The sequence below is a fragment of the Zea mays genome, chromosome 3, assembly GCF_902167145.1.
Source record: "Zea mays cultivar B73 chromosome 3, Zm-B73-REFERENCE-NAM-5.0, whole genome shotgun sequence".
NCBI lineage: Eukaryota > Viridiplantae > Streptophyta > Magnoliopsida > Poales > Poaceae > Zea > Zea mays.
This window is the reverse complement of record NC_050098.1, coordinates 197,781,698-197,848,319: the sequence shown is the minus strand read 5'-3', so window position 1 is coordinate 197,848,319 and position 66,622 is coordinate 197,781,698. Positions and strand designations below refer to the sequence as shown.

Below are 66,622 nucleotides of genomic sequence, written 5' to 3'. Positions count from 1 at the left end.
TCATCCTTTGAAATTCTATCGGATATTATCGATCTGTGCTTAGTCTCTATCTCTCATTTGCAGTCATCAGGTCAGGATGCCGCGCACGAAGAATGTGTCGGCGCCAGGGGGAGGCGATGATGAGGATCCTCGTCGCCCCTTCAGGCAGGTCAAGGGCAAGACAATACACTTGGAGCAGCAGGAAGGCCGCAAGAAGCGGCGTATGGACAGAGCAGCCCGTGCAGCGGCAGCAGCAGCAGCAGCCGCTGCGCAGGCCGAGCTTGGAGATCAGCCACAGACTCCGTCAGATCAGATTGCATACCGTGTTCGTCGTCTCGCCTCCCGGCCTCGCTCCTCCACTCACACCACTGCTTCCACTCCACCACCCACTCTACCTGCTCCCATCACCCCTGTTGCGCCATCCTCCACCACAGCCATACCCGCTACCTTCACTACACCAGCTTCCTCTGCTCCTCCTCCCGCTCCCGCTTCAGCTCCTCCTATTCCTCCACCTCGATTCCGGGAGCGCGATGAGACTGAGGTACGACCCCTTGCTGCGGATCCCAGACTTTTTGACCTTCAGCGTGCTACAGCGGCACGGGTACGTAGGTTCAGATATGTACCCGTGGAGTCTTGGTTTCCGGCCTAGAGGGACCCTGCAGCAGTTGACCTCTTCAGCACCAGGATTCAGGAATCCTTCTTCAGGGCACAGTTGTCTGCACAGATTGCTCTGCGAGTGCACCGACTTTTGGATCTTCTAGCTTTTCTGCTTGTCGCCGGTGCTGACTCTGAGGCGCACCTCACATATCTGCCTGGCCTTCTGACCCTTTTGACTACCAGCAGCAGGTATGTTGAGGAGTGGGTCCGAGTCTTCTACGCGTCTGTATGGATAGACCCGGATCATCACTGGATGAAGTTTCGTTTTGAGCGAGAGGATGTCACTATTACTGCCAGTCAGATTCGCTAGCTCTTTGGATTTCCCGAGTCGACGACTCGACTTCACAGCCTATGCTACGACACCTCTGACCCTCCTCGTCGCCCTCACAGCGGTGTGGCTCCGGGTACAGCTCACGTCGCGGCTCTGTTCCGCCCGCCCTTCTCAGATGGGTCGCGACGTTCACCGGCAGATTTTACTACAGCAGCCAATTACTTATTTGAGCTTATCAGACGGACTCTTCTGTCGAGGATGGGATACCGGGAGGCTACCACACATATCCAGCTCTAGCTCCTTGGTGCCCTGGTCTCTCACTCTGAGTTTGACGTCGTGGATTTCCTTATTTGTGAGATCGAGGACACCGTTTTGGATGGCATACGTGCTCGTCGTCAGTTGCCATATGCTCACTACCTGTGCCACATTTTTGCGCATCTGATTCGGCCTCCACAGTTTCAGGGCACACTTGAGGCCTCACGCCTTGTTTTTGGATCCTACCGTCCTGTGCCTGAGGCTCCTGTGCCAGCTTCTACTCCAGTTTTTGACTCTCAGGCCGAGGATGCTGCTCTTCGTCAGTTCGACGCTCAGGATACAACAGTTGATGATGACGATGATGATGATGATTTTGGGGTTCCTCCTCCGCCTCCACCTCCTATGCCTCCACGCTCACATGATCATGAGGCTAGGAGTTCTAGTGCTACCCCTGCTGCCCCTCCGGCTATTGACCCTGCTATTGCTTCGATTCTCCAGTCTCTCACTCAGCAGCAGGCTCACCTGGCAGCCGAGCAGACCCGGTTATCCGAGAGGATGCTCTCGATGTTTCAGACCATACAGGACAGACAGGATTCGCTTCAGCAGCAGCTACTCCAGGATCGGGCTGAGAGCAGGGAATTCATGGCTCTTATGCTACAACATTCTGGTGTCTCAGTTCCTCCGATTCAGTCTGCTCCACCTTCTCCGCTTCAGGCTCCTGTTGTGCCAGCGATTCAGTCAGGACCCCCTGTTCCTACTGTTGGTCCTTCTTCTTCGCTCCGGCCGGTCACTCTGGCTTTCACGTCACCGGTTCTCAGCTCTGTCTGCCCTCAGCCACCAGTGCCACCAGCATCTGCTGTTACCACTACTGCTGTGGCAGTATCTGTGACCACTTCTATTCCGGCAGCTCCTGCAGCGCGGCCTCAGTCCAAGTTAGTACCAGCTCCAGCTTCTACAGCAGATCCTGGATCTGAGACTGACTCTGACCCCCCGCCGGCGTTCGCTCTACTGCCTCGACCGCGACCGGATGCGCCCCCGCCGCCTCCTCCCGCTTCAGATGTTTAGGTTCGGGTACCCTTTTGGTGTTTGACGCCAAAGGGGGAGAGATATGAGTTGTGAGAGCTAGGGGAGTCAGAGAGTTAGTAGAGAGTCATTTTGATGTAATATATGTGCTTGCTACTCTCTGTACTAGCTTGATGTTTTTGGCTCACAAACTCGATATATACTCTCGTTACTTATGATTGACTATGTGTATTATGTTTTCACCTTATATTTTATCACCAGTCTTCTAGTTCTTGATTCATTGATTTAACTTCACTTTTATATGAACAAGAATCTTATGATGTGTATGCGCTCACTCTTATTATTATGGTACACGTTCTTTCTGTCAAAGATTACTGAGTATAACTAACCATCCTTTCTATTGACAGAAACTTCAAAACAAACTACTCTCACAAATCTTGTAGGGTTGTCATCAATCACCAAAAAGGGGGAGATTGAAAGCATCTAGGCCCCTGGTTGGTTTTAGTGATTAATGACAACGTAATATTATATGTGACTAACGTGTGTTTTGCAGAGACAAATGGTAAGTTAGGTCGCATTACAGGTAGAAGTACTACAACGGTGAAAACAATCCCAGAGATAAGAACTCGAAGCGACGGCTAAAACGACGAAACAAAAGGTGAAGGACTACGGAGTCCGAGTGTCAAGGAGATGTGGACACTCGTGATTTAGTTAGGTCTTTTATTCTCTTTTAGCTGTACTATAAAGAGGGGTTGTCGATGAGTAGTTTGACCAAGAGAGTTCTAGTGTAGTGTTGGTGCATAATCACACTCACATACAGTGCTAGGTGTCACTCTAGAACTCACTCACAAGTTAGAACGAAAACCGATTTGAAAAACAGCTGAAAAACAAGAAGTAGGGTTTCTGGCCCTGGGGCACCGGACTGTCCGGTGTGCACCGGACTATCCGGTGCACCCTCTGCCAGGTGGGGCCAGGCTGGCCCGGGGAAGAGGCTTTCCCACGCAGAAACTCGAGAGCGCAGGTTTCAGAGTTGAATTTTAGTGGCGCACCGGACAGCGCACCGGACATCGCACCGGACTGTCCGGTGTGCACCGGACAGTGACTGTTCACTGTCCGGTGTGCCATGAGTCCAACAGCTAACTGTCAGAACTAGCCGTTGGAAACGACCGTTGGCGCACCGGTGGCGCACCGGACTGTCCGGTGCACCAGTGCGCAGGAAAATGCCTGTAACGGCTAGTTGGTGGGTGAGGGCTATTTATACCCCCTCCACCCACCATATTCAAAGTCTTGCACCCCACATTTATTCCAGCACATTGCTAGAGCATTGCAAGCACCAAAAGCCTAGTGAGGAGATTAGGGAATCTTAATCCACGTTTGTTTCTCATTAGCGCTAGCGAGAGCCACCTAGAGCACACACCACTTGCATTAGGCTTCTCTTGGTCAAGCGAAAGTCTACGACTTGTTACTCTTGGTGATCGGCATCACCTAGACGGCTTGGTGGCGTTGGGAGCTCGGTGATCACCGTGAAGATCTTGTTGGTGACCCGACTCAAGTTTGTAAGCGATCTCTGAGAGCACCTAGAGGGGGGGGGGGTGAATAGGTGATCCTGTGAAACTTAAACTTATAGCCACAAAAACTTGTTAAGTGTTAGCACAGTTAATGCCAAGTGGCTAGAGAGAAGATCTTGCACAATACAATAACCACAAGGAGTTCAATACAGAGAAGACACAATGGTTTATCCCGTGGTTCGGCCAAGTACAAAACTTGCCTACTCCACGTTGTGGCGTCCCAACGGACGAGAGTTGCACTCAACTCCTCTCAAGTGATCCAATGATCAACTTGAATACCACAGTGTTATGCTTTTCTTTTCTTATCGCGTTCGCGAGGAATCTCCACAACTTGGAGTCTCTCGCCCTTACACTTGAAGTTCACAAAGAAGCACGGAGTAAGGGAGGGAAGCAACACACACAAATCCACAGCAAAATGCGCACACACACGGCCAAGAATCGAGCTCAAAAGACTATCTCAAAGTTCTCACTAAAACGGAGCTCGAATCACTGAGAATGACAAACGAATGCGCAAAGACTGAGTGTGGATGATCAAGAATGCTCTAAGGTTGCTTGGTGTTCTCCTCCATGCGCCTAGGGGTCCCTTTTATAGCCCCAAGGTAGCTAGGAGCCGTTGAGAGCAAATCTGGAAGGCCATTCTTGCCTTCTGTCATCGGGCGCACCGGACAGTCCGGTGCACACCGGACAGTGTCCGGTGCCCGATTTCCTTCCTTAAATGGCGAAGCCGACCGTTGGCGGCCAGAGAGCCGTTGGCGCACCGGACATGTCCGGTGCACACCGGACAGTCCGGTGCCCCCTTCTAGCCGTTGGCTCGGCCACGTGTCCCGCGCAGATCGCGCGGCCGACCATTGGCCCGGCCGACCGTTGGCTCACCGGACAGTCCGGTGCACACCGGACAGTCCGGTGAATTTTAGCCGTATGCCGTCGGCGAATTCCCGAGAGCGGCCACTTCGCGCCGAGTCAGCCTGGCGCACCGGACACTGTCCGGTGCACCACCGGACACTGTCCGGTGCACCCAGACTCAGCAGATTCTTAGCTGCTCGAGCCAAGACATTTCCAATTGGGTTTTTCCTGTTTCCAGCACTTAGACACAATACATTAGTCCATAAAACAATGTACTAAGTCTGAGAAACATACCTTTATCCTTGATTTATACTTTGTCCACCTTTTTACACTTAGGCACTTGTGTTGGACACTAAATCACCAAAACAGTTAGAAATGGCCCAAGGGCACATTTCCCTTTCAATCTCCCCCTTTTTGGTGATTTATGCCAACACAACATAAAGCAAGTAGAACAAGTACAAAATCACTTCAAATAAGAACTCAATTTATTTTGATTCAAATTTGACATATATGGATCACTCTATGCCACCACTTGGTTTGTTTTTGCAAATCAATCTCAAATTTCTATCTCTAAGTTAAACACACATGTTAAGACATAAAGAGAGTCATTCCAAGAGAAATTGATTCAAGATTTCACAAACTCCCCCTTTTCCCATAATCAATACTTCTCCCCACAAGAAGCCAACTTTTGACAAGAGAGACAACAAAAGAGTTTTGACAAACCAAAAGCTTTATTCTACTATTTTCAAAATCTCTACTATTTTCAAAATCTCTCAAGTGGTAGCTGATTCATTTATCGCTTTGGCCTTTATTTTCTCCCCCTTTGGCATCAAGCACCAAAACGGGATCAATCTTGGCCCTTTAACCCCATTGCCTCACCAAAATCTTCAACCAAGAGTAAATAGGCAATAAGAGTATAAAGATGAACTTGGAAAAGTTACTCTTTTCATCGGAGTGCAGTGGAAGTCTTGCATGGTCCAAGTCCACCTTTTCCCTTTCAATTCTCCTTGGAGACTAAAACAACCAAACTCAAGTACATGGTTAGTCTCAAAGGGTCAAGTTGTAGCACAGCTCCCCCTAAATATGTGCATCACTTGCAAACAGGACTTGTGAGGTCCAGGGAGTGTTTGTACAACTTGAGCACCACAATAAGCAACAAAATGCAGTTTGAACATGATCAAAGACATAAACACATGTATGCTACATTTCAATCCAAGTTCCGCGAATCTAAGATATTGAGCTCACTACGCAGCCTGCAAAAGGTCTTCTCATCTAGAGGCTTGGTAAAGATATCGGCTAGCTGGTTCTCGGTGCTAACATGAAACACTTCGATATCCCCCTTTTGCTGGTGGTCTCTCAAAAAGTGATGTCGGATGTCTATGTGCTTTGTGCGGCTGTGTTCAACAGGATTTTCCGCCATGCGGATAGCACTCTCATTATCACATAGGAGTGGGACTTTGCTCAGATTGTAGCCAAAGTCCCGGAGGGTTTGCCTCATCCACAGTAGTTGCACGCAACACTGTCCTGCGGCAACGTACTCGGCCTCAGCGGTGGATAGGGCAACAGAGGTTTGTTTCTTAGAGTTCCATGACACCAGGGACCTTCCTAAGAATTGGCACGTCCCTGATGTACTCTTCCTATCGACCTTACATCCAGCATAATCGGAATCTGAGTATCCAACCAAGTCAAAGGTAGACCCCTTTGGATACCAGAGCCCGAAGCAAGGCGTAGCAACCAAATATCTAAGAATTCGCTTCACCGCCACTAAGTGACACTCCTTAGGATTGGATTGAAATCTAGCACACATGCATACGCTAAGCATAATATCCGGTCTACTAGCACATAAATAAAGTAAAGACCCTATCATTGACCGGTATGCTTTTTGATCAACAGACTTACCTCCTTTGTTGAGGTCGGTGTGTCCGTCGGTCCCCATTGGAGTCTTTGCGGGCTTGGCGTCCTTCATCCCAAACCGCTTCAGCAAGTCTTGCGTGTACTTTGTTTGGGAGATGAAGGTGCCGTCCTTGAGTTGCTTCACTTGGAACCCAAGGAAGTAGTTCAACTCGCCCATCATCGACATCTCAAATTTCTGCGTCATCACCCTGCTAAACTCTTCACAAGACTTTTGATTAGTAGAACCAAATATTATGTCATCGACATAAATTTGGCACACAAAAAGATCACCATTGCAAGTCTTAGTGAAAAGAGTTGGATCGGCTTTCCCAACCTTGAAAGCATTAGCAATTAAAAAGTCTCTAAGGCATTCATACCATGCTCTTGGGGCTTGCTTAAGTCCATAGAGCGCCTTAGCGAGCTTACACACATGGTCGGGGTACCATTCATCCTCGAAGCCAGGGGGTTGCTCTACGTACACCTCCTCCTTGATCGGCCCATTGAGGAACGCGCTCTTCACATCCATTTGGTACAACCTGAAAGAATGGTGAGCGGCATATGCTAGCAAGATACGAATTGATTCTAGCCTAGCCATAGGAGCAAAAGTCTCCTCAAAGTCCAAACCTGCGACTTGGGCATAACCTTTTGCCACAAGTCGAGCCTTGTTCCTCGTCACCACCCCGTGCTCATCCTGTTTGTTGCGGAACACCCACTTGGTTCCCACAACATTTTGCTTGGGACGAGGCACCAGTGTCCAAACTTCATTGCGCTTGAAGTTGTTGAGTTCCTCCTGCATGGCTAATACCCAATCCGGATCTAGCAAGGCCTCCTCTACCCTGAAAGGCTCAATAGAAGAGACAAAGGAGTAATGCTCACAAAAATTAACTAATCGAGATCGAGTAGTTACTCCCTTACTAATGTCACCCAATATTTGGTCGACGGGATGATCCCTTTGAATCACCACTCGAACTTGGGTTGGAGGTGCCGGTCGCGCTTCTTCCTCCATCCCATGATCATCTTGTGCTCCCCCTTGATCACACGCCTCCTTTTGATGAACCTGTTCATCGTCTTGAGTTGGGGGATGCACCGTTGTTGAGGAAGAAGGTTGATCTCATTCATCTTGTTCCTGTGGCCGCACTTCTCCAAGCGCCATGGTTCGTATAGCTGCCGTCGGAACATCTTCTTCATCTACATCATCACAATCAACAACTTGCTCTCTTGGAGAGCCATTAGTCTCATCAAATACAATGTCGCTAGAGACTTCAACCAAACCCGATGATTTGTTGAAGACTCTATACGCCTTTGTATTTGAGTCATAACCTAACAAAAACCCTTCTACAGCTTTGGGAGCAAATTTTGAATTTCTACCCTTCTTCACTAGAATGTAGCACCTGCTCCCAAATACACGAAAGTAAGATACATTGGGTTTGTTACCAGTTAGTAGCTCATATGAAGTCTTCTTGAGGAGGCGATGAAGGTAGACCCTGTTGATGGCGTGGCAAGCCGTGTTCACGGCTTCCGACCAAAAACGCTCGGGGGTCTTGAATTCTCCAAGCATCGTCCTTGCCATATCGATTAGCGTCCTGTTCTTCCTCTCTACCACACCATTTTGCTGTGGTGTGTAGGGAGCGGAGAACTCGTGCTTGATCCCTTCCTCCTCAAGGAACTCCTCCACTTGAAGGTTCTTGAACTCGGACCCGTTGTCGCTCCTTATCTTCTTCACCTTGAGCTCAAACTCATTTTGAGCTCTCCTGAGGAAGCGCTTGAGGGTCCCTTGGGTTTCAGACTTATCCTGCAAAAAGAACACCCAAGTGAAGCGGGAAAAGTCATCAACAATAACTAAACCATACTTACTTCCTCCTATGCTTAGATAGGCGACGAGTCCGAAGAGGTCCATATGTAGCAGCTCCAGGGGTCTTGATGTGGTCATCACATTCTTGATGTGATGCGCTCCTCCCACTTGTTTACCTGCCTGACAAGCTGCACAGGGTCTATCTTTTTCGAATTGTACGTTAGTCAAACCTATCACGTGTTCTCCCTTTAGAAGCTTGTGAAGGTTCTTCATCCCCACATGTGCTAAGCGGCGATGCCACAGCCAGCCCATGCTAGTCTTAGCAATTAAGCATGCATCTAGACTGGCCTCTTCTTTTGCAAAATCAACTAAGTAAAGCTTGTCGTCTAATACACCCTTAAAGGCTAGTGAACCATCACTTCTTCTAAAGACAGACACATCTACATTTGTAAAAAGACAATTATATCCCATATTGCATAGTTGACTAACAGATAGCAAATTGTAACCAAGAGACTCAACTAAAAACACATTGGAGATAGAGTGCTCATTAGAAATTGCAATTTTACCTAACCCTTTTACCTTGCCTTGATTCCCATCACCGAATATAATTGAATCTTGGGAATCCTTATTCTTGACGTAGGAGGTGAACATCTTCTTCTCCCCCGTCATATGGTTTGTGCATCCGCTGTCGATAATCCAGCTTGAACCCCCGGATGCATAAACCTGCAAGGCAAATTTAGGCTTGGGTCTTAGGTACTGTAATACTCAAAATTGTGTACAAGAAATACATGGTGATTTCCTTATTTTATGTGCCTTATTTGCATCATGAAAAGAGCATATATAGACGGAAGAGTGATTAAATCAAACCAAAGACACTAAGATAAAAGAAAGTGCATCGTGTTGGAGTTTTATATGTTTGTGCATTAAAATAAAAATAAGAATAATAATAATAATAATAATAATAATAAGATAATAATTCTAAGGTTGGAGTAAACCCTAGCTTGAAAATGGGGGATTTTAAAAAATGAAAAGAGAAGAGAAGAAATGATATATAAAAAAATATATGATATAATTATATCTCCAAAGTTGGTATTCTAAATTCCACAACATGAATTTAGAATTAAATAGGCACAAGTTTGAATTCAAATTCGAAATTCAAAGATGAATTTGGGGAATAGAGGAAAGGAAATAGAGAATAAAAAAAGAAAAGAAAAAAAGGCTATTTGGGCCTCAGCCTCCAATTCGGCCCAGCTCCACTTGCCTTCACTGCGCGCGGGCGTAAAACCTGCTGCCCGCGTGACACCGACTGGCGGGACCGCTTGGCTGGCTGACTGGTGGGCCCCTGGGTCAGTCACGTTCTTCTCACTCCCGTGCGGGTCCCAGTTGGCAGATTCATCCCTTTCCCCTAAAACAGACTCGCGGTCGCATCCCCGGAATCATGGCGTGAGCTCAACCGATCCTCGCCCGTGGCCACTCCGAGCTCCGCGGGGCCACCAACCAGCCTCTGTAGCGTCGCGCTTCTCTGATCTAAGGCTGGCGGGTGGGGACCTGGAATCAGCTCCGCTTCGAGCTCGGTCGTAACCGCCCCACCATTATCGCGCGCGTGGATCTCGCCGGGGATCTGGCACGCGGACTTCTTTTTCCCCTCGCGCATCTAGGTATAAGAACTTCCTTGCCATGCCTCTGCCACCGCATGCTTGTATCGTTAGCCGCACCTTGCATCGTGCCGAAACGCTAGAACCAGAGAGAGAGAGAGGGCCGAGGAAGTCGCTCCGCGCCATCATCAACCGTGGGTCGCCGGTCGAATTCGTGGCTCAGCTGGGTGGATTTGCGGGTGCTCACCGGATGCGACCGTGGCTTCGTCGGGCGGAATCGTGGCCGAGGGAACCGACAATGGCTCGTCGGAGTCATCTGCTTCTGCGGCAGACCGCTCGCCACCGCGGGCATGGTCGTCTGCACTGACATCGGAGGTAAGAAACCACCTATGAAGTTTGTGTTGCCCTCCTTCTCGTGGTGCACCAGTTAGTTTCGAGTTTTGTGCACCGGACGCCGCTCGAGCTTGTTACCAGCAATGGCGCCGCCACTGGTTTCCTGCGCGCGGCTGTGTTGTTCGTCGGGGTGAGAGAAGATAGGGGAGATAGTGCCAACGCCGTTGATCTGGTAATGGGCGCGCGTGATCTGGCCATTGGATACCCTTTGGTGGATCAAATCTTGACCGTCAATATAGATGCGTGCGGCCAGGGTCGTTGGATACCCCTTCGGCCGGGTCTTTTTGCTAAAGAGTCCTCGAGGAAGCTTGAAAATAACCCGCCATCCCTCGCTTGTTGAAAACTATTACAGTTTGGCCCGGAAATCTTGTGCAGAGCACCCTAGGCTTAGTTAAAATAGTGTCCACGGTCCAGAATCGTTTGGAAATTCAGAATTTATTTAGAAAAAGGATTTTTAGTGCAAAAATAAATCTAGGAATTTGCTTAATTCCTATTAAATTCATTTTTGCTCCAAATTAATTCATTCCAGAGACAATAATTTTGTATTAATATTGTTTATCGCCTAGTACCTTTGTTTAGCCATGAAACTTAAATTAAAATTGCTCAATTGAATTAATCTATTCTAGGTTCTAAATGATTTCAGAAATTCATAACTCAATATCCGTAGCTCCGAATTTAGTGGTTCTTGTTTCTACGATCTTGTAGCAACGCGTAGATCATAATTATAAAGTTTATCCTTATGTTTGGTGTAATGTTAATTTTGTCTATACACTGTTTGTTTATAATGCTATGACTAGCGTGAGGTCACGAGTCACCTGAAGATCATCCTGGTACCTGGAATCTCAAGTCCCAGGCAAGTTGTGCCCTTGATCACTTCTTTTTACCCAGTCATGTTCTGATTAATCATAATGATCTGCATAGGTTAATTTTGATGGGACCCAATAGGTTACCCTAGTTTGATTATCTTTATACCTTGTTACCACTGAACTTTTTAGGTAGTACTTGCTAGTGCTTTATGTGGTTTTGGGTATGAAGATACATTACTCATGATTATACTTTTGTTATCCGTTGTTATTTATCGTTCATGATAAGATCATTATGTTAATTGGAACATGGAGCGACCACCCGGGAAAACAGTGCTACCACAAGGGTATAATGGGACGCCCTTGGCTGATTAATTAGGAAAGCTAGTGGAGGACTACCTTACCCGAAAGGGGCAAGGGCAGTAAGGGAGTGGTCAGTGTAGGGAGGCCCTCGGGATGATTTTGCTGCGATGGCGGTCATGCAAGGGATTCCTGCATTGGAGCTTCCTATAAACTGTAGCGGGTTTTCTGAAGCTAGTGGAACTTTGTAAAGGCCTCGTAGTGTTACCCTGCCTCGCCTCCTCGGTAGAGGTGTATGGGAAGTCGCGATCCCTTGGCAGATGGGTAACATGACTTGTGGGTAAAGATGCGCAACCTCTGCAGAGTGTAAAACTGGTATATCAGCCGTGCTCACGGTCATGAGCAGCTCGGACCCTCACATGATTAATTTATGGAACTAAATTCAATTTGTCATATGCATTGCATCACAGGTGATGTTGTTACTTTTGTTCTATTACTTAATTGGGTTGGTATTTACTTATACTTAGTAACTGCTAATAAAATTTTGACCAACTTTAAAAGCAATGCTCAGCTTCAACCATCCTCTTTGGTAAGCCTTACACTTCACGTGAGCTCCCACCTTTGGCGAGTTCATGCACATTATTCCCCACAACTTGTTGAGCGATGAACGTATGTGAGCTCACTCTTGCTGTCTCACACCCCCCACAGGTCAAGAACAGGTACCGCAGGATGAGGCGCATGGAGGGTGATGCGATGAGTTCGTGAGAGGTCTAGGCCGTCGTCTCCAGTCAACTTTGGGTTGCTGGACCGTTGTCTCCTTATAATGTAATTATTTATTTTGTATAGAACTCCTGTTATGTAGTAAAGATGTGACATTCGATCCTGTGCCATGATTCATCATATGTGTGAGACTTGGTCCCAGCACACCTGGTGAATATGTTCGCGCCCGGGTCTTGGTGCCCCAAAATCCGGGTGTGACAGAAGTGGTATCAGAGGAATGTTGACTGTAGGACGAAACCTAGATAGAACTGGACAACCATTAAATACTTGCCTTACTCTGATTCTTTTCTAAACTTATCTTAATCTTTCCTCATCTATTTCCGCTTTACTCTGATTACTCTTACCTTTTTCTTCTAAAGACAAACTTGGATTTCACACTTTGAAATCCTGTTCTTAAAGTGATCTTTAGAAATAGAAGACCTACTCCTAGGAACAAAAATCAAAACTATTTTTGTAAATATTCTTATGCTTGGATGTTTGTTCTTATGATACTTGTCTGATTTGGATCTTTAATTGAGTATGATGAGTTGTGGAGTAACGTCCACAATTACATCTGCATATACATATAGGGGAAAATATACTCATAAAAATAACTAGACAAACTAGATTATCCTTCATTAAAGTATCTAGCCTAACAATATCCATCTAATCTTAAAAGATTCTATCTTACACTCATAGATTCCTCTTATCTTAAAAGATTCTCTCTTATTTTACTAGATCCATCTTATCTTACAATATTCTTTCTTATCTCAATAGATCCATCTTATCTTAAAAGATACCCCCTCACCTTAATAGATTCATCTTATCTTGAAAAGATGTACTCTTATCCTAATAGATCTAATTGACCTCATATCTTAACCGATCTAATCTAGATCCCATCTAATCTAATATGATCCAATCAAAAGTAAGTTATTAACAGGTTAGTTAATCTGGTGATATGGGTTAGACTTTGCTTCAACAAACATAACCTAACCTAAATTAATGTCTTATACCAACTCATTCGTAAACAACAAGATAACCTACATCACAGGCTGCCTAGTCCATTCGTCCCAAAAGCAAAATACAACTCTGTTCAAACCTACCTACCTCGTGTACCCCGGTTATCCTAACTATATGTTCTTAACTCGGATGGCAACTCCAAGAAGAAAGGCCAAATAAGACCAACCACATCAAAGAGGATAAACATCAACTCAAGTCTTCAAAGATCAAGTTGAATCGCCAGCGGAATCAAGATCCACAGTTCTAGATGAAGTCTTTCCTTATTATACCCTTGCCACAGCCTCTACTTGACATAACCGTACCTCATCTGACCTAATAAATGTCTAGACATACAATATTCATATGTAAAAAAAAACTTGAACAAAACTTTGATTCCCAAAACCAAATGAGAAACTAAAATTCTAGACCAAACCTATTGTATCCCTTTTCTTACAAATCTCGGGGACGAGATTATTTTTAAGGGGGGTAGGATTTGTAATACTCAAAATTGTGTACAAGAAATACATGGTGATTTCCTTATTTTATGTGCCTTATTTGCATCATGAAAAGAGCATATATAGACGGAAGAGTGATTAAATCAAACCAAAGACACTAAGATAAAAGAAAGTGCATCGTGTTGGAGTTTTATATGTTTGTGCATTAAAATAAAAATAAGAATAATAATAATAATAATAATAAGATAATAATTCTAAGGTTGGAGTAAACCCTAGCTTGAAAATGGGGATTTTAAAAAATGAAAAGAGAAGAGAAGAAATGATATATAAAAAAATATATGATATAATTATATCTCCAAAGTTGGTATTCTAAATTCCACAACATGAATTTAGAATTAAATAGGCACAAGTTTGAATTCAAATTCGAAATTCAAAGATGAATTTGGGGAATAGAGGAAAGGAAATAGAGAATAAAAAAAGAAAAGAAAAAAAAGGCTATTTGGGCCTCAGCCTCCAATTCGGCCCAGCTCCACTTGCCTTCACTGCGCGCGGGCGTAAAACCTGCTGCCCGCGTGACACCGACTGGCGGGACCGCTTGGCTGGCTGACTGGTGGGCCCCTGGGTCAGTCACGTTCTTCTCACTCCCGTGCGGGTCCCAGTTGGCAGATTCATCCCTTTCCCCTAAAACAGACTCGCGGTCGCATCCCCGGAATCATGGCGTGAGCTCAACCGATCCTCGCCCGTGGCCACTCCGAGCTCCGCGAGGCCACCAACCAGCCTCTGTAGCGTCGCGCTTCTCTGATCTGAGGCTGGCGGGTGGGGACCTGGAATCAGCTCCGCTTCGAGCTCGGTCGTAACCGCCCCGCCATTATCGCGCGCGTGGATCTCGCCGGGGATCTGGCACGCGGACTTCTTTTTCCCCTCGCGCATCTAGGTATAAGAACTTCCTTGCCATGCCTCTGCCACCGCATGCTTGTATCGTTAGCCGCACCTTGCATCGTGCCGAAACGCTAGAACCAGAGAGAGAGAGAGAGGGCCGAGGAAGTCGCTCTGCGCCATCATCAATCGTGGGTCGCCGGTCGAATTCGTGGCTCAGCTGGGTGGATTTGCGGGTGCTCACCGGATGCGACCGTGGCTTCGTCGGGCGGAATCGTGGCCGAGGGAACCGACAATGGCTCGTCGGAGTCATCTGCTTCTGCGGCAGACCGCTCGCCACCGCGGGCATGGTCGTCTGCACTGACATCGGAGGTAAGAAACCACCTATGAAGTTTGTGTTGCCCTCCTTCTCGTGGTGCACCAGTTAGTTTCGAGTTTTGTGCACCGGACGCTGCTCGAGCTTGTTACCAGCAATGGCGCCGCCACTGGTTTCCTGCGCGCGGCTGTGTTGTTCGTCGGGGTGAGAGAAGATAGGGGAGATAGTGCCAACGCCGTTGATCTGGTAATGGGCGCGCGTGATCTGGCCATTGGATACCCTTTGGTGGATCAAATCTTGACCGTCAATATAGATGCGTGCGGCCAGGGTCGTTGGATACCCCTTCGGCCGGGTCTTTTTGCTAAAGAGTCCTCGAGGAAGCTTGAAAATAACCCGCCATCCCTCGCTTGTTGAAAACTATTACAGTTTGGCCCGGAAATCTTGTGCAGAGCACCCTAGGCTTAGTTAAAATAGTGTCCACGGTCCAGAATCATTTGGAAATTCAGAATTTATTTAGAAAAAGGATTTTTAGTGCAAAAATAAATCTAGGAATTTGCTTAATTCCTATTAAATTCATTTTTGCTCCAAATTAATTCATTCCAGAGACAATAATTTTGTATTAATATTGTTTATCGCCTAGTACCTTTGTTTAGCCATGAAACTTAAATTAAAATTGCTCAATTGAATTAATCTATTCTAGGTTCTAAATGATTTCAGAAATTCATAACTCAATATCCGTAGCTCCGAATTTAGTGGTTCTTGTTTCTACGATCTTGTAGCAACGCGTAGATCATAATTATAAAGTTTATCCTTATGTTTGGTGTAATGTTAATTTTGTCTATACACTGTTTGTTTATAATGCTACGACTAGCGTGAGGTCACGAGTCACCTGAAGATCATCCTGGTACCTGGAATCTCAAGTCCCAGGCAAGTTGTGCCCTTGATCACTTCTTTTTACCCAGTCATGTTCTGATTAATCATAATGATCTGCATAGGTTAATTTTGATGGGACCCAATAGGTTACCCTAGTTTGATTATCTTTATACCTTGTTACCACTGAACTTTTTAGGTAGTACTTGCTAGTGCTTTATGTGGTTTTGGGTATGAAGATACATTACTCATGATTATACTTTTGTTATCCGTTGTTATTTATCGTTCATGATAAGATCATTATGTTAATTGGAACATGGAGCGACCACCCGGGAAAACAGTGCTACCACAAGGGTATAATGGGACGCCCTTGGCTGATTAATTAGGAAAGCTAGTGGAGGACTACCTTACCCGAAAGGGGCAAGGGCAGTAAGGGAGTGGTCAGTGTAGGGAGGCCCTCAGGATGATTTTGCTGCGATGGCGGTCATGCAAGGGATTCCTGCATTGGAGCTTCCTATAAACTGTAGCGGGTTTTCTGAAGCTAGTGGAACTTTGTAAAGGCCTCGTAGTGTTACCCTGCCTCGCCTCCTCGGTAGAGGTGTATGGGAAGTCGTGATCCCTTGGCAGATGGGTAACATGACTTGTGGGTAAAGATGCGCAACCTCTGCAGAGTGTAAAACTGGTATATCAGCCGTGCTCACGGTCATGAGCAGCTCGGACCCTCACATGATTAATTTATGGAACTAAATTCAATTTGTCATATGCATTGCATCACAGGTGATGTTGTTACTTTTGTTCTATTACTTAATTGGGTTGGTATTTACTTATACTTAGTAACTGCTAATAAAATTTTGACCAACTTTAAAAGCAATGCTCAGCTTCAACCATCCTCTTTGGTAAGCCTTACACTTCACGTGAGCTCCCACCTTTGGCGAGTTCATGCACATTATTCCCCACAACTTATTGAGCGATGAACGTATGTGAGCTCACTCTTGCTGTCTCACACCCACCCCCCACAGGTCAAGAACAGGTACCGCAGGATGAGGCGCATGGAGGGTGCTGCGATGAGTTCGTGAGAGGTCTAGGCCGTCGTCTCCAGTCAACTTTGGGTTGCTGGACCGTTGTCTCCTTATAATGTAATTATTTATTTTGTATAGAACTCCTGTTATGTAGTAAAGATGTGACATTCGATCCTGTGCCATGATTCATCATATGTGTGAGACTTGGTCCCAGCACACCTGGTGAATATGTTCGCGCCCGGGTCTTGGTGCCCCAAAATCCGGGTGTGACAGGTACCCAACTCATGTTGGGTCCTACAAGGTTAGTGCAAATATCCTTAGGGACCCAAATGCAAGTTTTGTCTTCCTTGCATTTTGCCCCTAACTTCCTAGCAACTATTTTCCTATCCTTTCTACAAATAGCAAAGGAAGCATTTAAAGCATGATAAATTGTAGAGGGTTCATTTATTACTTTCCTAGGAACATTAACAACATTTCTCCTAGGCATATTATGAACAACATTTCTCCTACCAACATTTCTATCATGCACATAAGAAGAACTAGAAGCAAACATGTCATGAGAATCAAAAGCATCATATGCGTTACATCTCCTATAAGCATTTCTAGATTGTCTCCTATCATGGTACATAAAGGCATGGTTCTTTTGCACACTACTAGCCATAGGGGCCTTCCCTTTCTCCTTGGCGGAGATGGGAGCTTTATGGCTTGTCAAGTTCTTGGCTTCCTTCTTGTAGCCAAGTCCATCCTTAATTGAGGGGTGTCTACCAATTGTGTAGGCATCCCTTGCAAATTTTAGCTTATCAAAATTACTCTTGCTAGTCTTAAGTTGAGCATTAAGACTATCCAATTCATCATTAAGTTTGGAAATTGAAACTAGGTGTTCACTACAAGCATCAATGTCAAAATCTTTACACCTATTGCAAGTTTCAACAATTTCTACACAAGATGTTGATTTACTAGCTATTTCTAACTTAGCATTCAAATCATCATTAACACTTTTTAATTTAGAGATGGATTCATGACAAGTAGATAATTCACTAGAGAGCATTTCATTCCTTTTAATTTCTAGAGCAAGAGAATTTTGTGCACTAACAAATTTATCATGCTCCTCATATAAAAGATCCTCTTGTTTTTCTAGTAATCTATTCTTGTCATTCAAAGCATCAATCAACTCATTAATCTTATTAATTTTAGATCTATCTAATCCCTTGAATAAGCATGAGTAATCTATCTCATCATCATCACTAGACTCATCCTCACTTGAAGAAGCATAAGTACTAGTATCATGAGTGCTTACTTTCTTCTCCCTTGCCATGAGGCAAGTGTGACGCTCGTTGGGGAAGAGGGATGACTTGTTGAAGGCGGTGGCGGCGAGTCCTTCATTGTCAGAGTCGGAGGAGGAGCAGTCCGAATCCCACTCCTTGCCAAGATGAGCCTCGCCCTTTGCCTTCTTATAATTCTTCTTCTTCTCCCTCTTATTCCCTTGGTCCTGATCACTATCATTATCGGGACAGTTAGCAATAAAATGACCAAGCTTACCGCATTTGAAGCATGAGCGTTTTCCCTTGGCTTTGGTCTTGCTTGGCTGTCCCTTGCGACCTTTAAGCGCCGTCTTGAATCTTTTGATGATGAGGGCCATCTCTTCATCATTAAGTCCGGCCGCCTCAATTTGTGCCACCTTACTAGGTAGCGCCTCCTTGCTTCTTGTTGCCTTGAGAGCAAGGGGTTGCGGCTCATTGATCGGACCATTCAAGGCGTCGTCCACGTACCTTGCCTCCTTGATCATCATTCGCCCGCTGACGAATTTTCCTAGGACTTCTTCGGGCGACATTTTGGTGTACCTGGGATTCTCACGAATATTATTCACCAAATGAGGATCAAGAACGGTAAAGGACCTTAGCATTAGTCGGACGACGTCGTGGTCCGTCCATCGCGTGCTTCCGTAGCTCCTTATTTTGTTGATAAGGGTCTTGAGCCGGTTGTATGTTTGAGTTGGCTCCTCGCCCCTTATCATCGCGAACCGTCCAAGTTCGCCCTCCACCAACTCCATTTTGGTGAGCAAGGTAACGTCATTTCCCTCATGAGAAATCTTGAGGGTGTCCCAGATCTGCTTGGCGTTATCCAAGCCGCTCACTTTGTTATATTCATCCCTGCACAATGAAGCTAGAAGAACAGTAGTAGCTTGTGCATTCTTATGGATTTGCTCATTAATGAATATAGGACTATCCGAACTATCAAAGTGCATTCCACTATCTACAATCTCCCATATACTAGGATGGAGAGAGAATAGGTGACTACGCATTTTGTGGCTCCAAAAACGCATTTTGTGGCTCCAAAATCCGTAGTCCTCCCCATCAAAGTGTGGGGGCTTGCCGAGTGGAATGGAGAGCAAATGTGAATTTGAACTTTGCGGAATACGAGAGTAGTCAAAAGAAAAGTTCGAATTAACCGGTTTCCTTCTCTCGTAGTCGTTGTGGTCGTCGTCCTTTTGGGAAGAAGTAGACTCATCGCTGTCGTCGTAGTAGACGATCTCCTTGATGCGCCTTGTCTTCTTCTTCTTCCCTTCCTTTCGTCTATGACCAGAGCCGGAGTTGGTAGGCTTGTCATCTTTGGGCTCGTTGACGAAGGACTCCTTCTCCTTATCGTTGATCACTATCCCCTTGCCCTTAGGATCCATCTCTTCGGGCGGTTAGTCCCTCTTCTTGAAGAGAACGACTCCGATACCAATTGAGAGCACCTAGAGGGGGGGGTGAATAGGTGATCCTGTGAAACTTAAACTTATAGCCACAAAAACTTGTTAAGTGTTAGCACAGTTAATGCCAAGTGGCTAGAGAGAAGATCTTGCACAATACAATAACCACAAGGAGTTCAATACAGAGAAGACACAGTGGTTTATCCCGTGGTTCGGCCAAGTACAAAACTTGCCTACTCCACGTTGTGGCGTCCCAACGGACGAGAGTTGCACTCAACTCCTCTCAAGTGATCCAATGATCAACTTGAATACCACAGTGTTATGCTTTTCTTTTCTTATCGCGTTCACGAGGAATCTCCACAACTTGGAGTCTCTCGCCCTTACACTTGAAGTTCACAAAGAAGCACGTAGTAAGGGAGGGAAGCAACACACACAAATCCACAGCAAAATGCGCACACACACGGCCAAGAATCGAGCTCAAAAGACTATCTCAAAGTTCTCACTAAAACGGAGCTCGAATCACTGAGAATGACAAACGAATGCGCAAAGACTGAGTGTGGATGATCAAGAATGCTCTAAGGTTGCTTGGTGTTCTCCTCCATGCGCCTAGGGGTCCCTTTTATAGCCCCAAGGCAGCTAGGAGCCGTTGAGAGCAAATCTGGAAGGCCATTCTTGCCTTCTGTCATCGGGCGCACCGGACAGTCCGGTGCACACCGGACAGTGTCCGGTGCCCGATTTCCTTCCTTAAATGGCGAAGCCGACCATTGGCGACCAGAGAGCCGTTGGCGCACCGGACATGTCCGGTGCACACCGGACAGTCCGGTGCCCCCTTCTAGCCATTGGCTCGGCCACGTGTCCCGCGCAGATCGCGCGGCCGACCGTTGGCCCGGCCGACCGTTGGCTCACCGGACAGTCCGGTGCACACCGGACAGTCCGGTGAATTTTAGCCGTACGCCGTCGGCGAATTCCCGAGAGCGGCCACTTCGCGCCGAGTCAGCCTGGCGCACCGGACACTGTCCGGTGCACCACCGGACACTGTCCGGTGCTCCCAGACTCAGCAGATTCTTAGCTGCTCGAGCCAAGACATTTCCAATTGGGTTTTTCCTGTTTCCAGCACTTAGACACAATACATTAGTCCATAAAACAATGTACTAAGTCTGAGAAACATACCTTTATCCTTGATTTATACTTTGTCCACCTTTTTACACTTAGGCACTTGTGTTGGACACTAAATCACCAAAACACTTAGAAATGGCCCAAGGGCACATTTCCCTTTCAGTCTCGAGGGATCCACTGCGCCGGAGTGGCAAAGGATCATCTCGTAGTGAGCACTTGGTTCTTGCGAGGACCAAGGGGAGTGATACCCTTGTGCGGGTGATCCAACGAGGACTAGTGGAGAGTGCCGACTCTTCGATACCTCGGGAAAAATTGGAGGAGTCTTCTAAACCTTGCTTTACATTCCGCACTTAATTCAAGCACTTTACATTGTGTATTTGTTTAGCAAGTATTTGAAGTATTGTCTTAGCATTGTTGCATTTCTAGTATTATATTCTTGGTGCTAGTTGTTGGGGTGAAGTTGGGCTCTTGCTTAGCTCTTGCGTAGGTTTTAATTAGTGTTGATTTTTAGAAAAGCCCAATTCACCCTCCCTCTTGGGCATCGTGATCCTTTCATTGACATAATTTAGACCTAGATTAGTTTCCCCCAACCTCAAATCTCCATCCCTCTTCGACTCTATGTCATCTAGGGACGTCCTGAGTGACCTGTCGATCTCGGGGCACCCCCTGGAACTCTTCTCCTTGACGGGGTCCTGACCATAGGGCGAGTTCTAGAGTTCTTTGCGAGTAAGAAGACCCTCACCTCAATGCACGCGTGGACCATCCGACCTAGAGCACAAACTGTCCGACACACGAGCAGAGGAGACCTACTCCCGCAGCAGGGCCACGGACCAATCCAACTTCGTGTCGTGAACCGTCAGCGCCACGAACCATCCATGCCGCCACAGAGGGCATCACTAGCCGGTACGCTCCTAGTGTTTGGCCCTAAATCAGAGCCAACACAAGGCCAAAAGTCTATTCTGTGCTTCTGCACAACCATATCTGCTTCTCTGTTTGTTATCTTCCTCTAATTTTGTCCTTTCTGTTGTATCCTCTCCAATGACGCTTTGTGATCGATCAATTGTTAAGGGGGTGTTTGGTTTGAGAAATCACTCCATCCAAGATGAGGTGGTGCATCATAAGTTCATTCCTCAAATTTTGTGGGATGATCTTATTCCTCGTGTTAATACTAACTAACTAATTATAGGGAATGAGGTGTCATGGATCAACTCATTCCATTGCACGAACCAAACAAAATAAGTGAAAAGTGAGAAGATGATGAACTATCTTATTTTTTAAACAAACACCCTATAAAGGTAGCTTGTGCAGTCGTGCGAACATCTGCAGGTAGGCAGGTCATGAGGTAGCTTAGAGCTGTACATTTGGACCGGGCTTGATGGGCTGGCACGAAGCACGGGAAAAAAGCATGAACCAAGCACGACACGACACGAAATTATTTCGGGCCGGGCCGGGTTTGGGCCAAAGCCGAGGCACACGGGTGGGCACGAGCCTGGCCCATATATGCAGGCACAAAAAGGCCCGTTAGCAGGCACGAAATGGCCCAAATTAGAGCGTGCAGCCACTCACTTAGCCAGGCCAGCCAAGCGAGCCCACATCGCCAATGTCCCATTTTCCAACCTGCCTCTAGCGTCCTCCTGAGTCCTGCCTCTGCCACCCCCAGCCCGACGCCCGATGCTCCAGCCGCCCAGCCCCTAGCCAAAAACCCTAACCTGTCGTCCTGCCTAAAGCCCCAAACCCTAACGTCGACAGTAGGGTTGGGAAAAAGCTCGAGCTCGGCAAGTTGGCTTGAGCTCTTTGTGGCTTGGGTCGGCTCGAGCCAGCTTGCGAGCTACTGGCAAGCCGAGCCGAGGTAGTTTTGCAAGCTCGAAAAACTCCTAAGTCGAGCCGAGCCAGCTCGCACAAGCTCGCGAGCCAAGCACAACGCGTGGCTTCGGCCCAATATGAACAGGCCCACAACCGAAAACCCCAAGGCGTCATTAGCAACGGTAAGGCCCAAAGCTCAAGCCCCAATTCATAACCTAACCCTAATCCCTAACCGTGCTCCTGGCTGCCTCTGTCTGGCTGTGACCCATGCAGCTGTGCCGTGACCGTGAGGGTGAGGCTGTGAGGCTCAGAGAGACAGAGACAGAGGCTATGAGCTGTGACGCCGCCGCCATATCCCCTGGAGGTCTATAGGCCTAGAGTCCTGGACGACGCCACACCGGCACGCCGCCACCCGCCTTTGCCTGGCCGGTGGCCGCCACCTCCGCCTGCCACTGCCTGAGCCTGACTGCTTCTGCTTGGTCGGTGGCCGCCATCGACGGATCGATCCTGCTCCAGTGTCCTGCCCTCCTCGGCTCCTCCTCCGTCGGCTAGCTTCCCACCTCTAGCTAGCACGTACAAGTTCGAGACTCCGGGCTCCGGCAGTTTGCCAATTGCCACGCCACGGCACGGCGGCACCACCGCACCACCACCTTCCCGTTCCGCCACCACCCACCAGTAAGTATTGTCAATGCTCACTAGGAATGTGGATGAATGCTATTAATCTGGTGTGCCATGTGTAGTTTGTTTGGTTTGTTCAAACACACATATGAATCTGGTTAGTTTGTTCAAACACACATTATCATATGGAATTTGGATTCGAGGGTCGCATGATGGAAGCATGACATATGTGGTTAGTTGCTCTTTTATTATTTATTAGAGTGCATTTCTTATGTTCCTTTCAGATTTTGAGTGAGATTTGTATTTTTCAACAGGTACATGATGAGGACGACATGGAGACTATCTCATTTCCAAAAAAGTTTGTGCAAAGCAACTAGTAATATTACTTGTGTATATCTGTTTCCTTGTTCAAGTGCAATGATGCTTATGTATATTTGTAACATTATGGCTTGTAAGATGCTTATGTATATTTGTTTCCTTGTTCAGGTGTGTAATGAAAGTGTTGGATGCTTTCGGTGGATACAACTATACAAGCAGTCAAGTTGAAGCTACCAGATGCTTTTGGCCTTTTGAAAGATGCAAGTTGATGAGTGCTTTTGGTTGATATATGCTGCTGGAGTGCTGGTTGATAGCATATGCTTGTTGAATGTCATGCCATTTGCTGTTAAACACTTAAACTTATGCTATAAAACTTATATTATCAACCCTCAAACTTGTCTCTGATAAGCTCTAAAAAATGAATGTCACTTGCTTTGATAATGCAGTCAAGCAGAGTTGGACTTGGACTGTATGTATACTTGTATTTCCATTACACATTCATTCTTTTTGCTGTTGTGATCCTCGGACGGAACTGCTTGCCTGGCAGCTGGTGTGATCTCAAGCGGAATAGGCTCGCAATCCGTAGTCGAGCTAAGTCGAGCCTATTTTGTTAGCTCGGTGGACCCACGAACCGAGCCAGGCTCGAGCCATTTCACGCCGAGCCTAGCTCGGCTCGTTTCCCGCCCTAGCCAGCGAATGGCCTAACCTGCCTCCTACGACTGCGCCACTGCGTCCTGTCTGCCACCCGCCTGGCCGCCCAGTGCGCAGTGCCCCAGCCACATTCGGGCCGCCTGGCCCAAGCCCGAAAAGGCCCAGTACGTTTAATTTCAGGCCGACCCGACCTAATATTAAATTCGAATCGTGCTGGGATGGCCCACAGGCTGACCCATCGGCCCACGGCCCAACACGTTTTTAGCTAAACGTGTCGGGCTTTAATTGGGCGGCCCGAAAATAGAAAAGACCCGAAAATAGAAAAGGCCCGAAATACATATTTGGGCCCGAAATACACAATTGAGCCCAGAATACATAAATGAGCCTAGAATACATAATCGAGCCCGAAAATACACAAAAGCCCAAAATTGGAAACATATAATCAGATATAACTAGAAAACGATGTGCGTCGTTGCCGCGCCGCCGAGCAACCGATTAAATATTTCAGTGTACAAAAAAGATGAATGTTGCACATAGGAATGCTCTTCGAGTGATAAAGGAGTCTACTATAATATGTCTTCTTGGTTATATCATGCATCATTTTTTGCTTTTCCCTTGAGTGGATCCTCCCGATTTTCTACTGTTGTGGAATATCATTATTGTCATCAATTATTTCCTGTTAAAAAGAGTTTTGTGAGACATAATAACCTAATAGATCATGAACGGAGCCAATTTTAAGCTATCAAAGCGGCAGATGAAAAGTAAAAAAGTTAATAGGAGTTGTATTGGTATAATCTTCTATTTCAAAGGAATTCCGTGGGCCCGTTTGTTTGGTTGGAATTGAATTCCATTTTAATAATTATAATTTAGACAAAACTAATTAAGTTTATATATTTATATATGTAATATATTTGTATATTATCCTAAATCATATGGGAGAGATAGTTATATACTACATTTATGTTATAGAGGTGCAAGTAGAAGAATGTGCTATAAGTTGTACATCGGAAAAATAACATGTAAATCTATAGAATCAATTTCTATCGCTCACCCCATGAATTTGAGGTAGGCTTATATGATAACTTTGGAAAGTGGTGGAATGTCATATTCTAAAAAAATAGCTTATTCCATTAGTAAGATTCCAATTCCTTGAAATGAAAGGAAACAAACGGGGTCTAAAGGATATCGACTATTGTTTACTGAAGAGCAACTACCATCAGATATTTTCTTTTTGAATATGACGATGATATTGGGTCATTAAAAATGTTTTTCACAGACTTAATAATGTATTATATGTTCATTGTGCTCGCACATTGATATCAGGCAAGGGAAAATGTACTAGTTCCTCTGATCATTACGATTACAAATTTGCAATTTCCATACATTTTGCATATGCCATCTTTAATAAGCTAAAAATGGATAAAGATATAATTAAGAGGTTAGCTCAAAACCAGATAGATTATTTACAGTGCAAGAAAGTTAATTTGCGAAGTTCTAAAATAAGTTGATTAACGTATTAGTTGTAATTTTGGTATGCTATTTGCACTAAAATGATTGGTCTGACAATAAAAATCTATCTGCTATTATATTCATACACTACTTGGACATGAGATATGTTCACTTTGATAAGGCTGAGGAGCATACCTGGTTGTCATAGTTTGGTCTCCAAAGTTTCTTTCATATTTTTGGTTCCTATTGAGGAATAGCTAAAAATAAATCTTTGCAGCATATCAACCAGAATTGATAATAAAAAAATATTTTGATAGATGAGAACAAGGTCAGAATGTCTAATATTCTGTAGCTTAGATGAAAAAAAGACAATTATGCATATATGATACCAATTATTGTAATTAATAAGAAGTTGCTTTAAATAATAAATCTACTATACATAACATTTAATGAGCACAATTTTTTGTTCTGAAAATTATAGATTTAAAATTCTTAAGCCAAATATTTTGCAAAAAATAGCTATTTACAAAGAAAAATGACAACTGACATTTCATTCCTTTTTTGAGTTGTGATAAAAAATATGCAATATTTTCCCTTTTTATGTAATTGGTGAGTTAATTAAACATACCTTTTTTGAGGTCCGCCAACCTTCTATTTGCTTATATGCACTTCAGATTATCCTGCAATAAATGGTATTATAGAAAAAATAGGATTTTAAATTTGATTAGCATTAGAACACATTCAGAAAAAGACAATGTAATAGATACAGTATGATAAAACGAAGAGGATTTCAATTCTAAATGTTTACCAATAAACACTAATTAGTGTTGGATTATGCAGAAAAGATAATTTAATAACACAGTATTACACAATCGTTAGAATTACTATTTGTTAATCCATGATGACTAAAAAAGTGAATAAGATCATGTTTGTGGTAAGAAACTCCTGCTATGTAATGGTGGAAGACAAAAACATAGAATAACAGTAATAACTACAACAATTGATTTTATAGATATGTATATAGTATACTCAAGTAAGCATAAAAAAGAGAGCAGATGATCAACAGGAAGGTGCAGACAGATTCATTTTTGTGGCATCTGAATCAGCATAGTGGGATTTTAAATTCTTGAAGAGAAATCAGTTACATTGTCAATGTGGCAGAGTGAACCAGGACTGAGTTGTTCGTTTCAAATCTTGATAGGGGCAAAGTTAAGGAGATGGTATACAACACCCGATTTGCTTTCCAAGGATGAGTTTCAAGGTACATAGAGGAAGCATTCTATAAATTTAAACTCATTTAGCGGCTATGTTTTCTTATTTATTGGCAGACCGGGGGTGACACAAGATATAGAGGAGCCTCGAGATGCTGTACTGGTCACTAATAGCGATAATGAGATGGGACAGGTGTCCTTTTGTCTCCATATTTAATCCTGTAATCTAATCCGTCTCTCTTCATTTTGTTTCCCCCAATAATGTGAACTAAATAAGTGAACACTAAATTCTAGAAAGAATAATCCATACTAAAAAAACTGAACTTTTAATGGTATACCTTGGCTACAGAGCATTTGTAAGGACAAACGATTCAAGTTAGTTTCCTTGTATTTTCAGATGGTGATATTGGCACCAATTCTAAACAAAACTACTTGTTAAGAACAAACGAACCACTTGAGAAGCTTTTGGAACTTAAATATAGATGGCACTTCAATGCTCTGACTGTATTTCAACATTCTATATGTTCCTCAAATCTCATTGTAACATTCTCCATTACTACTATTGTTGAGCTTCATTTTGAGCGGGCGGACGGTCCGGCCCTGAGGCCGGACGGTCCGCGGTCCAGACTGTCTGCGCCTGTGGGCCGGACGGTCCGCGCATGCGCAGAGCAGTTTAGGGTTCCGAGTTTTGTGCTATGTTTGTTGGCTAGATTTGCGGAATTAGCTCGGAATCCAGTCGTGTAAAGGGTCCAGCCCCCATCCTCTATAAAAAGAGAGGTCTACGACCGATTTGTAATCATCAATCGAATCAATACAACTTCTATTTCGCATTTTATCCTAGGAGTAGTTCTAGTCTAGTTTAGGTTTAGCCTCTCGATCCCCAAATTCTGCGCCTCTCTTCGACTCTACGCCGATTAGAGGAGTCTAGGTCGGCCGGCCCGAGCCTAGACAACCCCTAGGATCTCTCCTCCCCGATGGGGTCCCTCCCGGGAGCGAGATCCAGGCGCCGCCGGCGATCTTCCGCCGCCCCTGCGTACGCGCGGACCGTCCGGTCGTCAGGCAGGGAACCCGAGCTCCTGCACCAGGTCGCGGACCGTCCGGCCCTGTGCCGCGGACCGTCCGTGCTTAACCAGAGAGCACCGCCGCCTCACGCCAGGTCGCGGACCGTCCGGCCCCAGGCCGCGGACCGTCCGCCCCTGACCAGAAGAGCACTGCCGCCGATTCTTCTTGAGTATTTGGCGCTCCGAAAAAGCGTCAACATACTTTTTGGCGACTCCGCTGGGGAAGACAAATACAAAGTCATCAAATCGGCCCTCAATGGCCGGTTCAAGGGATAGCTCTGATATTTCCCCAAGCAACATCATAGAGCCAACTTGGGACACATTGCCGGCTGACGAACAGCTCCAGTTTGAGGAGCACAAGGAGCAGATGATCCAGGAGGCAAAAGCGAGGTTCTTGGCCAACTTCAAAGTGGACAGGAACAACAAAGTCGTCCGACATCGGGCGACGGATCCGGCTTCACTGCGACCCACGCCAGACATCCCCAATGTAAGTAATACAAACGAGCTGCAATCTCTTAAGAATTATGTAGATGAACAGCGTGAGCAAATGCAAAATATCATAGGGGATATGCAAAACGACTATAGGAGATTAGCGCGTGCATTTGACAAATCTAGCATTGCAAACTTCCCATTACACGAAGTAGAATTAGGGTGTAATACGCGTAATACATTGGCTGTAGGTTGTCACGACCAGTCACAACCCCTTTATGGGATGCCGATGGACACGTACCCTGAGCAACCGCAAATCGGCAGCAAAACAGCCGATCTGCACATGTCCGGACCGTCCGCGCGTGATCGCGGACCGTCCGGGCCAATCATGGCCGGGCCCATTTTTAATGAGGTACCCAGACACGCACCCGAGCCACCACATATGACACAAAACCCAAACTACCCAGTCGGACGGTCCGCATACAACGACGGATGGTCCACATATACTCACGGACGGTCCGGGTACGTATCCGGACAGTCCGCGCATGAGTCTTTTGAGGAGGATTATTACCTGAATCCTCGCCCGTCCCAGCAACACTTCCCATCACACTATGCAATGCACCAGCCTATTAATTCAGGATCCAGAGCCCAGGAAAGCTTTCCGGCCCCACCTAGAAGGCCGGAAAGAAATGATCAAACCTATGAGCCATATAGGGCAAATGGAAACGCACCACGTAGCTCAAACCAATGGGGGGAAAGACAACATACTAACATACAACCAACCCCACCTATGTTTGACCAGAGAACTGGTGGTCTTGCACCGGCTGCGATTGATATAGTGAGGGAAGAAATAGCCGGGTCGTTCCGAGATAAGCTCGGAGTAAGCATGGTCCCTGGGGGGCAATCATATCGGAAACCTTATGACAGCCGATTTGATCACCACCCGTACCCACAGGGAACTAGAATACCCGAATTCGCAAAATTTTCGGGTGATCAAGGGAAAAACACGCGTGAACATATAGGCCAGTTCTTAGCACAATTGGGAGAATTGGCCGACACAGAGGCATTTCGCGTGCGCTTATTTTCATTATCTCTAACAGGAACCGCATTTGCATGGTATGCCACTTTACCTCCTAATTCCATTTCATCATGGGGAGATCTAGAACAAAAATTTCATGATCATTTTTTCTCCGGTGACTATGAGTTGGATTTGGTAGATTTAGTGTCATTGCGACAGACAAAAGACGAATCGGTTAATGATTACATCCGGAGTTTCCGTGATACAAGAAACCGATGTTTTCAAATTCATTTAGCAGAAAAACAACTAGTAGGATTAGCCTTTAATGGTCTACGATATTATTTAAAAGAAAGATTAGAAGACATCCAATTTTTTACACTAGCACAGTTACACCAGAGGGCTTTGGCTTGCGAAAGCCGGAGCAAAGAAACTGCTAAAACAATGTGTCACAACGTACATATAGTAGAATGCGACCAAAGTAGCTCAGATGACGAATCAGCAGAAGTGTATGCTGCTGAAATGGTTTGGCCAAAACAGGCCAAATCTTCGGCTTGTTCTTCCTTACAGTCGGTTCAAAAGAAACGGCAAGAGGAGGTTAAGTTTACGTTTAATGTTGATAAGTGTGATAGAATATTTGACGAATTACTCAAAAATGGCAATATTAAAATAAATCACACTGTTCCATCCGCCGACGAGCTAAAACGTCGTGCATACTGCAAGTGGCATAACTCGTTTTCTCATGCCACTAATGATTGTAATGTATTTCGGCGACAGATTCAATCGGCCATTAACGAAGGACGATTGAAATTTCAGGAAATGCAGGTGGATACAGAGCCCTTTCCGATGAACATGATTGACTTCGAGGGCAAGAAAGTCCTAGTTCGGCCAAATACAGCCGATAAAGGCAAAGGCAAGGAAACAATCATCGGCAATGCCAAAAAGGCCGATGGGGATTGTAGAGTTTCTTGCAGGAAAGTGGTGGCCGAGAAGACTCCCGATGGAGGAGAGACCCTGAAGGTGACCATCACAGCCTCTAGCACTGGGGGGCAAGCGCAGACGGGGAGACAGTTGCGGGAACCCGTGTTGCGCATCACGGACAGTCCGCCGTCCAGACGCGGACGGTCCGACGCTTCACCGGACGGTCCGGAGGACTCTGGCGGACGGTCCGGCCATGCTCAGGACTCGCAGCGACCACATACCTTCAAACCACGACGACCAGAGATAGGTACGTGGAAAACAAATACATTTAAAGCAGCTGGTCGGCTGATCAAGCCTGGCCCGACTTTCGATCAATTGTTGTCTAAATATGTGAAAAAGAAGGCCGGCCCCAGTGACCGGCCACCGAAGCGACCCCGCTCACCCATTCATGAGCAACGTCAGGTCAGGCCGATTGGACCACCTCACCAATCGGAAGAAATGAAAGGTCCTATTGTACAATTGAGACCTAACATGCCGACATGGACCCCTCCACCTCCTTATCCATCTATGCCATATCCATACACATACTTACCTCCACCATATGTCCCAAATCAAATGTGGGGCATGCCACCATATCCATTTGGGATGCCACAGTACCCCGCCTGGGGGGCACCCCAAACATCCGTTTTTGATAGGTTGGCGCCGCCAGTGCAAGACCGATTGAGCGCTGCTGAATCCGGTCACCAGGCACAGGCCCAACAAGATTGTCGGACTACTCGGCCTCCTAGGCCGACCAATCCGGTAGGGGGGCATATGCCTGTAGCAACTCAAAGAACAACGAAAAATGACATCATCAAAATAAGCACTACAGATGTTGTCATACAGGGAGACAATAAAGGGCCGATGATTTTTGGTGAATCAGCCAACACAACCAAAAAGGATACGGCTACCATCAAAACAGCCGATCCAAAATACTCCATGCCTCGATGGTGCCCAGCGGGATTGACACGGTCCCAAAAGAGAAAATTACAGCGCCTAAGAGTGAAGGAGAGCCAGGAGAAAGAGGCGGAAAAGATATTCAATGACACACATTCACTATACCCGCCACCGCAAAAGAAATGGAGACCAAAGGCCATTGAGGAAAAACAAACGGCCACAGAAATAGAAAATCAAACAACACCTGCGCAGCACCTTGCAGGTATGGCAGATAGCACGACCAGCAAGACTGGACAATCTGCACCAGGCGCGGACCGTCCGTCCTTCACCAGGAAGCGTCTGGACAATCTGCACCAGGCGCGGACCGTCCGACCTCTACGCGCGGACCGTCCGTCCTTCACCAGGAAGCGTCTGGACAATCTGCACCAGGCGCGGACCGTCCGGCCTCAACGCGCGGACCGTCCGGCCTTCACTAGGAAGCGTCTGGACAACCTGCACCAGGCGCGGACCATCCGGCCCCCGCGCGCGGACCGTCCGCCGTTCACCAGGAAGCCTCCAACGACACGACAACATCAATGGAGGAGGACGACCTGCTGGGAGAAGACCTGGTCGACTATGAGGCTTCTCCAGAACGCCCAGGTATGGATGTGAATGTTATTACATTTTCCGCTGATTGTACTATTATCGGCGACGATGAACCTGTTGTTGCCCAGTTTGATTTTGGTCCTAAAGAAGCCGCCTTTACTAAACCAAAGGAATCGGTAAATCATTTAAAGCCGCTCTTCGTGCGCGGTCACATTGATGGGATATCGATTGCTAAGATGTTGGTAGATGGAGGGGCGGCTGTAAATCTAATGTCTTATTCATTATACAGAAAATTAGGTAAACAAGATGACGAACTTGTCAAGACCAACATGACCCTCAGCGGTGTTGGAACTGATAGTTCGATCAAAGCCAGGGGAGTCACGTCTGTTGAATTAACCATCGGGACTAAGACCCTTGCTGCTGCATTCTTCGTCGCTGATGTAGAAGGAAATTACAGTTTAATCCTAGGCAGAGATTGGATTCACGCCAATCAATGCATACCTTCTACATTGCATCAAATGTTAATACAATGGGTAGGCGATGACATAGAACAAGTACATGCTGATGTATCGGCCTGCATCGCTGTGGCCGATGCCCCTGTACTCTGGACTTATGAGACTGCTACATGTCTCACAGGAGTAGATTTTTCTGATTATCAATTCATAAGTATAGATAAGAAAGGTTTCATTCCTGTAATGCTAGAGCCGATGGAGAATCGGCTAAAATCCTAAATAAAGTTAAATGATGAATACACACAAAGTTCATGAGTCTTTGGTCACGGACAGTTCGGCTGCCAAGGCCGGATGGTCTGGTCTTTCACAAAAGGGTTCGGACTTTAAGACCGAACATCTATCGCAGCAAAAAGACAGTATTACGGATGATCCGGTCCCTGAGACCGAAAAGTCCGCCGTCACACAAAGATCATCTAATTCCTCTGTGGGGAGCATGATAGAGGAATTCAGAGATCTTGATAAACTAGGACAGGGGTTTACATCGGCCGATCCTTTGGAGGAGATTGACATAGGAGATGGTAAAACTCCAAGGCCGACTTTTGTAAACAAGACCCTGGAGACCGATCCTAGAGATGAGATGATCGGTCTATTGAAGGAGTATTCAGATTGCTTTGCTTGGAATTACACTGAGATGCCTGGATTAAGCCGAGAGATCGTAGAGCATCGGCTGCCTATTAAATCTGGTTTCAGACCTTTCAAGCAAAGAGCTAGAACATTTCGTCCAGATCTTCTCCCACGCATCAAGGACGAAATCCACCGGCTGCTAGAAGCTGATTTTATCAGACCTTGCAGATACGCAGAGTGGGTCTCCAATATTGTGCCGGTGGAGAAGGAGTCAGGTAAACTTAGAGTATGCATTGATTTTCGCAATTTAAATAGAGCAACTCCTAAAGACGAATATCTCATGCCCATAGCCGACACATTAATCAATAATGCATCAGGAAATAGAATTATTAGCTTCCTTGATGGTAATGCCGGATATAATCAGATTTTCATGGCCAAAGAAGATGCGTCTAAAACGGCCTTTATATGTCCAGGCTTCATTGGTTTATTTGAGTGAGTTGTCATGACATTTGGTCTAAAAAATGCTGGTGCTACTTATCAGAGGGCTATGAACTTAATCTTCCATGAATTGTTAGGAAACACTGTGGAAGTTTACATTGATGATATTGTAGTCAAATCGGCTGAGTTTAGTTCTCATATAGCTGATTTGCGCAAAGCCTTTGATAAAATGCGTCAGTATGGTTTGAAAATGAACCCACGTAAATGTGCTTTTGGAGTGTCGGCTGGTAAGTTTTTAGGATTTGTCATACATGAACATGGTATAGAGATAGACCCTGACCGAATCAAGTCTATTCGGAATGTGGGACCTCCGACCTGTAAGGTCGAGGTACAGAGGTTTCTCGGCAAGGTGAATTATTTACGAAGGTTTATTTCTAACCTAGCAGGGAAGATTGATGCGTTCACCTCTATTCTTCGGCTTAAGAATGATGTCGAATTCGCTTGGGGGGCAGAACAGCAAGAAACATTTGATCTCATCAAAAAATACTTATCTTCGGCTCCCGTATTAAAAGCACCACGAGCAGGAGTACCATTCCGATTATACATTGCAGCTGATGATAAGGTCATTGGGGCTGTTCTGACACAAGAAACTGAGGGGAAGGAGCATGTGGTGACATATCTAAGCCGAAGGTTGGTAGATGCTGAAACAAGGTACACTTTTATTGAAAAGTTATGCTTATGCTTGTTTTATGCATGCACCAAATGTAGATGTTATTTACTGTCTAGTCATTGCACTGTTTCCGGTCAAGCCGATGTGATCAAATACATGTTGCATAACCCAATTATGAGTGGTAGAATTGGTAAGTGGGCTTATGCACTCATAGAATATGACTTGGCCTATGAACCATTGAAATCTATGAAAGGCCAAGTCGTAGCGGATTTCATTGTAGAACATTGGGTTAATGATATTCATGAACTAGACATGTCATATCTCACTATTACTCCTTGGACTTTATATTTTGATGGATCGGTTTGCAATGAAGGGCAAGGAATTGGCATTGTGTTTGTTTCACCAAGTAATGTCTCCTTTGACTTCTCTAGCCGATTGAAAACTTATTGCACTAATAATCAAGCTGAATATGAGGCCCTCCTATTCGGCTTAGAACTTTTAAATGGTATGGGAGTAAAACATGTGAAGGTATTTGGTGATTCTCAGCTGGTTGTCCAACAAGTGTTAGAAGAATATCAATGTTTTGATGGTACTCTAAATAGTTACCTTGAGAAATGTTGGAGCATAATCCATTCTTTTGACGAATTCAGTATTCAGCATATCTCTAGAGTTGAGAATCATAGAGCTAACGATTTGGCACAAGATGCATCAGGTTATCGGATAAAGAGAGGAAAATTTCACAAAACTGAAAATCTGATAACCAGTGCAGAGCCAAATTCCCAGGTCGCAGACCGTCCGCGTGATGACGCCGGACCGTCCGGGGTCACCAGAAACGTTCTCTTAATCGATTCGGCTGACAATGAAGCCGATGCAAGTGATTGGAGGACACCTATACTTAATTATTTACAAAATCCCAATATCAGGACAGATAAGAACATTCGGCGAATAGCTTTCAAGTATGTTTTGATGAGTGATGAACTTTACCGCCGAACAGTCAATGACGTCCTGCTTAAGTGCTTGGGCCCAGATGATGCTATATTAGCCATGGCCGAAGTACATGAAGGAATTTGTGGTACTCATCAATCAGCTCCAAAGATGAAGTGGTTGTTGCGAAGGTCTGGTTTTTATTGGCCTAGTATGATAGCTGATTGTTTCAAGTACTACAAGGGTTGCCAAGTGTGTCAAAAATTCGGTGACCTACAGTTGGTCCCTGCAGCCGAATTACATCCTATCATCAAGCCTTGGCCGTTCAGAGGATGGAGATTAGACTTTATTGGAGAAATTCATTCTTCATCATCAAAGGAGCATCGGTTTGTGTTAGTTGCCACTGACTATTTCACCAAATGGACTGAAGCCGTTGCTCTAAAGAACATGACGCACAAGGAGGTAATTGAGTTTATAACTGAGCATATTATTCATAGATTCGGCATTCCCCAAACCTTAACTACAGATCAATGTACTTCTTTTATGTCAAAGGAGGTACGTGAATTTGCTGAATTATACAGAATTAAGCTGCTTAATTCATCTCCATATTATGCTCAGGTCAATGGACAGGCCGAGTCTAGCAATAGGACATTGATTAATTTGATAAAAAAGAAAATATCTGATAATCCTAAACATTGGCATAAGATTTTGTCTGAAGCTTTATGGGCTCATAGAATATCTAAACATAGGGCTACTAAAGTATCTCCTTTTGAGCTTGTCTATGGGCAGGAAGCAGTATTGTCTGTGGAAATAAGTTTGAATGCTGTGAGGTTCGCCAGACAAAATGATCTAACTGCTACTGATTATTATAATTCAATGATGGATAATATTGATGAGGTGACCGACAAGAGGATGATAGCTTTGAGAGAAATAGAAAAGGACAAGATCATGGTAGCCAGGGCCTACAACAAGAAGGTCAAAGCAAAATCATTTCAAGTAGGGGATCTGGTGTGGAAGACCATTCTGCCTCTAAGAAATAAAGACCGGAAGTTCGGGAAATGGTCACCAAGCTGGGAAGGTCCTTATAAAGTAAAACAGGTGATGTCTGGCAACGCCTATTTGCTACAAACATTACAAGGCAAGGACTTGCCTAAGACTTTGAATGGGCGTTTCCTCAAACAGTACCATCCTAGTATGTGGCAAGATGCCTAAGAGAACCGATGTAATCACATCGAGTTAGTTGTTTTTGGTTTGCTCAGCTCCACCAAAAGGCAGGGGGCATATGTTGAGCTTCATTTTGAGCGGGCGGACGGTCCGCGCATGTGGGCTGGACGGTCCACGCATGCGCAGAGCAGTTTAGGGTTCCGAGTTTTGTGCTATGTTTGTTGGCTAGATTTGCGGAATTAGCTCGGAATCCAGTCGTGTAAAGGGTCCAGCCCCCCTCCTCTATAAAAAGAGAGGTCTACGACCGATTTATAATCATCAATCGAATCAATACAACTTCTATTTCGCATTTTATCCTAGGAGTAGTTATAGTCTAGTTTAGGTTTAGTCTCTCGATCCCCAAATTCTGTGCCTCTCTTCGACTCTACGCCGATTAGAGGAGTCTAGGTCGGCCGACCCGAGCCTAGACAACCCCTAGGATCTCTCCTCCCCGACGGGGTCCCTCCCAGGAGCGAGATCCAGGCGCCGCCGGCGATCTTCCGCCGCCCCTGCGTACGCGCGGACCGTCCGGCCCTAGGGCGCGGACCGTCCGGTCATCAGGCAGGGAACCCGAGCTCCTGCACCAGGTCGCGGACCGTCCGGCCCTATGCCGCGGACCGTCCGTGCTTAACCAGAGAGCACCGCCGCCTCACGCCAGGTCGCGGACCGTCCGGCCCTAGGCCGCGAACCGTCCGCCCCTGACCAGAAGAGCACCGCCGCCGGTTCTTCTTGAGTATTTGGCGCTCCGAAAAAGCGTCAACAACAATCTTCTAAGTTTGAAATTAAATATAAAAAGAAACAACACGTTTTTTTACTGTTCTACTTTGTAAAAGAGAGGGAAACAGGGGAAAATGCTTAAAAAAAACTGAAGGAGCAAGTTGGAATTGCAGCAGCTTGAGCAGACCGCTTTTAGCAAGCAGCCGATCCGTACTTGGCAAAATAATAACAGAGAAGTATGGAAGAAAAAATCCCCAAGCACCTAACCCTCTTTATTTGATTCACTCGGCCCCAGCCTCCACCCAGAGCATCGTTATCCTGCGTAAGCTTGCTCCCGTCGTGCAAGAAAGAAAAATTGCACATACCTTTATATTTGAGTGGGGCGTTTGGGCTGATAGTTTTTGGAGAGGGGAGTGGGTGCTGGTGGTGATGAGATTTAGGGATCATCAGGGCAAAGCGGGATTTGGGGAGGATTGGAGAGGTGATTTGATATTCAGATTTGAGGGAAGTTTGGGTTGACAGGATTGGGAGGGTGGAGTGGGTGCTGGTGCTGATGAGATTTGGGGATTCTCAGAGCCAAGCAGAAGAGTCGATGTTGACATGATTTGGAAACAGTGTGCAGAAAGTGATTCATACATGCAATGAGCCGCTAGCTTCTCTTCATACGGAAGGATTGATGGCTGCTTCGTTGTGCGTTGCGAATGTATATGACTGTCTGCAAACAAAAATCACACGGGTAGATATTTTACAGAGGCGAGAGAGTATCGGTGGGCCGAGAAAACTCAGAGCTTAACGATCTACCGTTCCAGCTTTATCACACGGTACTGTTTTTGGCAAGCTACGTGGCTATCTCCTCTTTTCAAGAATAGATCCAAGATTCGTATAGTAAAGATAAAGATTAGGGATCACAGGAGAGCTTTTATACCATCCGCAGCAAAATGCGTCTCAGGCATACGCTTGCAAGTAAGCAGACGCTGAATCGAGCAGAGTAGAAACACAAATGAGCCGAGCCGAACGAGCGCAACGGAAGTTATTTGACTTTGTAACGTCCTCGTCGCGGCTTCACCACTTTATTACTCCGCAGCTGAGCTTCGCTAGTTTGGTATTATGAAGCACACACCCACACCAGTTTGAGACTGTTAATCTCCCGCACTCTGTAAGCGTCTGTTTTCTTGCGCTTGATGAAGGGAGCACACACCTGTGTACTAATCTACCCCTAACCGCGAGAGCAGACGGGAGTAACTCAACAGAAGGTGCCCGCGCCGCCGTCTGCATTCCGCGCGGCCATCTGCCACATGGTGCCCGCGCCCCGTCTGAACAAGGATCTGGTGCCCGCGGCCCCGTCTGAACTAGGATCTGGTACCCGCGCCGCCGTCTGCATCCCGCGCAGCCGTCTTGCTTCCGCGCCGCCGTCTGCATCCCGCACAACCGTCTTGCTTCTGTTTCCCTTCACCTGGCTGCATGAAGGTACAAAGCTTCGTCTCAAGTCATCCTTCATGGACGCACGATCTCGGCACGCCGCTGCTGCTGCACACTAACCGCTGCGAGAAGGACCCGTCGGCGCCGCCCAAGCCGACGCACCCGGACCCGCCGCCCGAGAAGGACGACTTGAGGCGGAGCTGCTCGAAGTAGAGCACGCGCACCACCATCTGGATCGGCAGCCGGTCGTTCTGCGCCGCGTGGCTCGACGCGTCCTGCGACAGCTTCTGGCAAGTCGATCAGCTTGCACAGCCGCTTGCACTCCGACTCCATCAGAGATGGATGTGCCTGTTTTTTGTTTGGTTTTTTTTCCCGCAGCAAAACATTTGGTCAGCCAACGAGTTCTCTTTTCTCTAGACACAAAACCGATCAAGAAATGACAAAGCAAACAGCTTGTGCAAAGGATGCGCTTGACCTGATTACAAAGGGCTTTAGGCTACCGTCAGAAATGGAATTCATTGACACTAAATCAAATATGTTCTTATTCTATTTGATCAGCTAAACTTATTCTGTTTGATCCTACAAATGTCATGTTTTTTTTGTCAATTTTTATACAATTTAACTCCATGCATATACATTGATCTGGAAAAGTTTGACCAGACACAGATCAATGGTCGATCCGGAGTAAGGAGAAGTCCTCCACCCACCAGTCTTCCCGGCAGCGTGCGGCGGCGTAGTCGCACGTCTCCAGGTGCGCCAGGCCGGAGACCAGCTGCTCCTTGCCCGCGCTGGCGGCGACGGCGTCGACGCAGCGGGCCACCAGCCCGACCTGCTCCGCCACGGGGCCGTCGCACCTGCACAGCACCTCCAGCGCCCCGTCCAGGCTCCACAGCGCCACCTCGGCCAGGTACGCCTCCGCCCGGGCCACGAGGTTGTCCGCCTGGTGGTCCTCCGTCATCTCCAGGTACTCCGTCACGCACCGCAGCTGCGTCACGTTCGCCGCGGTTATCTCGAGGGACAAAATTGACTTTTACCGTAGCTCAGAAAAGGTTAAAGAGGCCGGTAGATTAACAGTCCCAAACTAAGGTCCTGTTTGTTTACCCCCTAGATTATATAATCTGGATTAAATAATCCTAAGAGGCAAACAAACAGTCCAGTTTATTTGCCCAGATTATATAATCTAACCCCTTGGATTATGATAATCCATAAGCAAGTGAGGAGGTGCTTATTTCAGATTATTTTTTTCCCACTTCCCCACTACCCTTTCAAGTTTCCTAGAAATTACCCACCATTGCCATTATAATCCACCGAATCGTTTTTGCGCCTAGTACTAGTCAATTTGGAGATGAAGAAGGTGACATGAATGTCTTCCGTGATAATATTGCTAATGCAATATTTGCCAATGTCAATTGAATTATTTTTTTTCATATATGAGTTTCAACCTAGTACAAATATAGAGGGCATTCTTGTCTTCCTCATACAAAAGAATCCTATTAACAACTCAAATAATCTGGGTAAACAAACAGGACTACTCAGATTATATAAGATTATATAATCTATGGGGGTAAACAAACATGTCCTAACACGGGTGTGTGATCTATAATAACAAACTGGCGAAGCTTAGCTAAGTAATAAAGTGGCGAAGTCGCGCGACCAGAATGTTACGAAGTCAAATAACTCGCGCAACGGAGCCTGTCCAGAAGCGATGTCGTCCTTCGCCGTGGATGCGCTTCCACGCCACGCGTCCTCAATCAGGATTCGGGACAGGTGCCGCAGCGCATGCGCAGCCCCTGTGCGGCACGCCGGCACTGCCGTGCAGATTTTTTTTCTTCCAAACTCGGCTTCCCCCACCGCAAACCAAGAGCTCCAATTCCTCGTGCCTCTGCCAATCCCTCCGGCCCTCCTTCCAGGCTTCAGGACCTTCTCCTGCGACGCCAGCACCGCCCCGAGCCGCGGCCCGAATCTAGGGTTCCCCTCTCCCGCCGTCGACAGCCGGATCGCACATAGTGCACCTCCACGATGCTGCCGTGCGCGAGGTCGGTGCTTCGAAGGAGGGGGCTGGCATCTTCCGTCCCGCGGAGGTGCGGCGGGGAGGGCGAGTGCTCCACTTGCGCGGGGGAGCTGGTCGCCAATGCCAGGTGTTCGAGCACGCTGGCTGCGCTCGGCGGCGGCGGGCGCGTGCTCGAGCATGGCGGCCGGTGGGCATATCCGCAGACCGGCGTGATTGGCGCGGGGCGGATGACGCGCACGCAGACGAGGTGTTTCTTCGGGTGCGGCGACGGGGAGGAGGGGGGCGTGCTCTCCAAGGTCTATGAGGAGAGGCGCGTGATTGGGTATGCGGTCAATCGAGAGTTGCCTTATGGTAGTTCTGGAGATTGATTTATAATAACGTGGAAATCGTTGGGGATTGTGGCGTTATTGTGACTGCTTTGGTGAAATCAGGTACTCACCAGACCAGATGTTTGCTGTTGTCGCGTCAGTGGACCTCTACGAGGACTTTGTGCCATGGTGCCAGCGGTCCAGGATTATTAGGTGCCATGAAGATGGCTCATTTGATGCAGAGCTCGAGATTGGATTCAAGTTCCTTGTTGAAAGTTATGTCTCCCGTGTGGAGATGGAGAAGCCCAGGTATATCAAGGTGAGAATTGTGAAATGAACATGTAGGTTATGGCATACCTTATGAATGAAGACAATAACATCTGGTATAAGGAAATGGCCTACTTTCAAGGCTCATCACACATTCGACCCTTTTTTTAACAAATCACACAGGACTTTTGATATGTTACCTATTTGCGCCTTTATATTTCTTAGCATGCTTGTAGGAAGCCACTAGCATAATTTATCTATCTGCAAAACCTCTAGTATGATTTAATTGTGTGTTTCTAATGTTGAGTGTCAAATGGATATACTCGAAAAAGTTATTATCATGCGCTCTCACCTTTCTATAATTTGACTACTTGCGAACTGATCGGTGTACTTCTAGACTGGTTTCTTGTTTGTTTGTCATAGTTTCTTATGGAATCTTGTATGTTTCTGCAGAATACGTGCAAGTTATAAATACTTTTTGTATTGACAAGGTTCTTAAATTCAATTAACTCTAGGAACTACGATACATTTGTGCTTCCGAATACTGTCCTTTGTGGAAGTTAAAGTTTCATGCTAAAAATGTTAATAGTTATGCTTTTGGTGATATTGTTAATTCATAATTCACTATTTATTGGCACTGAAAAAGATCTGTGCTCTTGTTTAGCCAAGTGATGGTGAAATCTAGAAAAATATTACCTTACCTGAACTAGCAATAAGCACCAGTTTGATTTTTGCGATAGCTGTTAATTGTTGGGATGGGAATCTCAAGTTAGTCATTTGTTAGGTTCACTGGATTAAAAATTTGCATAGACTAATATGAGCTCATCCTCTAGATTTAGTATTCATGTTACCACAATAATGGAGACATCAGATTTTTTTTGCCTTACTTACAGGCTGCATGCCTGCATGTGCCATACTATTTGAACAGAAAGTATCTTCATATATGTGTATGTATATCATACAACTAATCATCTTCCTAGAGTGGTGCTTTCTTTTGAATAGCTTGGATGAGCTGTGGTATTTGATAATAAACTGCAATTTAGGTTGAAACTTTTTTAACCAAGATGTTCTATAGTATCAGTTACTGCATGATATTTTGATGTGTGTGCTGATTGTACCACAGAAAATGCTGTTCTAGGCCGCTAGGAATATGAATTTGTTGTACTTGTAGTGTTCTTTAGTACAACTATTTTGCAAATTATGGTCTGTGGTAATATCAGAGTGGCACTTTTTCTTGAAAGAAGCTGATGTTGTAGTTTTTTCTCTCTCTCTATTCTGCATTTACCATTTTGTTTATGCTTGAGAAAATTGCATTATGTTGTTTTATGTTTCTTACTAGCAATGACTACATGCAGACTACAGCATCTGAAAGTGGACTTTTTGATCATTTGGTAAACGTTTGGGAGTTTAAGCCTGGTCCTGTTCCAGGGACATGTGACATCTATTTCTTAGTCAATTTTAAGTTTCAATCACCACTGTATCGTCAGGTAAATCATGCTTTTAATGATACTGCACATATATTAACTTGTCATATGCCCGTTATGTCTCTTAGAGTACGGATCTTTCTCATCTCAGGTTGCATCAATGTTCTTCAAGGAAGTTGTTTCTCGACTAGTGAGCTCATTTAGTGACCGTTGTTTTAGAATATATGGCCCTGCTGTTCCAGTGCTGGAAAATAGTTATGGACAAAGAAGATGAAGCCGTTATGGTTCAATTTTGAAGGTTGTATCTTTCATGGATCTCTAGGGATTACTTGTAGTCAAGGCATAATCCTTCCTTTTGTAATCGGTGGTAGTGCCATTTAGAACACCATCGTGCAAGAGGTCGTCTATAAGGAAATCAGTCAGTATTGAGTTTTCATCATTGGCTATTTCTGAGGTTATATTTTCATCTATTTCAAAATTCGTTTCACGTGCATACAACGAAATGGTTATGTTTTCATCATTGGCAAATTGGCAATTCCTGAGGTTATATTTTTATCTATTTATAGGGTGTTTGGTTTGACGAATGAGCTAGTCTATCATTTTTCCACTCATTTTTTTTATTTGGTTTGTGTAATGGAATGAGTTGATCCATCATCACTTCATTTCTCATAGTTAGTTAGTACTGATATGAGTAATGAGTTCATCCTACCAAATTGGAGGAATGGATCTATGATGTATCACCTCATTTTGGATGATTTGATTCTTCAAACCAAACATCTCCTTAAAAAGGTGTTTGGTTTAAGTAATCACTTTATTCAAAATAAAGTGGTGCATCATGAGTCAAATCCTCAAATTTGGTGAGATGACCATATTTCTTATATTAGTACTAACTAACTATGAAAAATTAAGTAGTGATGGATCAACTCATTTCATTCCACGAATCAAACAAAAAAGTGAAAACATGTTGGGCTAACTCATTCTTTAAACCTAACACCCCATTAGTATTTCAGATTCTGATATTCTATTTGTTGAAGCATAAAATCTCTGTCCGCAAGTTTGTGTGTTACACCTCGTCATGGAAAAATGGTATCCAGAGGCCAAACTTATGCATTATGAGAATAATGTACCAGGAGCTATTATTTGCTGATTAATGTAGAGCGTTTACTGCCTGATTGTGCTGACAATGGCAACAGGCCAAGAGCCAATTTGATTTGTATTACGAGAGCCAGTTTATGACCTGATTTATAAGACTGCCAAGAGCCATCTGATGATTTGATGAACCAAGGGACTTCTAGAACCTGAAAAACAGAATAACCAAAAGAGCACTGTTGGTTTCGATTCGGGCCAAACACTAGGGATTGTATCTTCTGGTGGTGCTCTATGCGGTGGTGCCGATGGTCCGTGACCCTGCTGCAGGAGTCGGTCTCCTCTGGTTGGGTCCGAGCTTCGGGGCTGGACTGTTTGTGCGTGCAAAGGGTCTAAGAACCCTAAATCTTACCTCCCAGGAGGGACCTATTAGAGAGAAGAGTTCTATATGTGCCTCTGGACATCCCTAGACGACATAGAGTCAAGAGGGATGAAGATTGGGGGTTGGAGACGACGTAGAGTCGAGAGGGATAAAGATTGGGGGCTGGGGAAAGCTAAACTAGGTCTAAATTAAGCCTACTCCTAATGTGATGAAGAACGAAGTAAATAGAGTAGATTTGTTTGATTGGTTCGATTAGTGATGCACACAATTGATTGTACCCCTTTATATGTATAGGGGAGGTCTGAACATGTTCCTAGGCGTTTCCAACAAACTCCGTGTATTTAGTTAGATAAACACGCACGGAAAAGGGAGATGTCTCGTCTGATTTGATCTAATCATGGGCCACTCGGGCTATCTCGTGGACTATCCGGGGTATGGACCATCCAGGGCACATGGTCAGACCGTCTGACCTTCCTAGGTTCCACTAGGTGCCACATATGATGCTCAACACATGACTCTGCCTTTCGGGGAAGCTAAGCGAAACAAAAAAACCTCGTACACGTTGTTATCAACTCGATGTGAAAACATTGGTTTTCTAAGCATCTTGCCAAACACTGGGATGATATTGCTTTAGAAAACGAATTCAATGCCTTAGGTAACTCATCACCCTGCAAAGTCTACAACACGTATGCAATACCAAAGATTAAATGTGTCACTCTATAAGGCCCTTCCCAGTTTGGTGATCATTTGCTAAACTTCTAGTCCATACTTCTTAATGGCAAGACTGTCTTCCAACTAGATGTCCAACTTGAAATGATTTAGCTTTTATCTATTAGTGTCTTGATCCAAGGATTTCACACCAGTGAAATGATGCTGCGTGCCATGGCCCAGATGGGTGATGCAAGCTGATACAAGTCGTTTATCCTAGTTCGAGCGAGAGAAAGCCCTACTTTTAGCAGTGGGAGGGTGAGACTTATATTACTTGCATCTAAGTACTTGCAGTAGGAAGTACAAGCAGGTCGGGAGAGGGGAGGATCCCATGTCCCAGGGTTTGATTGAGGCAAGTGCCAATATCACAGTCGAGGTGAAAACCGTGAAGTGTTCGCCCGCCTCCCTAAAGCCGTGGACTCCCCTATTTATAGCCTCAAGGAGGGTTGCTAAGAGTGACGGGGTTGGCCGCGTATGGTGTTGAGGCATAGCCGAGCCCTGTAGCCGGTATGGCCTTTGTACCCGTTATTGATTTGTGCCCGGTGGAGACGTCTAGTTCGTGTATTTGCATCTTTAACTACGTAGAGAGCCGAGACCAGGACTAAGGGATCGGTTACGTACCTGAGCTACCTGATGAGGAAGTTGCCCATGCCATAGTGGTTGGTGCAGTGCTGAATATGGCAAAAAGCCCCTGGGTAATACGTCAGCTTCGCTGTTTCCGGTGATATCGGGCGCCCTTCGTTGATATTATCGAGGCCGAAGTTGTGCTCGGGCGAGGTAGAAGTCTGCTCGAGGCCGTGACCGAGCCCGCTCTAGGATTCTTAGACATGCATGACACAATTGAAGGAGTGGCCTCCTGCGGGATTCACGGGGAGCAGGTAGCCAAGGTCAGGCTTGGGTGAGGCGGAGTTTGTTCCGAGGTTGAGGCTGGCTTCGGGCGAGGCGTAGTTTCCTCCTGAGGTCAAGCCCGCGCTTTGTCGTATGCGTGTTTCATCAGGAGTTGGTAGGCGGCGTGGGGGAATAGTAGTCGTTTTACTCAGTTATGCGTCATCGTAGTTGGTGAAAGTTGACGGGACCACGGTCCTATCGCTCATGTTCTCCTGCGACGCTGCGTGGGGTAGGTACATGCGTTGAATGCTCCTATCCCCTATGGCCTTCGACTGAGGCCTGGCTTGGGGTTTGTCTTCCTTGCCCGAGGCGGGCTCGGGTGACGCAGAAACGGTGGTTCCGTGGAGAGGGGACCTCGGTCGGTACGAAGATTTCCCTAAGCTCCTACCTCGTCCGAGCCAGGCTCGGGCAAGGCAGAGTTATGAGTGATCGCCAAGAGGGGCCTTGGGCGAATCACAATTTATACCTTATTGTCCTCGGGGAGTGTTGAAAGTCGCCTAGAGAGGGGGTGAATAGGTGAAACCTGAAAATTATGAACTTTGAACATGCACTACACTTGGGGTTAGGGGTTAGAAATAAATTCGGAGTGCGGGAGATTTTTCTCGTTGCTATGAGTTGCTCAATCAATACGAATAATGTTGGGAGCCAACTCAAATTAATATGAGAAAGGGAATTTTAGAGAGAGGAAGGGAGGGGATAAACAAATCGAGTGGAGATCAACACAAATGAACACGGTGATTTGTTTACCGAGGTTCGGTTCCAATGAACCTAGTCCCCGTTTGTCGGTGTTTGGAGCCTGACCGCACACCCGGGTTACCCCTTGAGGTGCTTTTGGGTAGGACGGTGTTGTTGACTGTAACTCAATGGTTCGTGTGAGACGCACAAGAGACGGTAGGCGATTTTCTACATGTTCAAGCCGCTTTGAGATGCGTAACACCCTACTTCCTGGTGTGGATCTTTATGTGGTGGGTTACAAGGGAAGTCTTCAGTATGGAGAAAGCTAGTGAGCTGAGTAGATGGTCGATGAATGACATGGAAATGATGGGTTACCCCCTAGGCCTTATATATTCGACCGTGGGGCACTACATGTATGTATGATAGCAATGTATACCTAAGTAATAGTGAACCTACTGAACTTATCTTCCTATAATCTTGCCGACTTATCCTCATTTGGTTCCGACGTCCAAGGGTGTCGCGCGGGAAAATCAGATCGGTGCTGTGGATAATGTTTTAAATCCAACAAACCGCCTGGGCCTAAGTTTGTTCCTTCCCTGCGTCGGCCCATTCCACCTGCAGTTCTCCCATGGCCCACGAAGGGACGGCCTTGCGAGACAATCGGCCCAAAACCTTTCGCGAGGCCTTCTTGCCCTCGTGAACCCGGGGGATATCCGTCCCCCACAAGCCCCAATCTTTGAGTTGATTTTGAAATAATCAGCCCAAAGATTCTAGGTCCAGCTTGCGATTTTGATTTTCATTTTGGTGATGGGCGCTCCGAAGGTGCACCTGTTGAACGTTGCTTCTGAACTCTAAGTGACTCATTAAAAACTATCTTCTGTTGTCCTCCTTTGGTGCATTCAAAGATCCTCATCTCATGCCTCAGAAATCGGTGCTTTGTCATCAACCTATGCTTTAGAGATCAGCATTCTGTCTTTTGGAGTTAAGAATTTATTGGGCGCACCGGAGGTGCCCCAATGGGTGTAGCTCCCGAGCTTTGAGTGGATTGTTGAAAATAATCCACTCAAAGATCTTCATCTTATGCTTTAGAGATCAACATTTTATCTTCATCTCATGCTTTAGAAATCGACATTTTATCTTTATCTCATGCTTTAGAAATCAGCATTTTATCTTCGTCTCATGCTTTAGAAATCAACGTTTTATCTTCGTCTCATGCTTTAGAAATCAGCATTTTACATTTTTCATGATTTTGCGAATTCAAACAATGTGGTCTGCCCATGCCTTGTTAGGTTTGAAATTTATTTGATCGGTGACAGATTGGACGTTTGGTAGATGGCTCTTGGCTGATCTTCACTTCGCTCTGTGCTTCAATGCTTCTGCTGACTAGACTTGTAGTTCAGTAGCTATATTTGGATTTCCTTTGATCTCTATCGATCTCTTCCTTCTGTCTCAATACATTCATTGTGTATACTGTATGGATGTGACTTGTTCAGAAAATCTATTGAAAATTCCTGGCCGCCCCCAATGGGTGTGACCATGGGACGTCTTGGTACGCAGAGCGTTTAGCACACTGTCCTGGAGTAGTAACTTGATGTGACCGCGGGGCGTAATCATATCGTCCGAGCAGTTGACCTTAGTCCAAATGGTGTCATGTTACGCGAAGCGGCGTCTGCTGCCTGACTTGCTTTCAGGCAGTTTGAATTGCTTATTGAATACTTGCGACTGTTCGATGAGCGTGGTAGGAAATGAACAGTCGCCTTCGGCCCCTATAAATAGCCTGCTTGCACCATTGTTCTCTTCACACATTCTTCGATCATCTGTTGCTTCTCTTCCAACTTCCTCTTCTCTTCCATCTGACCATGGGCAAGGACAAGAAGGGTCGAGGTTCGCCACGTTGCTCCGGCGACAAGCGGAAGCGCGAGCTAAGTCCTCCCTCGGAGGATTTCAGTGACTTCGAGTACTCGGAGGAGGAGGTTTCCTCCGAGTCCGAGGGATCGTCGGTCTATGCTTCCCCCTCGGCGTCGTCCGACAACTCGGATGACTCCCAAGGGATAGCCGTCGAGGTGTGGACGTACATCCGGTCCGTCGAGTGCGCCGGGCTCGAGGGCTCAGATGAGTCGGAGGTCTCCTCGGACGAGGAGAACTCTTCCGGCTCGTCCGAGGAAGGGAGCGGCGGCGATGGCGACAACGAAGGTGACGGCAGTGGCGACGACAGCGGTGGAGGTGGCGGCGACGACGACGGCAACGACGGCGGCAAGGGCGGCGATGGAGGCAGCGGCGGCGGCAGGAGTGACGACGACGGCAAGGGCGGCAGCAGCAGCAGCAAGGCCAGCGGCAAAGCGCCACTGGCTTAAATATTAGTATAGATAATTAGTAGTAGCAGTTGTAGTAGTGGAATAATTTAGTAGTAGTTAGTAGTATAGTGTAGTGTGAGTAATATAGTAATGTAATGTAGTAAAAAAGGGAAAAGGTTGACTCATAATGAGTCAGTCTTTGAGTTTGTGAAAACCTCCTCCACTACTTAATGAAGAAACTTCAGTTGCTCCGAGTGAACATTGCCTTTTTGCTGCTCTTTCTTTATAACCGCTTGATAGTTCATCTTTGCGTCTAATGCTACCGGTGTTTTTAGAAATAACCGCCGAGCGATAGATGATGACACCGGCGTTTTAGAGGTAACCGCCGAGTCATGTTCAATTATGCCAGCGTTTTAGAGGTAACCACCAAGCGATAGATGATGACATCGGCATTTTAGAGGTAAACACCGAGTCGTGCCTGACTCTATCGGCGTTTTAGAGGTAACCGACGAGTGGTGCTTCACACTGTCGACGTTTTAGAGGTAACCGCCGAGTCATGTCTGAAGTTTTGCTTTCTCGAGTGATGACTTGGCACTTTTAGAAATAGCGTCTGACCCGAGAAAACCCCATTTATACTCGTGTCGACGTGCGCTTTTGATTTCTGAGCCCTAACTTCACATTTCTGCTTCGAACCACTCTGCTTCCCTGAGATTCCGCTCTTGTTCGTTCCGCCGACGAGATTGTGATGGCACCGAAACGGAAGAGGCAGAGCTCCGCCGTGGCAATCATCCCGCCCATTGACCCCAACAGTCAGTTGCCATTCGCAGGTAACCACATGTCTGTTATTTTAGAATCTGATCTTCTTCACCTTGTTGATGTTGGAGTTTTACTTCCAAAAGAGCTCTGCTCTTGGCGGATTTGCCACGGGGTCACTGTTCCGACGGAGGACACTCATGAGTCCATCGTCTTTGTTCCTTTTCTTATTCGTGGCCTTGCTCTTCCCGTTTCTCCCTTCTTCCGCGACCTCCTTGATTTCTACGATCTGAACTTGACCCACTTGAACCCTAATTCTATCTTCCAAGTTTCCATCTTTGTACATCTGTGTGAGGCCTATCTCGGGATTCTCCCCCATTTCGGCCTCTGGAAGTATCTGTATCATTGTCGGCCCGGGATGGCTGGGGGACAACACTAGCTCATTGGCGGCGCAAGTCTGGAGCTGCGTCGTGAGAGGAAAACAAAGTACCTCGACATCCCCCCTCAAGGATAGCATCAAGGGGTGGCGCCTCGAGTGGTTCATTATGGAGAACCACCGCAAGTCCCTACCCCCTCGGTCAGGGAGGCAGCCAGATGTCCGCACTCCAAGCCGGGTAGAATCTCCGACCCCTTCGAAGATAACGGAGGCAAAAGTACTGCTTGCCGAGGTCTGATTGTTGAAAGACATAGGTCTGACTGTTGAGGCTGTGGTCGCTGATTTCATCTTCAAGAATATCTAGCCTTTGAAGGATAGGGCGTACCCAGCTTATCTGTAAAGTGGCATCAACGACTCTACCCAGGTTACAAACAAGAGAATCCCCACTGAAGATCTGGTGAGCCAACTGGATATGATCCTGAGGGGCAGAGTGTCAAATGCTGGTGCTCCTGTTGCTTATTCTGCTTGGAACCTACCACCACATAGGTCATTTTCCGAGTTTGTGTCCAGTCCTCCTGCTCGCGATGATAGCCTGGGTCTTAGAGTGCGACCCTCTTCTGAGGAGATTGAGGCTCTGATTGCCCCACTTCGGAGCCTTCCTGAGGATGAGAGGCAGACTCACTTTGAGATGCCAGCTAGCACTGACGACACAGAGATAGATGTTGTGCTTAGTTTGCTGGCTGGGGAATCGTCTGACTCAACCCATGCCGAGCCAATGGCTATCACAAATGGGCAAGAACTTAGTGAAGTGGTGAAGGCCCCTAAACCCAAAGGCGCCTGCCCAAAGCGTCCACGCCGAGTGAGTCTACCGACTGCACCTGTTGTGGAAAAAAGGAAGAAGAGGCGGCTTCGGCGATTGTCATGCTTGGACCATGGCGCAGGTCCTTCTGCTCCGGTTCCAGATGAGATACCGGCAGAGGCCCTTCCTAAAGTTGATGCCAAGGGTAGTGATCGTGCACAAGCTGCTGTCTTCATATTCGATGAAGACGAAGAGGAAGAAGAAGAAGAAGTCCCGCTGATCCGTAAAAACAGTCGGCATTATAGAGGTAGCGAGGGGGGGAGTGACATTCCTTCTCCAGCTCTGTCGGCTCTTGTCAGTATTCAGGGACTGTCAATATCAGATTTTGATCAAGCCCTTGAGGAAGTCGTCCCCGAGGATATGCTGTCAGAGCCAACTGCCGATGACGTGATGGCTGTTTGTTTAGAGGTTCCAAACGGTGGACTGGAGGTATCTCGAGCGGTGTCTCGCGCATCGTCGACTTTGGAGGGCAGTCTTCAATGCCAATATGTTGGTCTGAGTCGCCCGACTCCCATGGAGGTGACGGAGGAGCCCTCAGCCTTAGAGGTGGCTACTGCAGAAGACCCAGCCCCCGAGGGTGATGCTGGTAGTTACCCAGCCCCCGAGGGTGTTGCCGGTAGTGATCCGGCTCTAGTGGGTAGCGCAAGCTACAACCCAGCCCCCGAGGGTGTTCAAGTGGGCTCTCCTTCCCACACCTCCATGGACGTCCATGTTGGGTTGTCTCCACCTTGGTCCGATGGGGCGACAGCGGTGCATGCTTCCACAACTTTGAACGAACAAGTCGCCTTAGAGGCCGACAATCTAGATGCAAGAAGCCTGCTATCTGCTGGCGGGGCTGAGATCACTCCTGACAATGCCCTTCAAATTGTTCCTACTGATCTTCCCCCGTCAAGCCATGACATAGCTCCTCTTGCCTTCGGTCTGCCATCGTTCCTCTCCAATCTTTAGGTGAGTCAACTTCTTGCCTTTTATTGTTCATATTAGTAAATTATCTTTCTTCTGCTTATCTATCTTCGATCACAGGCTTTGGTTGATGGAATGTCTGCCCAGCTAAGATCGTGTGGTGCCACTGTCCCAGAAGAAGCTCTGTCTCTAATGCAGTGGAACCCATTGCTGCTTCAGAAACAGATTGCTGACTTAAAGACATCACACGATGGTTAGTGACCTCACAACTTCCTTAGTTGTTTTTATTGATCAACTTGTTCTTAGTCATGCATCCCCTTTCAGCTGCATTGTCGGATATGGCCCAGCGGTGCTCTGATCTTGAGGAAAAGTATTCACGAAGTCGGGCCGAGTTGACCCAACAATGCTCCGACCTCAAGGAGAAGTATTCTCAGAGTCAAGCCATCTTGGCCCACCTCTGCTTCTTTGGACGACGCAAGTTCTTTGAATTCCTCTCTCAATTCTCAACTTGACTCTGAAAGGACGGCACATGAGGTAAACTTCCTTGGTTGACTTTGCCACGCTTATTGTTGACTGGGTGCTGAATGTTGCTTCTTGTTCATAGGAGGAGAGACGAGCACTCGCAGTCTCCCGTGATAATCTAGACAGGTTATACCGTGATGCTAGCAACTGCTTGACTATTTTGGAAAGGAACCACTGCTTCACTATGTCGGACCTGGACCATCATCGTCACGAGCTGCAAGTATCCCAAGATGAAGTTCAGCGGCTTGGACAGTTGTTATCAACCAAGGATTCAACCATTAGAGATCTCCGTGCTTCAAAGAAACTCGTTGCACAGGAGCTAGAAGCTGCTCGACTGGCTTTCAAAGCTTCAGAAGACAACTGCGCCGTTCTGAAGGCACAGCGTGATAAGGCTATGGACAAAGCCATTCACGTTGGGCGGGTCTTGATGAGGAGGCCCGACGTAGTGGTGCCCGACGACATTGTCGCCGACGTCAAGGCTACGCCTGATGCTTCGAGCCGTCCTTCTTCTTCAATTGCTCCTACAAAAGACATTGCTCGCAAAGATGTTTCGATGCAGTGATGTCCTGCAAAACACTTGATGTAATATGAATTCTCTGTGCGTGTGATGGTTGTGTTTGAATATTTTGCGGACAGGGCGTTAGAACATGCCCCTGGTGCTGACATGTAAAAACATTCTTTTTTCCTGGAGTGCTAATTGTTTTGTTGTTAGGGTATAATGGTCACCCTGAACAATTGTGAAAGTAAATGTGTCGTGCTGGTTTTGAGGCTTTTTTTACTTAAGCCGACCGCCTGGCTGGTAAGGCATAGTGGTTGCCTAAGATGGGTAGATGTGATCATATCGCACCGACTTAAGTCATTAACGACTTGAGCCGATTGTTCCGTTAGTAGGGTATAGTGTTCACCCTAAGTCGAGTTAGCGTGAGCATGTCGCACCGTCTTAAGTCGTCGCCGACTTAAGCCGATTGCTCCGTTAGTAGGGTATAGTGGTCACCCTAAGCTAAGTTAGCGTGAGCATGTCGCACCGTCTTAAGTCGTCGCCGACTTAAGCCAATTGCTCTGTTAGTAGGGTATAGTGGTCACCCTAAGCCGAGTTAGCGTGAGTATGTCGCACCGTATTAAGTTGTCGTCGACTCAAGCCGATTGCTCCGTTAGTAGGGTATAGTGGTCACCCTAAGCCAAGTTGGCATATTGATTTCAAGTTCAATGGAATCGAAGTCAGCCGATAGTCAAGAGTCTGAATGCCTTTGAAAACGACAACTTTATTGATGATGAAGTCCCCGATTACAGAGTATAATGTTGCTTCGAGAGCTTTTGAGGCCTTGCTAAGGGTAAAACTTTCTAAGATGCTCTATGTTCCATGAGTTCTCCACTTCCGTGCCATCCATTTGAGTAAGCCAGTATGATCCCGGCCGAGTGACCTCTGATACAATGAATGGCCCTTCCCATAGTGGTGACAACTTATGCCGTCCTTCCCCCGTTAGAATTCGGCGAAGAACCAAGTCTCCCACTATAAATGATCGGTGTCGTACGACTTTATCATGATAGTGCCTTAAGGTCTGCTGGTATCTAGCCGACTGAATTACTGTGTTCAATCACTCTTCCTCCAGTACATCAATATCCTCTAGCCTGGTAGCTTCTGCTTCAGCTATGTTTTCGAAGACCAACCTCGGTGCCCCGAACATTAGGTCGTCGGGTAGCACTGCTTCTGAACCATAGACCATGAAAATTGGAGTATTTCCATGTAGAGCTCGACTAGATTGAGTTCTCAGGCTCCGAACAACATATGGCAGCTCTCTAATCCACTTTCCTGCAAGCTTTTCATTTTTGTCGAACACTTTCTTCCTGAGTGCTTCAAGTATCATTCCATTGGCTCTTTCCACCTGGCCATTGGCTCTTGGATGGGCTACTAATGCATACTTGATCTGGATGCTCCGTTGTTCGCAGAAATCAAAGAATTCAGAGTTGGTGAAATTGGATCCCAGGTTAGTTATGATGCTATTTGGTATCCCAAACCTGAATATTATGTTTTGTATGAACTCCACTGCCTTGGCTGAGGTTAAAGAAGCAATAGGCTTGTACTCTATCCATTTGGTGAACTTATCGATGGCAACCAGCACGTGGGTATAACCTCCCTGAGCTTTCTTGAAGGGTCCGATCATGTCCAGCCCCCAGCATGCAAATGACCATGTTATAGGGATGATCTGCAGCTGCTGTGCAGGTAAGTGTTGTTGCTTTGACAAGAATTGGCAAGCTTCACACCTCCGGACTAACTCGGCGGCATCACTCTTCGTCGTTGGCCAATAGAAACCAGATCTGAAAACTTTCCCAACCAGAGTTCTGGATGTTGCGTGTACTCCGCACTGTCCGGCGTGGATTTCATCCAGTAGCTGCTTCCCAGTAGTTGAGGAAATGCACTTCATGAGGACTCCAGTCGCACCCCTTCTGTACAGTGCGCCCCCTATGAGGGTGTAGTGGGCCGACTGTCTTGTGATGTGTTCTACCGCAACCTTATCAACCGGTTCTTCTTCATTCTTTATGTACCTGATGATAGGCTCTCTCCAGTCATTGGGGTCTGACTCTGGTTGGCTCAAGGTGTTGCATTCTTCTGCACGATCTGAGAGAATACTCGGGCATGGCACTTCTTGGACGAAGATCCCGGGTGGGACCTGGGCCCGACTGGATCCCAGCTTCGACAATGCATCTGCTGCTGCGTCGCGGTCTCTTTCCACGTGGTGGAATTCCAACCCTTCAAATTTGTCTTCTAATTTTCGGATGGCTGCACAGTACTTTCCCATAGAATCAGTCGAGCAATCCCATTCTTTATTTATCTGGCTTATGACCACTAATGAATCTCCGTATACCGTCAACTTCTCAACGCCCAGTGACATGGCGATGTTCAACCCGTGGATCAGTGCTTCATATTCTGCTGCATTATTTGATGCTGGGAATAATAGCTGAAGTGCCTACTTGAGTTGTTCACCTCCAGGAGCAGTGAAGAGGATGCCTGCACCTGCTCCCTACTGTTTCAGTGAGCCATCGAAGTACATTCACCATACTTCAGTAGCCTCTGGGTTGTTCGGGACCTGATGCTCAGTCCATTCTGATACGAAGTCAACTACTGCTTGAGTCTTTACTGCCGTACGAGGCCGGAACTCTATATCGTGAGCTCCCAGTTCGTAGGCCCACTTGGCTATTCTTTCGATGGCTTCTTTGTTGTGAAGAATATCCCCTATTGGAAATCCGGTGACTACTATGACTTTGTGGTCTTCAAAGTAGTGACGGAGCTTGTGAGCGGTTAGAAGTACCGCGTATAGTAGTTTTTGAACTTGGGGATACTTCATTTTAGAGGGTCCGAGAACCTCGCTGATGAAGTAGACTGGATGCTGTACTGGATATGTATGTCCTTCCTCCACCCGCTCGACTACTAACGTGGTGCTCACCACGTGAGTCGTGCAGGAGATGTATAACAACAGATCTTCTGCCGGCTGATTCGGCGTGGCTCGGCGTGGTGGCTTGAGTACTGGTGGCGTAGTCAGGAACTTTTTCAGTGCTTCTAGAGCTTCCTGTGCTTCTGTGGTCCACTGAAACTTGTCCACCTTCTTGAGCAATTTGTAGAATGGCATGCCTTTCTCGCCCAACCTTGATATGAACCTGTTCAAGGCTGCCATGCATCTAGTAAGCCTCTGTACTTTCTTCTGTGATCGTGACACTTCCATTCTCATGATGGCCTCGATTTTTTCTAGGTTGGCTTCGATTCCTCGGTGGCTGATAATGAATCCGAGTAACTTCCCTGCTGGTACTCCGAAAACACATTTCTCTGGATTGAGCTTCCACCGGTATCGTCTCATGCTATTGAAGACCAGCTGCAAATCTTCGATGAAGTTTTCTGAGTTTTCTGTTTTGATTACCACGTCATCAACATAAGCTTCTACCTGCTTGCCCTAGTGATCGTCTAAGCATGTTTGAATTGCTCTCTAGTAAGTCGCTCCCGCGTTCTTGAGGCCGAACGACATGGAGGTATAGCAGAAAGCTCCAAATGGGGTGATGAATGCAGTTTTTTCCTCATCTTCTTTTGCTAAGCTGATCTAATGATATCCAGAATAGCAGTCTAGGAAGGACGACATAGAACATCCAGCAGTCGAATCAACCACCTGGTCTATTCTAGGGAGTCTGAAGGGATCCTTTGGACAGTGTTTGTTGATATCTGTAAAGTCGACGCACATGCGCCAATCCACTTTATTCCTTTTTAGTACAAGAACAGGATTTGCTAGCCACTCAGGATGCAGTACTTCTCTAATGAACCCTGCTGCCACTAAGCGAGCTAACTCGGCGCGAATAGCTTCTCTCTTGTCAGGTGTGAAACGACGCAGTTTCTGTCGAATCGTCCTTGCTTGGGGGTAGACCTTCAATTTGTGCTCGGCCAGTTCTCTCGAGACTCCCGGCATATCCGCAGGTTGCCATGCGAATACGTCTCGGTTATCTTGCAGGAACCGGACTAGCGCACTTTCCTATTTGTCGTCGACGCTGCAGCTGATGATGGCTGTCTTGCGTTCACCAGCAAACCCCAGGTTGATCCTCTTTGTCTCCTCAGTCGGCCGCATAGAGGTCACGACTTGAGCTTCATTCGCGGGTACCGCGAGGTCTCCCTCAGGCTTTGTGTTCGCCTGCATGGAGGAAGTCGTCGGTGGTTTAGTGGTGAGGGCCACCTGAATTGCTCCTCGAAAGTATTCCGCGGTGCCTTGGAAGTCAGCGCGCACAGTGATGATTCCTTGTGGTCCTTGCATCTTCAATATCATGTACGAATAGTGCGGGATGGCCATGAATTTTGCCAATCCTGGCCTGCCGATGATGGCGTTATATCCGCAGTCAAAACTCGCCGCCTCGAACCTCAGGAACTCGATCCTGTTGTTTTCTGGAGTTCCGAAGGTAACAGGCATGTAGATGTGTCCGAGCGGGTATTCTCCTTCGGTCGGCACAATGCCGAAGAAAGGGGTATCTAACTCGTGGAGGTCTTTGAGTGCGACCCCTAAGCCCAAGAGCGTCCGGGGGAAGGTAACGTTGATGCTGCTTCCCCCGTCTACTAATACTTTCTTTACCCTGCTCTCTCGGATCACCGGATCGATGAGGAGCGGGTACTTGCCTGGATGGTTGAAGTTGAGCCATTGATCCGCCCGAGTGAAGGTGATCGGGTACTTTGACCACCGATAGGGGGCTGGGCACTGGTGGTTGCCACCAGTATCTGTCGGTCGTTGAGCTTCTGCTGCCTTTTGTTCTCCTGTGACTCGTGTCCTCCGAATATGACGTTGACCTCCACGTCAACGCGCGGGAATGCTCCACCCCTCCCCCTTCCTGTTGCTGAGGCCACCGGGGCTCACCAGGCCCTCCTCGTGGTCGGGGAGGTGGTAGAGGCTGGAACGGTCGGCCATTCTCGACGGAATGCTTGAAGTCTCTGCAGTTCCGCAAGGTGTGGCCCATATCCTTGTGATACGGGCACTGGGCATCGAGGATGTCGTCCAATGTCCGCTCGCCTCCGTGAGGCGCACCTCTTCATGGGGCCTCTTCTCCCAATGCTTGTCGGGTTGCTGGTTAGCGTTGCGCTGCACCGCTAGTGGCGCGGGTTTCGCTCCCCTAATGAGGTCCTGAGCCCACTTGTCAGCGGTGATGTAGAGGTCCGCTTCCCGAAATAGTTGCTCGGAGGTGATCGACGCTTTCTGCAGTATGGCTCGGACGAAGGCCGAGTCATTAGACCCCGGTAGAAGTCCTCGATCACTGCCGTCTCAGTGACTTCGGGGATACAGTTTCTCATGGTTTGAAACCTCTTGAGGTACGACCGAAGTGTTTCATCGCTCCGACGCCTGATGGATTGGAGGTCCCATGGCTACACTGGCTTGTTGGAGAGGGACTGAAAGTTGGTGATGAAGCGCCGACTGAAGTCGCTCCAGTCGTCGATGCAGTGTCGCGGCAGGTGTCGTAGCCATTGCAATGCATCCTGCCCGAGAACGATGGGCAAGTATGCAGTCATCACGTCTTCGGTTGCCCCAGCGGCCCAAGCGATGGTTGTATAGACGGCCAACCAGCCTCCTGGGTCCTGCTTAGGCTCATATTTGTCGACGTTGGAGACTTTGAAGTTTGGGGCCTATTGGATGGTTCTGAGACGTGAAGTAAGCGCGGATACTCCACATGTATCCTCCTGTCGTCGTTCACGGTGCTGGTCCCAGGGAGGGGAGTTGTTGATGTGTCGTCTCGACCGTCCCCGGATCGGGCCATTGGTTGAGGCTACTGCCGACTCAATCCGGGTGGTGTGACTTTGAGCCGGGACGCCATGGTCCCGATCGTACTCCTCCCGGCGCCTTATCTCGTTTTCATGTCTTCATTCACGTGAAGCATTGATGGAGCTCTGCGCGTCTCGCCGACTGTTGATGGCGTGCCGTGGATCGTTTGGGGATGAGCGAGGGGTAGAAGGTGATTAGCTGCCCGAGTGAGCAGCCACCGATAGCCTTCAACATCCAGAGTTCGTGGGAGGCCATCAGCTATCCGAGCCAACACTCCTCCGACTTCACTCAGCGTGTTCATTGCACGAGCAAAGTCAGGGTTCAAGTTTCGCGCGAAGAGAGGGTTCTCTCGGCGTAATCTCGCATCCTGCTCAGCTTGTTCTCTATCTCGGTCTTGAGCTTGCCGGTGGTCACGTCGGTGAGAATTCCTCCTTTCTCTAAATACTCGCTCGTCGGGAGTTTCTCCTACTTCCGAGACTTCATCTCGGGATACGGGCTGTGCTGGGTCCCGCTCCCTAGCTTCGTGATGTCGCCGAATATTCCGGCATCGGTTCCTCCGTCGCACGAGCTTCTCGTTGGGAAGGTTCTTCCCATGGCATGGTTGGCTCGTCGTCGGAGATGGGAGATGACTCCACTATCCCCCTGATGATGAGGATGTTGGGGTAGAAAGGAGTTATCGTGGTGATGAATTTCTTTCCGTCGTTCTTTAAGGGCGAAGGTGTCAGAAGGACAACTTGACGAGCCTCCATCCCACTTGCTTCTTTTTTTCCTCGTAATCCGTGTCCACTCCTCTATGGGTGAAGTGGGCAACGAGGTTCTTTGGGTGAGTGAATTCCTGAATCTTGATTTGCAAGAGGCAGTCTTCGTTTGAGGCGCAAGAGGTTGCGCTCTCTGTTATCTCGTTCCGACTTTCTCGGAGATTTCTGAGGAAGGCTTCTTCTTCGGTGGATCCGCTATGCGGTGCAGAATTCCCTTCTCATATGCTACGGACGAGATGGTCCCAAAGCAGAATACGGATCTAGGGAGGAGAGCGATCTTGCACTGGGAGGTGACAGCCATTGAGCTAGCTTGGATCAACGACACACCCCCTACTTGGCGTGCCAGCTGTCGGTGTTTGGAGCCCGACCGCACACCCGGGGTTACCCCTTGAGGTGGTTTTGGGTAGGACAATGTTGTTGACTGTAACTCAATGGTTCATGCGAGACGCACGAGAGACGGTAGGCGATTTTCTACAGGTTCGAGCCGCTTTGAGATGTGTAACACCCTACTTCCTGGTGTGGATATTTATGTGGTGGGTTATAAGGGAAGTCTCCAGTATGGAGAAAGCTAGTGAGTTGAGTAGATGGTCAATGAATTACTTGGAAATGATGGGGTACCCCCTAGGCCTTATATATTCGACCGTGGGGCACTACATGCGTGTATGATAACGATGTATACCTAAGTAATAGTGAACCTACTGAACTTATCTTCCTATAATCTTGCTGACTTATCCTCATTTGGTTCCAACGTCCAAGGGTGTCGCGTGGTAAAATCGGATCGGTGCTGTGGATAATGTTTTAAATCCAACAAACCACCTGGGCCTAAGTCTGTTCCTTCCCTGCATCGACCCATTCCACCTACAGTTCTCCCATGGCCCACGAAGGGACGGCCTTGCGAGACAATAGGCCCAAAACCTTTCGCGAGGCCTTCTTGCCTTCTCGTGGACCTGGGGGATATCTGTCCCACACACCGTTGAGGAGGCCACAAAGGCCAGGTCTATTCCAACCCTTTCCGTATCTCAATCGGTGACTTAGACCGGTCGAGTGCTTCTTCTTAATCACATGGGTCACTAAGACCCGCAAGGATTACCACACTATTAGGTGTCTCTTGCTTGCTTTACAAAACACTTGGAAGGTTTATAAGGTGAAGAAGAAAGCATGATTATGAAAGCCAAGCAACAAGATCAACAAATGAAACACGGATCACACTCTCTCAAGTCACTTAATTACTAATGATCACTTGTCTTAATTGGGAAACTTAGAGAGATTGGAAGCATTGAATGTGTCTTGGAATGGATTGCTAGCTCTTGTATTGAATGTGTATGAGTGGAGTGCTTGTCACTAGTGAATGGAGGTGGTTGGGGTTGTATTTATAGCCTCCAACCACTTCCTAGCCATTGCCCTTTCTCTGCCGACCGTGGACGGTCCGCGCTCCTGGTCCGGACGGTCCGCCCCTGCACATCAACGACTGAAATCGTAACGGTCAGCAATAACGGCTATATCAACGGCTATAGCGCATTTAATGCATCGTCAGATGTCAGATAAAGCAGTCGTGGACGGGCCGGTCGTGCACCCTGGACAGTCCGCGAGGACGCTAAAAATGCATTTTACCGAACCCATCACCTTTGGTTTTTCTGATTTTTCAACGACCGGACGGTCCGCGCCTGAGGCCGGACGGTCCGCGCTTGGTCTCGGACGGTCCATAGTGTTAACTTGTGTTTTTTGCAGTGTTCCTATCCGAGGCTCACCCTGGTGTCGTGGATGGTCCGCCGCAAGGGCCTAGACGGTCCGCGCATAGGTGTTTTTCCAAAAAGCTTCTCCTGTCCGGAATAATCTACGATATTCCGAACAGTCGACTTAGAATAGTTGTAGATAAACTTATGCACCTGAGAAATGATCAACTAGGCAAACTAGTTAGTCCATAAGGTTTGTGATGGTTGTCAACCACCAAAATCAATTATAGGAAATGTTTAAGTCCATTTCCCTTTCAATCTCCCCCTTTTTGGTGATTGATGCCAACACAAACCAAATCAAATATAAAGTGTAGGATTGTAACTAGTTTGCAATTTTGACGGATGTGCAAAAGTTACTTGAATTTAAACCAACTGAAAGTAATTTTAAGTATATATGATTGCTTTCTTCTAGTTTAACATTTTGAACCACATTTGCACCACTTTGCTTGTTTTTGCAAAACTTTTGAAAAAGTCTTTTCAAATTCTTTTGCAAATAGCCAATAGTATGAGAGTATGATTTCAAAAGGCATTTTCAAGATTTTGTAAATTCTTCCTCTGTTTCAAATGCTTTTCTTTTGGCTAAATAAAAGCTCCCCTGAAGAAGTTATCCCCTTAGCTATCAAGAGGGTTTTTGTAATTGAAATAATCTCTTCCCCTTTGTGAAATAGTTTTTGAAAATTTGAAAATGGGTGAGTGGTGGTGCGGTCCTTTTGCTTTGGGCCTATTACTTTCTCCCCCTTTGGCATTAAGCACCAAAAATGAAGAAACTTGAGAGGCCTTTTAAATCTCCCCCTTTGGAGTAGAAGGATATGAATGAAATTTTACGAGTAGGGCAAAGGATAAATGATACCGACAGAGTCGTAGTGGAAGCCTTGCCTTTGCTGAATACTTCATTTCCTTTTCAATCTAAGACTAATCATGGAGATACTCATAGAAGCACATTAGTCTTAGCCTTGGCACAAGAAGAAATAAGAAATATGTATTTGTACAAAATGAAAGAGACATGATCAAAGGTTTATAAATGAGCTATGTGTGCAATGTTTCAATCATTGTTCCGAGAATCTAAGATGTTTAGCTCATTCCTAAGCTTGCTAAAAGTATTTTTATCCAGGGGCTTGGTAAAGATATTGGCTAATTGGTTGTGGGTGCTGACATAAGCAATTTTGATATCCCCTTTTGTTGGTGATCTCTCAAAAAGTGATACCGGATGTCTATGTGCTTAGTGCGGCTGTGTTCAACGGGATTATCCGTCATGTGGATTGCACTCTCATTATCACATAGGAGAGGGACTTTGCCCAATTTGTAGCCATAGTCCCTAAGGGTTTGCCTCATCCAAAGTAATTATGAACAACAATGTACTGCAGTAATATACTCGCCTTCGACGGTGGATAGAGCTACTGAGTTCTATTTCTTTGAAGCCCAAGACACGAGGGATCTTCCTAGAAATTGACAAGACCCTGATGTGCTCTTCCTGTCAAATTTACATCCGGCATAATCGGTATCGGAATACCCAATTAGATCAAAGTTAGATCCATTGGGGTACCATAGCCCAAACTTAGGAGTGTAAACTAAATATCTCATGATTCTTTTCACGGCCCTTATGTGAACTTCCTTAGGATTTACCTAAAACCTTGCACATATGCATAAAGAAAGCATACTATCCGGTCGTGAAGCACATAAATAGAGTAAGGATCCTATCATCGACCGGTATACCTTTTGATCTATGGATTTACCTCCCGTGTCGAGGTCGAGATGCCCATTTGTTCCCATGGGAGTCTTGATGAGTTTGACATTCTTCGTTCAAAATTTCTTGAGTATATCTTGAATGTACTTAGTTCGGCAGATGAAGGTGCCCTCTTGGAGTTGCTTGATTTGAAATCCAAGGAAATACTTCAACTCCCCCATCATAGACATCTTGAATTTTTGTATCATAATCCTATTAAACTCTTCACAAGATGACTTGTTAGTAGACCCAAATATAATATCATCAACATAAATTTGGCATATAAACAAGTCTTTAGCAATAGTTTTAGTAAAGAGAGTAGGGTCAGTTTTCCACCTTTGAAGCTATTAGTGATAAGAAAGTCTCTCAGGCATTCATACCATGCTCTTGGGGCTTGCTTGAGCCCAATAACCGCCTTTGAGAGGTTATAAACATGAGACGGATACTCACTATCTTCAAAGCTAGGAGGTTGCTCAACATATACCTCTTCCTTGATAGGGCCATTGAGGAAGGCACTCTTTACGTCCATTTGATACAACTTAAAGTCATGGTAAGTAGCATATGCAAGTAATATACGAATTGACTCAAGCCTAGCTACGGGTGCATAGGTTTCATCGAAATCCAAACCTTCGACTTGTGAATATCCCTTGGCAACAATTTGGGCTTTGTTTCTAGTCACCACACCATGCTCATCTTGTTTGTTGCGGAATACCCACTTGGTACCTACAACATTTTGGTTAGGACGTGGAACTAAATGCCATACCTCATTCCTCGTGAAGTTGTTGAGCTCCTCTTGCATTGCCACCACCCAGTCCGGATCTCTAAGTGCAGCCTTTATCCTGTATGGCTCAATAGAGGACACAAACGAGTAATGTTCACAAAAATGAGCAACTCGAGATCTAGTGGTTACCCCCTTGTGAATGTCACCAAGAATGGAGTTGACGGGGTGATCTATTTGAATTGTTTGGTGGACTCTTGGGCGTAGTGGTCTTTGACTTTGAATTTCTTGTTTATCTTCCTTGTCTTGATCATCTTCATCTCCTCCTTGATCAATGTCCTCCTCTTGAGGTGGCTCATCATCTTGATCTTCATCCTCTTCTTCTTGAGCCATTTTCTCATCTTGAGTTGGTGGAGATGCTTGTATGGAAGATGATGATTGATCTTGTGCTTGTGGAGGCTCTTTGGATTCCTTTGGACACACATCCCCAATGGACATGTTCCTTAGTGCGACGCATGGAGCCTCTTCATCATCTAGTTCATCAAGATCAACTTGCTCCACTTGGGAGCCATTAGTCTCATCAAACACAATGTCACAAGAAACTTCAACTATATAATCCAGTGGATTTATTGAAGACTCTATATGCCCTTGTGTTTGAGTCATAACCAAATAAAAAACATTCTACTGCTTTAGGAGCAAATTTAAAATTTCTACCTCTTTTAATAAGAATATAGCATTTGCTCCCAAAAACTCTAAAATAAGAAACATTAGGCTTTTTACTCGTGAGGAGTTCATACGATGTTTTCTTGAGGATTTGGTGAAGGTAGAGTCGGTTGATGGAGTAGCAAGCAGTGTTAATCGCCTCTGCCCAAAACCGATCCGGTGTCTTGTACTCATCAAGCATGATCCTTGCCATATCCAAAAGAGTTCTATTCCTCCTCTCTACTACAACATTTTGTTTAGGTGTGTAAGGAGAAGAGAACTCATGCTTGATGCCCACCTCCTCAACAAATCCTTCAATCTGAGAGTTCTTGAACTCCGTTCCATTGTCGCTTCTAATCTTCTTGTTTCTTAATTCGAACTCATTTTGAGCCTGTCTTAAGAATCTCTTTAAGGTCTCTTGGGTTTGAGATTTTTCCTACAAAAAAATACCCAAGTGAAGCGAGAATAGTCATCCACAATAACAAGATAGTACTTACTCCCGCCGATGCTTAAGTAAGCGATCAGGCTAAATAGATCCATGTGGAGTAACTCCAGTGGCCTGTTAGTCGTCGTGATGTTCTTGTGTGGATGATGAGTTCCAACCTGCTTCCCTACTTGACATGCGCTACAAATCATGTCTTTCTCAAAATGAACATTTGTTAGTCCTAAAATGTGTTCCCCTTTAAAAGTTTGTGAAGATTCTTCATCCCAACGTGAGCAAGTCGGCGATGCCAGAGCCAGCCCATATTAGTCTTAGCAATTAAGCAAGTGTCTAGTTTAGCAGTGTTATCATTAAAATCAACTAAATATAGCTGACCATCTAACACTCCCTTAAAAGCTATTGAATCATCACTTCTTCTAAAGACAGTAACACCAACATTAGTAAATAGACAGTTGTAACCCATTTTGTATAATTGAGAAATAGAAAGCAAGTTGTAATCTAAAGCATCTACAATAAAAACATTAGAAATGGAATGGTTAGGAGATATAGCAATTTTACCCAAACCTTTGACCAAATCTTGATTTCCATCCCCGAATGTAATCACTCTTTGGGGATCATCATTTTTCTCATATGAGGAGAACATCCTCTTCTCCCCTGTCATGTGATTTGTGCATCCGCTATTGATTATCCAACTTGACCCGCTGGATGCATGAACCTACAAAACAAATTTAGGTCTTGTTCTTAGGTACCCAAACGGTCTTGGGTCCTTTCACATTAGAAACAAGCACCTTGAGTACCCAAATACAAGTCTTGGGACTCTTGTGTTTGCCCCCAACATATTTGACAACTACTTTGCCTGATTTGTTAGTTAGAACAAAAGATGCATCAAAAGTCTTAAATAAATTGCTATGTTCATTTGATGCATTAGCAATTTTCTTTTTAGGCATTTTGATATGAGTTGGATGCCTAGAGATAGAAGCCTCATTACTATACATGTAAGCATGATGAGAAATAATATGAGATTTTCTAGCATGAACTTTCCTAATTTTGTGCTCAGGATATAAATGTAACCCTCTATATCCTGAACCATGGGAGCCTTACCCTTAACAAAACTAGATAGTCTGTTCTTGGGGGCATTAAGTTTGTTGCTTTGGCTCCCTTGTTGGAAGCCAATGCCATCCTTTATGCCTGGGTGTCTCCCATTATAAAGCATATTTAAATTTTTCATTTTCAAACTCATGCTCGACAATTTTAGCATTTAACTTAGCTATGTGATCATTTTGTTCTTTAATCATGGTAAGGTGATCATTCATAGCATCAATATTAATATCTCTACATCTAGTGTAAATAGTGACATGCTCAGCCGTAGATGTAGAAACATTGCAAGCATTCAATTCTTCTATCTTAACATTTAGACTAGCATTCTTAGTTCTAAAATTGAATCATTGCTGACATTAAGCTCTTTAGACAAATTTTCACATCTTTCTACTTCAAGAGCATAAGCATTTTTTAGTTTAACAAACTTCTTATTTTCCTTAACGAGCAAGTCCTCTTGGCTTTCCAAGATATCATCCTTCTCGTTAATGGTTTCTATCAATTCATTTATCTTTTTCTTTTGGTCCTTGGTAAGGTTAGCAAAAAGAGAAGTTAAATCATCCTCAATATCGCTAGAGCTACCCTCATCATCGGATGTAGTATATTTGGGAATGTCTCTAAAATGTACCTTCTTCTTTTTGCTGTCCTTGGCCATGAGGCACTTGTGACCGATGTTAGGAATGAGAAGGCCCTTGTTGATGGCGATGTTGGCGGCGTCCTCGTCGGAGGAGTCAGTGGAGCACTCGTCAGAGTCCCATTTCCGCCCCATGTGCGTCTCGCCACCCTTCTTCTTGTAGTATCTTTTTTCTCCATTTTCTTCTTCCCTTTCTTGTTGTCGTCCCTATCACTGACACTTGTATATGGACATTTAGCTATAAAGTGACCGGACTTACCACACCTGTAGCAAACCCTCTTGGAACGAGGTTTGTAGTCCTTACCCTTCCTTTGCTTGAGGATTTGTCGAAAACTCTTAATGATAAGAGCCATCTCCTCATTGTCGAGCTTGAAGGCATCAATTGGGAGTCTACTTGGTGCAGACTCTTCTTTCTTCTCTTCTGTTGCTTTGAATGCAACGGGTTGCACCTCGGGTGTGGAGGTAGCGCCTTACTCCAAGTTGACAATGTGTTTGGAGTCTTTGATCATAAGTTCAAAGCTCACAAACTTGCCAATTACCTCCTCGGGGAACATCTGGTTATATCTAGGATCTCTACGAATTAATTGAACTTGAGTAGGATTACAAAAAACAAGAGATCTTAGAATAACCTTGACTATTTCATGGTCATCCAATTTGGTGCTCCCGAGGTTGAGCACTTGGTTGACCATTGTTTTGAGCTGGTTGTACATTGCTTGTGTCTCCTCTCCTTTGTTGAGGACGAATCGACCGAGTTCTCCCTCGATCGTTTCGCGCTTGGTGATCTTGGTCACCTCGTCCCCTTCATGCGCCATCTTGAGGACATCCAAATTTCTTTGGCATTATTCAACCCTTGCACCTTATTATACCCCTCTCGACACAAGGAGGCGAGGATTATAGAGCTTGCTTGGTAATTAAACTGCCTTATTTGGGCGGCCTCTTTGGAGTCATAATCCACGTCGCCCACCTGTGGTGCCTGCGCTCCAAACTCAACAATATCTCATATTCTTTCGTGGAGTGAGGTTAGATGGTGCCTCATTTTATCACTCCACATACAATAATCTTCACCATCAAAATATGGTGGTTTGCCTAGGGGTACTGAAAGTAAAGGAGCGCGTTTTGGAATACAAGGATAACGTAGAGGCATCTTACTATACTTCTTGCGCTCTTG

At 46.2% G+C, this 66,622-nt stretch overlaps 1 protein-coding gene and 1 long non-coding RNA gene across 2 annotated transcripts; one reads left to right on the top strand and one right to left on the bottom strand.

Annotated features, from left to right (window-relative positions):
- Positions 1–24,272: 24,272 nt before the first annotated feature.
- Positions 24,273–37,200, bottom strand: LOC103651154 (uncharacterized). The gene is made up of 4 exons (XR_564595.3): positions 36,865–37,200; positions 25,942–25,993; positions 25,509–25,556; positions 24,273–24,540 (listed from the first exon to the last, which is right to left on the bottom strand). It is a non-coding gene; the product is annotated as an uncharacterized lncRNA (long non-coding RNA).
- Positions 37,201–39,637: 2,437 nt separating this feature from the next.
- Positions 39,638–42,447, top strand: LOC100381842 (Polyketide cyclase / dehydrase and lipid transport protein). Its single transcript, NM_001318216.1, has 4 exons — positions 39,638–40,251; positions 40,361–40,556; positions 41,860–41,991; positions 42,080–42,447. The coding sequence occupies exons 1-4, from the start codon at positions 39,938–39,940 to the stop codon at positions 42,200–42,202; spliced, it is 765 nt and encodes a 254-aa protein (NP_001305145.1). The 5' UTR covers positions 39,638–39,937; the 3' UTR covers positions 42,203–42,447.
- The last annotated feature ends 24,175 nt before the right edge of the window (positions 42,448–66,622 follow it).

Bases quoted from the DNA above. Each gene is read 5' to 3' on its own strand.
- LOC100381842 (NM_001318216.1), top strand. From the start codon at position 39,938: ATGCTGCCGTGCGCGAGGTCGGTGCTTCGAAGGAGGGGGCTGGCATCT. The intron at 40,252-40,360 runs GTATGCGGTCAA...TGGTGAAATCAG, and splicing joins GAGGAGAGGCGCGTGATTGG to GTACTCACCAGACCAGATGT. The intron at 41,992-42,079 runs GTAAATCATGCT...TTCTCATCTCAG, and splicing joins AATCACCACTGTATCGTCAG to GTTGCATCAATGTTCTTCAA.